Source organism: Tubulanus polymorphus, chromosome 6 (genome assembly GCF_964204645.1).
Source record: "Tubulanus polymorphus chromosome 6, tnTubPoly1.2, whole genome shotgun sequence".
Lineage (NCBI taxonomy): Eukaryota > Metazoa > Nemertea > Palaeonemertea > Tubulaniformes > Tubulanidae > Tubulanus > Tubulanus polymorphus.
In genome coordinates, this window is record NC_134030.1 from 5,372,126 (window position 1) to 5,444,214 (window position 72,089).

General features: G+C 39.5%; 2 protein-coding genes across 4 annotated transcripts; both read left to right on the forward strand.

Annotated features, from left to right (window-relative positions):
* The first annotated feature begins 1,004 nt into the window (after positions 1-1,004).
* LOC141907557 (uncharacterized) lies at positions 1,005-29,391 on the forward strand. Of its 3 annotated transcripts, XM_074797238.1 has the most exons (4): positions 1,005-1,283; positions 9,295-9,438; positions 22,190-22,944; positions 27,415-29,391. In XM_074797238.1, the coding sequence occupies exons 3-4, from the start codon at positions 22,338-22,340 to the stop codon at positions 27,690-27,692; spliced, it is 885 nt and encodes a 294-aa protein (XP_074653339.1). In that variant the 5' UTR covers positions 1,005-1,283; positions 9,295-9,438; positions 22,190-22,337; the 3' UTR covers positions 27,693-29,391. The 3 variants fall into 3 exon arrangements, with proteins under 3 accessions (XP_074653339.1, XP_074653340.1, XP_074653342.1); XM_074797239.1 differs by lacking the exons at positions 1,005-1,283; positions 9,295-9,438 and adding an exon at positions 16,345-16,454; XM_074797241.1 differs by lacking the exons at positions 1,005-1,283; positions 9,295-9,438 and adding an exon at positions 16,784-16,900.
* Positions 29,392-37,471: 8,080 nt separating this feature from the next.
* LOC141907881 (uncharacterized) lies at positions 37,472-49,040 on the forward strand. The gene is made up of 2 exons (XM_074797638.1): positions 37,472-38,017; positions 45,904-49,040. The coding sequence occupies exons 1-2, from the start codon at positions 37,504-37,506 to the stop codon at positions 46,209-46,211; spliced, it is 822 nt and encodes a 273-aa protein (XP_074653739.1). The 5' UTR covers positions 37,472-37,503; the 3' UTR covers positions 46,212-49,040.
* Positions 49,041-72,089: the final 23,049 nt, after the last annotated feature.

Here is a 72,089-nt window from a genome sequence, read left to right on the forward strand (position 1 = left end):
CACTGGGATAATATATTGGTGTACTCCGGGTACAGTCTAGATTACCGAAGAGGAAGTAGGCTAATGGGACTGCTAGATAGGCCTGGGTCGTTGGGTACACCTGGTGTTTCTACTTCCCAAACAAAAACCATCTTATAGTCGAAATTCCTTTATCCACCGGTCGTCAAAACGGCGATAAAATGCAGGAACAACTTCATACCTATCATAACATTTACCAAATGCATTTACCGAACTTGTATTTACAAAAAGAAAATTTCACTTTTACGCTTTGATTTAAATGCATAATTCATTGCGCAATTATGCGTTGTAATCCTATTGAGACCTGCTGTTACCGCCACAGAGCAGACGTGTATTATCATCGCAACGGCCTCGCATTTAAATCATTCTACCCGAATATTTCCCATTGATAATAAGGTCCTGCACGGCTGCTCCCTGATTTCGTTGAGCTGCTCAATCTGCATTCCATCTACAAATTCGTTATAAATCATCGCTCGATTCGTTAAAGAATCATCTACCAGTGGTTTCCATACGCCGTATTTTGTCGCTCTTAGATAAAACCCGAAAAAAAATGGAAATACGTCGTACGAACTAAATTATGAATAACGGCGACGTAATAATCCCGACTTTTCACGATCACAGCGTCGGATATGATCATCTTCGTAATAAGCGGACTTGCTTTTTTCAGCGTTATTATATTCTTTATTGTTACGACAAACACTCTCCTACATCGCGAGTAAATCAACGCCACTAACCGCCGTTGATTCGCTACTTTCGGTTGTAAAGTTGTCTCACTAAAAGTTGTAAACCATAAGCGATGGGGCCAATTTGCGCGTACCGGAATTATTACCACGCCGGGGTGGAGTATTTTATCATTACAAAACCTAACTGTAATACAGTGAATCGAGCTGTTAATTATTTATTACTATACTTGCGCCGGTTGCTCTGGGGCTCGGTGCCGGGGAGAAAAACACATAATTTAATTTAACGACCAGCTATTACTAAGGCTGTTTTTATTTTACTATTATCCTAGAGTTATTGCGAGTCACGTGGGGTCGTACGTTATCCCAGAAATATGAGTGTATTAAGCGGTTTGTCCGGTCGTAGATAAGCTCACTGAATCCCGGTCTTCGGCGACAGACACCGGCCGATGCGTGGATTAGTGACCGCGATATACGACTTCAGGATGTACCCCTGGGCCATGGTTTTTTCCTAAACCGACTAGTCGAATGGATTTATCTTGTCATACGCTCGCCGACTCTCCAGATTCCCCGAGCCGAACAAAGGTGAGTTCAATGTCCTATATATCAATTTATTCGCTTGATAGTTTTCATCGTCATTTTTTATCGTCGTCGTTATCGTCATCTATGATAAGCGCCCGGATATTGATTATGTCGGCGCGTATGGGAGGTCACCGAGGGATTTTTCTCCGACTATTCTCCGACGGAGGGAACCAAAAAAGGCACACGCTGGAACCGAACGGCCGGTGACCGGAAATGCATCACGTGTGCGCTAGTTGTTTTCGGCGTGTTAACGTGACCTTGACCCCTGTTCCGGTTAGCAAGGATGACGACAGCTGAATATCTCACGTACGGCGCAGTTTTTCCTCGTATTATTCGAAGGCCGCGAAGATTAACGTTTTCGATAAAAAAATGTACATAGATATGAAAAAATACGCGATGTTTTAATAATTTCGACATCTGTGGCCGAATATTTAAATCCCACAGAATATAAGCATATCGTACAGACTGCTCTCATGAACCCATTTCTATACAATCCCTCCATTTGAATAATAACTCGCCTTTTTGTCAGAGTACATGGATCTAATATAATGCTAATGTGACCTGCACTGGATGCCCTGTTTTTTTTCTACGGCGCTTGTGCACACGGCTCTCGGGTATTACGTCAGAGCGATTCCTCTTCGCTGGTAACCATGTGATTAAGACGTGCGCGATGGATAGCTACGAGCCGAATCAACAGGAATTGATCACGTGGAAATGGACTGGAATGAATAGGGGGAAATTCCTATTAATCCTAGAAGGTCGTTAGTTGCCAAAAAGATCGAGGTTTTATTTCCTATTAGACACAGAATGCATCGTCGTCAACTAAGTTCAAAAACTTCGGCCACTGGAAATTAATTACCTTAAATTTGATCGATATGAATCTTTACTGTGAAATTCTCATTACTTATTCTAAAATTTAGTGTACATAGATGGTTTGGTTTAACCTGATGTATTCATTAACTATGCAAACGCGGCGCATCGTCGCATGAAACTGGGGGGTCTTGTGTCGAAATGAACGGTCACCCGGCGTGCGCGCATGCTGTATCTTCAGCCGAAATGTCTCGAATAAATCACGAGGAAAAGGCCCTCGGATATCTAAGATCGAACTTGGGAGATATTCCACGCTGGAATGATCGTAAGTCGTAAAAAGACAAAAGCCAGAGACATGCCGGGCATGTCGTGTAATTAATGTCCATTTGAGACCCGGTGACTTTCGTATTTTTCTAAGACACTATCTTTCGCAGGAGCACACGGTTTGTTCGTTCACTTATCATTTCGTAAGATAAGGCACAATTTGAAAGCGGCGTAGGAAGTTGTATTTTGATAAAGATAAATTCGTCGCGCGCAGCTCACGAAGTTTGTACGTTCTATAAGGGCCTTAGAACGTAACGCGAAAAGCTTCTTACAAATACTGGCCACATGTTGCATGGAATAATGTCAAAAACAGTGCAACAGAATGTTTGAACAATTCAAGTAAAATCGATCTTAAGCAGAATTCGAAATACGTAGAACTAATCACAAAAGCGTTCGTTGCGATTCTAGTGTGTATTCAGGTTATAGTTGATGTACTCAAAAAGTAATCATAGCACAGCTTGGACATGGGTGTTATTGCCATTGAAAATTCATTATTGAACGTCTTATTCTTATATGTCACATGAGTTAAGATAAATAAATCACCGAATCAGTCAATCAGGAATGCGTGTATTTCGTGTGTTTAGATATAATTCATACTATCAATACTATCAATAGATATAAAAAGAATATAATTCTGACTATTTCGAGTATGTACGGACGGATTTAGAAGGACTATGCTATAAACGCTCCTTTGATAGTTTTATGGGGCAATTAATATAGATTCACATAGATTTTATTTCCGAAAGTTTCGAATCAGTAATGGCATAGATTGATTAGAAAACAGATGAATTAATTTCACGTTTAAAGCAAATAATTTACTAAAATTGTTAAAAGTGATTTCGAGCATGCTTCTGTGAATGAAAGTCATTTATTTTGTTTCTTTGTTTGATCGTTCATTACCGGTTGAAACAAGTGAATTCTAATTCCCAATACAATTTTGCTCGGACTAGAGAAGAATGGTTTCAGCCTGTGTACAGGTGGTTAATGACGTTATGAGCTCTGCTTTTAATCAGCGAAAAAACGTAAGTCGTCGATCTTTTATGAAATGAATAATAAATACATCATGACGTGCTCGCAGTTACGAGCGATTAAAGGTTTTTAATGTCGATTTAAGCCACTTTTTCAATAAATTTCATAATTCATTTGTCACAGCTCGTGGTCGGAATCTATTGAAACATTACTTGTAACTGTACCTATATTGGACATTTTCCAATACAATTTTGGCAAGTTTTGACCTCGAAATAGGGAAATGTACGCTTTTAGTTTGCAGATGTGAATTGATCTTGCGCTCGTGTTGGTGTGTCCCTTACGAGTCTACCACACACCTGTCGGGACCGAAAATGGGGGTTTGATTTTGAAATCGGAAATCGAAGTAAAGATACAGTTGTGGTCGGCGGGAATCGGTATAAATTGGTTAATTTTTGCTTGATACAATGTAACGGATCAAAGGAATTCAAAATCTATTTTTTACAAAACGGCAACCGCAATTCAAAGACTTGTCGGTATAGCGTGGTCGTGACAACTTATAGGATCATTCTTTATAAATACAACCAAATATCATAACTAGGACTCTTTAGATGCGCTATACAAAATACATTTTATGGATAACGCAAAAAATGGCGGCATGGGGACAAAGTGCGCGGAACAATACACGAATGTGAATCGCCTAGTTTCATGAATATGCATGCCTATAGTATTCGAAAGACGAATCGGCTTCGAGTGAATGCATTTCAGATATTTCTAAAATGATTTCGCTGTGTTGCTTTTAGATTTTTTCGATTTGATTTTCTAATTGATCACCCTTTTCCACTCAGCATGCGATTGAGTGCTTTCACAAATGATGCAATATCCTTTAATGAGTGATTCTTGAGTACACTCTGGAGAATTTCCGTCGAAATCGTGGAAATTACCTAATCTTAAGGACATTCTTATTAATTCTTAGAATTTCCATCGCTCAAATATCTATTGCTGCATGAGACAAACTCACTAAGGATCCTCAGAACGTTTGAACATATTCAAACCGTGCCATGAACATTTTCAGGAAATAAACCAGTTCTTTTGGCAATACTTTTGTTTCATAATGAGCAACCTGGGTAACTTTTTTCTTGTTTGTGAAGCAAAAGATTAGTGAATTTAGTCGACCATGGATGCACTAAAATGAATTGAAAATGTACGCACGGCACTAGGTTCTTACCATACCATAAGAAACTTTTTTTTTCACGAATTTACTTCTCCTTTTTCAAAGAAATCAGTTTAGTATGGTAAGCCTTGAGTCGAACGTGAATATCAAACTGTAAAGAAATCATGTGTTCATGACTTTCAGATGTTTTGGCTTCAAATCGAGTCTAAAAAGGCGCATTTCTTATCTTGACATATCCGCGAACGATCATTGCTTCAATATTTACAAACCATTCTCGTCGGTAGTCTGAATTTAGATGTGTTTTGTAAAATATCGTTATATTTTTCGGTAGCTAAACCTTGGGAATAAAAAACTTTCCGTAGTACGGATTTGTATCATAAGTATTATTTTTATACAATTCTCTTGGATCACAAACCATTCTCGTCGGTAGTCTGAATTTAGATATGTTTTGTAGAATATCGATATATTTTTTTGGTAGAAATTGCTGAACATTGGGGATAAAAACTTTCTTTAGTACGGATTTGTATCACATTATTATTCTTATACAATTCTCTTAAAAATTCACAAACCAATCTGGTCGGAAGTCTACATTTTAACATTTTTTGCGAACTGTTTCGATAGCTTTTTCGGTAAAAATTACTGAAATTGGTGGATAAAAAACTTTCTTTCGTACGGATGTGTATCACTTACAAGTGTTATTTTTAGACGATTCTATTGAATATCTACAAATCAATCTCATCTGAGTTAACATTTCAATATGTTTTGCGAAATATACAGATTTTTCGGTAAAAACTCCCGAAATTCGACAGTTAAAAACTTTCTTTGTTACGGATTGTATCACTTACAATTGTTACTAATATTCATCTCTCTTAATTATTTATTTATGAGCTTCCAAGTTATATTTTCTACCGTGATTTACATTAAATTTGTCGCTTTTTCGAGATCGAAATCTGCGCCGATTTAAACTATCAATGGCCATCAAAACTATATTTCGTTGCGCGATTTTTTGCCGAAGTTATCGAGGCGTAAAGCGTTTCAATTAAAATCACCTCTGACGGGTTAATTGAATGGTAAAAAATTAGCGAGTCGGAGAACCTCGCAATTGCGAATCGAGCGCAAAATCAACACTACTGCCATCTATCCATAGGCATAGCTACTAAACGCATGAAAACTTTTGTAAACTTTTCGGTTGCGTGGAAATGACGGATCCTGGCACATCCGGTATATAGAGTCGTCCTTAATCAATTCGATGACAATTTTGAATGCATGTTATCTATTCTTATTCCACTCTTGATATACATGAATTCATTTCCTATTTTCAATTCCACAAAAATAGCACAATTTTTTAGGATATAAAGTTTCGCTAACATTATTGAAATTTTTAACTGAAACTAATTAAAGGGGGAGTTAACTATTTAACTTAAACTAATTAAATTAGATTTCAAAGTAATATATATTTCTTAAAAGATTACGGATTCACAACCTTAAGTTTACTCGAAAGAAAGATTATTCTTTCTGTCAGAATGACGTCGTACAGCCGGATTCTTTATCTAAATGATGAAGTATATATTTAGTTTATTCATGTAGAAATCGTGATAATCAATCTTGATAAATATTTTGCGGTAGCAATTTGTCACGCTTCATGATACGAAAAAGTGCACGCAATTATTTTTTGCAATACCTCCACCCCTTATATAAATCAACTTATATAAATGCAGAGCTAGCTTAACTGCAAACAATGAAAATATTTGTGTCCCTATGAGAGCTCATTTCATAAATATATATTGAGTACGTGAAAACTGCATGAAGGATATGCCAATACGCATTATTGCTAGGCACTTTCCAATAGGAGACTAATTTAGGGTTTCGTGCAGGCTGTAGAGTTAGCGACTGAGCCGGATGAGGCGACCATCAGCAAATTGAAAACTCTCGCGCATGTCCACGAAAAAGAAAATGGGAGAAGCATTATGGGATTTGCAAACGAGACAGACGCAGGTGTGTTCGTAGATTTTACATCTAAATCATGATAGACAAAACTCCAGGGCAACATTTCATAAATATCGTGTCTATAGTGAATGCCGCTGATTACGGTGTTAAGGAAGGTCGTTCGATGTTAGTTTTATTTAGCCATCTCTATCGACAATTGCAACTTGTCTGCAAGGGATACTGCAAATGACGCCTTACGTCACCGTTAACTTAATGATATTACATAGAACGGGTCATTTTGTTCTAAGGGGGATTGCATCCGTCGCTTTTTATCTAGCCATCTATCGGCGACTAAACCTACAGCCAGCCGAGGACGACGTATATAATTACGCAACGGTAAACGTAGCTTTTCGCGTTGTCAAGATAGTTCTTTTATTCGACAAGTTACGCCTGCTAGGTGATAATCTTATTTCGTAAAGTAATTGAGCCGAGAGCCCATCAGCAGTAAATCAACGCGTCATTCGCGTCTCGTACTGCGTCGACCGGGCCATTATGTTCGACGTCGGATATTTTTGTTCGAAACTTGGTCACGACATTTCTTTTATCTCTCCGCCAGTTTATAATTCTCGTTTCCATGGCGATGACAAGCAGAAGAATCGCACGTAATAATCCGCAGGGAATAAAAGCACCGAGAAGAAAGTATCCAGTTTTTTTTTCACTTCTCCTCGCGCTAAATTGTAGCCACCCGAGACTCGGTCTTTGTATAACGACAACGCTAGCGATGGCTTCAAAAATAGCATCAAAAAGAGAATTTCGCTCATTTTTTCCTATGATCGTAAATTAATCATACGCTTTGTCCTGCAGCAGAACGAACGCGGAATAATCAGGACTTGATTTTCTTACAAGGCATGTAGTATCCGGCTCCAAACAAGCGAACCCAGTCAGTTGTGGCTTTTTGGGAACGTAAATCAATGCAAGAATGAGTCTCAGATGAATGCGATCTTGCGTATAGAAAAATTTCCGCAAAAAGATATAAAGGGGTCTTACTCAATTTATGTATGAGCCAATGGGACAGATCTCACAAAGAGCTAGATTTCAGCCATCATAATGCTTGAAAATGATTCTTTTTAGCCGGTCTAGAAAAAACAGTTAATGACCACCATTGCAAGAGAACGTTTGAATTATCGTACACTTTTATGATTCTGTGGTATGTCTTTTTAGTGCTCTATATGTCAATGCATTTATGTTTAATGTCCTTGCTCTGATCACCACTGCACATAAATGAGACCTTGGAAGATATTGAGAGTCGGTTTAGTTATGATAAACTACATTTTGTCCATCTTATAGTCTACAAGTCTATCTTAGTTCCGCAAGGATACCGACAAAATCAGATCTGTTGCATTAATTTAACACAATAAATATACAACATACCTAGTTATTTGTTTTAGAATAATCCCTATACATCATCTGGCTGTACAATTTCATTTAACTTAATCCTGAACGTTCCCAAAGTTATTTTTGCTCGAAAGGGTCCAAAGCTCCGCCGGATATTACCATTTATCAGTCTCAAAATAAGACTATATTTTGCATTTGAAGCCGGCCGTATTTGCAATAAATCTGTTTAGTTATTGAAAACGTTATATTACGTTATATGCATTACTTGGGTTCCTGCATTAATAAATTATCCTGTCTAATTTGTACTCGGTGGCCCGCGTTGCTGGCCTATTTTAGCGCGGTGAATGAAAATCAGGCTACGTGCCCTAAAACATTAGTTTATAACTAAGAACGAAAATAAGTAGATAGTTCGCTTTAAGAATCAGATGGAATTAGGTTTACAGAGAGAAACTAAGTCCTGGGCATTTCGTTTAGCCAAAATCATTGTGGTGCTAATGAATTCTAAGAATGCCATGGATAAAATGCCAAATTGTTGTTTTATGCCCTGTAGAAATGCAGAATTTCTTTGTTGTCGATACCAGATAACCGCATTTCTAGTTTGGAAAAATTCTTTTAAACAATGTAATAATGCAGTAAGATAATTTGGACATAACAAAGAGCACTTAAGCTTTTGACTTCATGGCATGACATGGCATTTTGGATACTGAAATACATTTGTTACAGATGCATTTCAGAAATTCTGAATGAACTTTTGATTTTCCAGCAATCAGGACAAATGACAATACAAATCTGTACATCGCTATTCAATTTCATTCTGTTACAAACGCTGACAAATGACAATTATCTCTGGATGAAAAATCAATACGCTTCTAATGGTATATTATCACGAGTATTTGCCGTTTGATGGGCGAAATATAATTACAAATCACTAAAGCGAGAGTGCATTTGCGTTCATTTGAAAAAGAAAAAAAAAGATATTTCCATTTCAATTCTCTGGAATCCATCAATTAGGCATCGCGTGATATGTTGCTGAAACTCGGTGCTGATGGGGTTCGACCAATTCACAGAATCACGGTTGTGTTCTGCGCGCTTTAAAGCGCAATCGGTTTTTACCGGGAATTAGGTTCTCTGTGCACGCAAAAATACGACCTATTCGTCATTATTATGACTTGGCACCCAATAAATTACCTGCAAGATATCGGGATACGGCAACGAATATTTACCGAATACCAAAAATTGCGATGCCGAATGCGCTCGCGTTGAGTGAAATCAGTACAATCGCGTTGTAATATTAGTCGTTGACACTCGCAACGTTTCCGACGCATGAAACGAAGGCTACGATTGGTCGATTCGTCGGCGGGATCGATGCGCGCTAATTTGCGTAAGTAGCGCCGAGTAATGATTGATCATTTTTTACAGGTTGTCAATTGCGTTGCCCCCTCTTTTGTTACCGTTATGGACCAAGGAAGCCGAAAGCCGATGAAAAGTACCAAAAAGTTGCGTAATTGGGAAAACATGTTTGCAACGGCGAACAAACATCCGCCACCGACGATGTGGACCGAGGTAAGCATGTTCTTTTCTTCTTTTCTAATTCAGACAAAAAATAAAAACCACGCGTTTTGGCATCAGATCGTGCCGGCATTTGATTGACGTGATTATTATCATTAATACTATTTTCTGTCTAAATCATGAATATCCTAATTATTCAGTTGAGTAATAGGTGCGCGAAAGCCGAGAACTTCAGGTGTTTGTACATGTAACTGACAACCTTAACTATTTGACCTAGAAGCTACCGGTGCCAAAACGATATTTCAGTAATTCGACGTCATCGTTCAATTATCATTGAATAGGATTAATATGTTGTTACTGTCTCATAAACCTAAAAACTCAGATACCCAGAAAAGGAATTTGAATGTTATTTATTTCAGTGCAAAAAGACCCTAACCCGCAACAAGTGCTTTGTAACGACTCACCTAAAGTATCAAATCCACACTCAAAGTAATTCAAAATTCCATAAATTCGCGAATCTAAAGGACGCATATTTGTAACCTGCGTCAGTACTGTGAAGTGTAGACCCGTATTTTTCAGTTACCCTCCGTCCTATACCCAAACACACAACGCATCCACACCGCCAGACTTTACAACGGTTTTAATAGTATCATTTTATTGCACGAACTAGGCTACTGTGAAGCCCGCTAAGACTAAAGTTATTAAGCAGCTGGCATTGCATTTTTTAGCATTCATCGGCGCCTTTGATGTTTCGTCCGATTATGTGGCAATAAAGCAATAAAACGTAGTTTATAAACAGAAATTCGACCTCTCCAACTGTATATGAACGGTGTTTGTCGAAACCGAGTTCTGTGTTCGGTTCGTTTCGCTGTAATATTTTGTTATATAGAAAATTTGGTAGAATATACATTTGGGCCTTGTGTCATAGGACTTGGAGTAATCAGAATGAAAGGCTGGGTATCCAAAGTTACTCCTAGGGGTAAATCCCCAACCTGGTTGACAACAGCCATAGTAATAATGAGAAACCATCAGTAATAACGGACACTAACGGATACATGTTACCGGGGATTATTTTGCCCCAACATAAGTAAGTTTTGGACCAGTCTTGGTATTTTTGGTCGGGCCCAGGATCCATGGAGCCCAACAAACAAAGACTTTCCGTAGAAAAATCCAATCTTAAGGTGATATTGTATGATATCACGTGTTTTGAGCTGACATTCTAAATCTTTAACATCCCATTTTACTGTGGGTTCAGACTCTGCCATTCGTGGACGGACTTGACCTATTGATCTAGATATTTTTTTCAAATTTTTTTCAATTCCAAATTGGACGGACGACTTTTAAATGATTTACGTAAGTTACTATTGTTGTGTAAAACGTTTTTCAACTGCGTAGACCATGGGCTAAAAGGAGCGCGCACCTTAAATTTCGAAAAGAACTATAGAATTATATAGGTTCCCCTCCCTCAATTGCGACGAGGTGGGATGAACAGACACGACGGTTTTGTTTCGAGTGAAAAATTGGCACGGTCGTAAATTTTCGGCATTGTTTCATAAGAGTTCGGGACGCCACAAATTACACGAAAACCACGTATGCAAATGACAGAATGTGCAATTATATAAACCCGGCTTGATTCATGTGGCTGTGGCTACATCTTATTGGGATTTTTAACTTACTGACAAAGGGAAGACTGTGAAAAAATGTTTTGGGTCTTTCGAGACGTGTGTTTTCCGGCATATTTATGTTTATGGGTTGTTTCGTACGCTTCGTCTTGTTTCAGGGACTCGACACGATTTTTCTGTTTCTTGTGTCGTGTCGGATAATCTGCCTTACCGTTGCTTTAATTGAATACAAAGACCTATTTCAAAGTCCGGGTTAGAATTGCGGCTGAAAATGTAAAATAGATTTGAGTCAGAGTTGGCTATATAACTAACAAACCAAATTCAAGATACCATTTTCTGTCAAGTAATATTTCAGGTGATCATTGAATGATTGAACAATCCAATATATTGTTTGTGGGAATTTTGCCAGGATACTTGAATATTTAAAAGTAATTACCTAGATTTGCTTCTGCTTTACGCATAGAATTTACTTGCAGATTGAAAACAACCTTGCACAAGAACATTCGTTCGAATATCTTATTTCTAAGCATTTTTTTCTAATCTATAGATTAAAGATCCAATTATCTTACCTCGTTGATATTTTCTTTCGACTCGGAATATTTGCGAACGAAAATATTGCGATCGACTCAGTTCCGGTGACTAAACACAAAATCCTATCAACAGTTGAATACGAACTATGACATAACCTGGTTTCTGCTGTACGTTTCTTTTTTTCTGTTGAGGATAAAAGCAATCAACTAACCTGAATAATAACAATTTTTAGCAAATGAAAATAAATATCATGTTTGATAAACCTTTCTTTTCTTATCAACGCGCATTTATTCAATTTGCCGTGTAATTTTTCAGTTCTTTCGACAACTTAAGCCTTTTATCATTTTGTCCTTTCGCCGCGTCACGAATGGACTTAGAAAAAAAGTTCATTTGTAAACGCATTAAATGAAACGATGTTCAATAATTGTCGTATTGTGTATCTTGTAATAACTTAATCAAAAACTCGACCGGGAAATGACGAGCGTAATATGACAGCCACGTTCCTATTTATTTCCAGATTATGATGTATAACATTTTAATCCTGACAAATTATGCGACCTCTGCGGCTAATCTTGTCAGTCTATTCTGCCATTATTAAATGGCTTATGATACGGTTATAAATCAAGCAAGACGAAGAACAAAGAACGGTTGTTTGGATATTGATAACGATTTATCATTTAATTCGATTTCCACCGTAGTTTTCTTCCTCGGAATATACTAATACGAATAAACCTGTAGAAGATAAAATCATATTCCCTTCAAAACTAAGCATAGCGAATACATAGTCATCTAAAACAACGCTAATTGTTGATAACTAATTGCGGTTTTTTGAGCTGTTGGTTTCTCAAACGTCCGTCAGACGTCACCACCGTACAACGCACGGCATGGCCCCTATCCGCCGACGTTTTTATGGCGGTTTTTATGGCCGTCTGGTTCAGGTCACGAAGAAACAAGTCGGCTCTGATAAAGCCGACATCAAAAACGCCGACGTCGTTTGCGGCAAACCACAAAAAATGTCGGCATTTCAGTATGCAAATTACTTGACACACATATATACAACGGTGTTGCCAGGGATTGTTCATAGAGGGCACTCATACGAAAATAACTATAGCATTCGTAAAAAGTTACTGGCTTTGATAAGATTTAGAAACTTAGAGGTAAATGTCGCAAAAAGCATGAAGTATTAGACCTATGAAGGTAAAATACCCGTATTAGTGGTTTGGAAGGTTTCGTCCAAATATTGTTTCCGGCCTTACTTCTTTCAAACGCATTCTTCTTTTATGCGCAACAGCTTTGGCTAAGTAAATACCTGTCAGAAAACTTGTTTGAATAGATTATCGTTTTATTCCTCTGATATTCGAAATACGAAGAGCCGGGCACCGATGAAAATTATATAGGGCCGAAAAATATATTTCTCTACGCGTTCGGGTGAATATTTTTTTTTTGACAACACGAATTGCCCGCATAAATTATGCCGCGGTAAAATACTGCTCCCATGGTAACGTAGGTCAGGGATCATGTTGCACGATCGACACGGGAGCACCGTGGTATAAGACATTTACATAATATGACGTATAGGGAGATATAATTTACGAGACGTAGCTCATGTTTTTGCTTCTCGTTTAAAACGAATCTGTGATGAGAACCACACAGTTCGCTGTATCTAATCACGCCATTTTCTCTGATTTTCCCAGCGCCGCCGCTGCTGCTGCTGCGGGGTACAGCATTTTCTTTAATTCAAGGTGAGATTGAATTCGTCAAGTCAACGGAACATAGATCTAGAACACTCAGATATTGACATGATCGCGAAATAAAAGGTAGTTCTAATCCGTTTATGCAAAGTAATTATTTCTTCCAATATCCTTTCATCAATTTTAAAGGCGCAAAAAACTAAGATATTATTTTTGACGCTTTTATTTTACCCGTGAAGAGATGGGATTTTATATTTTGCGCTGAAAATGCCATCCCAGCGTGGGCGCAACGAGCCGGGCGATGCGCATACGAACTCCGCTGTATAGTGCCTGCCTACGCGATGATTGATTCTCTTAATTCCGAAAGATCCTTAAGACAATATCCCGGATTACTGCCGGTCACAGGTGCGCGAATCCGATTGACGTAACTTCATGAAAATTAATGAACGGTATCGTTCGATAATCACGATTCATCTGGATTCGACGCGTTGAGACGTGGTCGACACAAACGAAGCGACGCTGCGGCCCCGATGTTATTTATCGCCGTTGATTCACCACCGGTGGAAAAACTGTCGAATTTATACCTTCGCGCGGCGGCGGCGAGGACCGAACGAGAACGTTCTCCGTTATTATTTACGGGCGAAAATGCTATTTCGAATATTGCGTACGGACACAGACAAATGATTCGGCGTAGCGAATTATGTATCATTATTCAGCGCGGATGCGAACGACATAATAAAAACAATCAGAAATTTCCTCGCGAGATGATTTATCAGATGCGTTTTTGTTTTCGTAAAATTACTTATAAGCCATTAAAGAACAGCTGTAAATTTCGATCTCGGCATTGTTGTTTTTACGGAAGGGCTATGATCGATTCTGCGCGAAAATGGGTAAACGCTCATTTTCGTTCGCGTTCGTGATTTTTTAGCCGAGGAATTCAAAATGACTTAACATTTTTATGCCGGCGTCGAATTGATGGCGACAACGGCAAATAAGATAATAATTAGATGTGTCAAAGTAATAAGAAATCGAATAGGCTTTTACAGTCTGGTGTAGCCGTAATAATCATTTCGCAGCGTGGCCCAAATTCCCGATGGCCATTTGCGGTACCCGGATCTCGCGCAAACTAATTCGACCCCGCGCAATCAATTGCTTCTCCGTACAACGCAAACGTTTGTACATTTGTAAAATCCACTTTCGTCCGATTCTTGCAGCAAGGGAGGGGGAATATCGAGAAGATTTATTCCCGTTATCTTCGGATTGATCGATCTAAGGGCTATAGTTAGGATTTAGAGGGTGCTTCATCAAGTTTGATTTACGGTCGTCGCCCGACACGCAAACGAAAGTTAGCACTGCGGGCGGCCGATGCGCTGTTCAACCGGATGGCAATATTTCACCAGCTTCATCAACTGTGTGTCACTTTGCTTGATTTTCCTGATTTGGAAGGGATTTCTCTGGAGGGATCGTGAGATGGGAACGGTTTATAGCGGTCATATATCAGGGGATGAGATGACTGGCGTCCGGTAAGGGGAGGAGGTCGCTTCGTCTGAAACTGTCAATTACGAAAACAGTTGGAAAGAATCGTTTCTTTTTTAAGTGGGACGCAAAAATACAGAAATCAGTCTTAAAACCGCTCGTAAAATTCGATGCTTCCTATCAGGTACGAAGTCCTATAATCATTAATGGTTTTATTCGTTTTCCATCTTTAACAAGTCCGAATACCGCAATAATTGAAGTGTCGTCGAAATGTTTAGAAGCGAGCGATGAAAAAAAGATCCGCTTTGAAATTTTTTGCAACAGCACAACTGACACATATACTCGATAGATAGTCTTCAGTTGTATGGAAACAGTTTGACCTGATTTTCGAAAATGTGACCTTGAAAATGTTGCCGTCACCGTAAAACAAATTATAGCGACAGACACAGCCACCATGTGTGATTAAATGTATGATGATCCCATTTTGAAAATGAGCAGAAAAAACTTTCGAGAATTATGAATTATTGACTGAGATTTATTGATATTGGAAAGGCTCATCGCTTCTTTTTTTCGTGCGATAAATATTGACTGTAAATATATGACTAGCCTGTACATTTTGAAAATGAAACGGACAAAAAGAGAAACTTAATGTAATCTGCTAATTGTATGGACTGTAAGAGTTATAAATGTGGTTTATTCATGAATACAGGAAGTGCTCATTGTTTTTACCAATGGAATAAATATTTGCTGTACGTGCGGTTTTCTGAAGAGGAAGCCCCTATACAATAATCATTTAAATGATACTGGCTAGCCGCGAAATGATGCGACAGATGTTTTATGACTAAAAACGCTGAAATTCTTCAATGAACATTTAGATTTTTAAGTCACCGAAAAAGAAAATATTTTTCATCTGACCTCGGGTCAAAGTATTTTCGGGCGCTATTAGTACGATATCCCGTTGTGCGCGCGATACGGTACCGTTTGCATATCCTCGAAAAATGGGAAAATATTGCCAGTCAGCGCTGTTTAATGGGCAAATTGACTAATTTTATGACTGCAATAAAGTCTGCCGAAAATATCGGCAGTTCACGTGTTCACTTTGATGTGTGCCATCGACTGACAATTGCCTTTGTATTTTGGCGTAATTAAGCTTTCTAAAAAGGCCATTGGTAGGTTTAGGCGAGGTCACGTAAAAATCTCAATCGTTCCATTTCAATTCTAAAAAGAAATAAAAGAAAAAATTGAAGACAGCGCGGCAATTCACGCTCATCTGAGATTCTTTATTTCTCCATTCAATAAAAATCGTTATCGTATTGGACATTAGTTGACGGTATTTTGTTTAAAAAAAAATCTAATCATCACGGGAATGAGCAGTCGAAAGCTTCTTTATCGAGATTATAAATTATAATGCGCAAGTAGGATTAATTATGGAGACGATGGATTATGTATGAACGCGTTGCTCAGAAATAGAGAAAAAAGCCACGATTGTGTCGGCGACTGGCGTTCTATAACGGTTTGTGTTGTGAAACAAATAATTTGCCCGATAAAATCTAATCAACGTATGACGCATTAACTCGTCGAAAACTTCGAATCGAATCCGCAAAACGCGGATGATGTCAGAAAAATCCCAGTTCGTCGGCTGCTTTTTCGATTTCCACCGACGAACGAAATGTCGGCCGCTCATTGGCCCCGCCCAGTCACGTGCTATCGAATCGGTCGTCTTGCATTTACGTCGCTACAATCCGACACGGTAAGTACCGATATTTTATTTCTCTTCGTTCGTAAAAACCGGGAAAACTTATCCGAGAAGCTGGCGATGTTTGCGCCGCGCGATGGCTATATGTTCGTATTATTGGCTCGGGTGCGGTTTATTTCGAAATGAAACTGTCGTCGCATATCACACTGAGCTAAGCTATACTCGGAGAATACCTCAAAACGATGGCAGTTTTATTGCGCCTTAATTTATCGCTTCATGCGCAGCCATTTTCCGCAGTTACATGGCCTTTTATGGCAACCGATGCTTGATAATACACAATAAATAAGTAACGTATTATAGCTTTACATGTACAGCTGTTGTTTATTAGAGAACGGTTTTCTATGTGGGATATTATAATTATGTGCTGGTGCGTCCCTGACGAAGCATTGACAGCAGTTTGATCGGACAAAGGTCTTCAACTGATCGACCAATCACACTCGGTAAATGCAACGATCAATTCGACGATAAATACATTATCGACTGACTATCACGGGCAATGTCAATTCTGATCGGTTTATTATATCTGTCTAAAGGTGGTAAATCGAAATTCTTACATTATGTTTATTTTCGTCGAAACTGTAAAACCAAGCGCATAATCGAAAAATAGTCGCTTTAGGTTTTGAGAATTGTAACGATTGTCGTCATTATGATGGACTGGGTTCGGTTCGAAACTATAGGAAAAAACCCGTTCTTTCTTACGTGATTGATAGCAGATTGAAAGCGTTTCAATGTATACATTTCGAATTATTTTTTTCGTCAGAATCCTCAAAAAGCGAATTCAGATTTTATAGTTTTAATAGGTGTTAGAATTATTGAACCCTTCTTCTAGGATTTGATAATATGATTTTAATGTCGCCTACGTGTGATAATGTTCTGTAAGCGAAAAAACTGCCGATTTTTACTTGCATTCGATATCATTGGTGGCGCTGGTGTGTATACGATGGCCTACAAGTTATCGGGTGCTAAATCATAATTCTTCCTTAATGGACATTCTAGAATACATTAGTATGCTTTTGTACATATACCCTGGAGCAATTAGTAGTATCACGAGACAGGGAAAATGTGCTTTAAAAAATGTATGTATACCAACTACTTTTTGTCACAGAATAGATGCAGGTCATTCGGGACCGCGTGTCTTTTGAGTTTAAAGTTTTCATTTGATAGCGGCCTAATTAATCAAATATAACTCTGAAGATGATATAGACGTAATGATATAGATTATATCTGAAAATAGAAAGGCTGTATTCATTGGGTCAGTATGTCTTATTACGGAACGACCATTAGTTTTTCATCTAATTGCAAACGAACATAATCACGAATGCACCTGGACAGATAATGGACATTTCTTTTAATGTTCCTCTGGACACGTAATTACCCGTAATGTTTTATGTTATCGTCGTTCGACGACGAGACCACGCGGCCTTTCGCGATTTTTTTCTTCTTTCTGCAGGTCCGAGGACGGACGCTTCACATCAGTCACTTTGACAGACATTTTTGCAAGTCTTGATGTTTCTAATTGCGCAAAGGCAGGTGCTAAACTGTGTCGCCTTATCATTTTTTTCTCACAGTGGGTTCTAGTACGTAGCCAGTGGAAGGAGTGCAGGTTGCTTTAAGAGACTTGGGAAAATGTCAGCCTTTGAAAAGTGGACTGGGTTTACAACGTCCGATAAAAAATGCGCTCGTAATTAGTTCAAACTATGTTTTTACAGTATCGTGAAATCTTTCGAAATCTTTCGTAGACAGGCATACTGCAGTCAGACTGATATTCATCTCAGATCTATACAGTTATCAAGTAAAACCTACAGTTGATATAATAAACTTCCTTGGTAACAACTACATTTCTAGATTACTGTAAATCGTCATTTCTATCATTTTGGTTTCTCTGATGCTGTTAGAAAATAAACTTTTTATATCAGCTCTGTGTGCTTTTACTTGTTAGGCACAAATCAGCCGGTATAATGTGTCAGCGAAGTTGTAACATTTCTATGTTTACGAGTTTGAAATGGTTGATTCGTCGTCGAGGGCTCGACAGTCGCTCATCGCAAGTTGGTTAAAATTGACCCCTCGGATAAAAACCACAGTGAACATGTAGTTTTAATTGTAATTACGTCGACTATCCATACTGGTTAACTGTAAACTCTTGTGCAACTGGGCCCCAGATACCAATTCTTCTATACGCGTTAGAAGAGATTCATCTCTCATGAAATATTCATACGGTGTAAATCTCAATATCGTGTCCAGCGCCGGACAGTATCACATTAGCCGCGTTCATTCGACCCGCGCGTCGGTCATTAGTCATTATACTTTTACGTAACAAACAAAATAAGCTTTTGTCACCGAGAGGAAGCCATCGTTATTCATATCCTATTCCAGCGCAATTTCTTGAGATTCAGAGGTGATCTGTTCGGCTGCCGCGACGAGCGTCGAGCGACTTAAAATTCTGATCGCCTGCACGGATGAGTAAAGCCAGAAACGGAGAGCCGCGCCGGGGCCCGATAAAAATCTATAAGACCTATAAAACTCAATGCGCCCGTCGACGACAGAATCATTCAGTCTTCCGGAATCGAGTAAAACAAGGAAATTATTCGCAGGAATGAAGGGCACCATATCGCATAGAAATGGCATATAATGAGCCTACGTTGCACGTTGACTTATTTCCGCAAGTCCAAAAACGATTTGAAAAAGGCAACTCGGACGTTCTGGTTCAGTTAATGAGCTTAATGAGGCTAGTCTCTAAAAAAAGTTTAGCGAACCGAAATAATCTGGATCAGCAACTGATAGGATATAAAGTAAATTCACCAATCGGTGATATATCTAATAATGAATGAATTATGTTTATCGAATAGGCGATCTTAGCTAAAATAGTGGGTTTAAACATCAGGGCGGTTCAGGGCGCTGCCCGACTGATGAGAATGCCGAAAGGGAGATGATGGCTTGTCGCGCGTCGAATCGCTGGGGACCGATAAAGATTACGAGACGTCTAACTTGACGACCGTTAATCAGGCTACGTGAGATAAACACGATTACGTTTCACTGGTTAATATCAGTACTTTTTAAATTCTATCGCCAACGTTTGGCACTTTCGGAGAGATGCATGAACTCCTTTACTTTCTCACGAACGCCTCCATTTTTATGTCAAATCAAATATACGCGCAATTCTGAATCAATCGCGACCCCGAAGCACAGAAAGTTAAAAATAGTTATTAAAGCCATGTATTTGCTCAGAATATCGCATTAATTAACGTAGCTTGAATGAGCGATTCCTGCGGCGATATTATTTGCTTAATGTCGATTGACATTTGACAAAGTAAAATCGATATGAAACGAACTAAATGGTGGCCATTAGGATTAATCAGTGGGAGAAAATGACGACTGGGTTGAATTTCAAGTAACACTACTCCGATTTAAATCTCTTTTGAATCGGTAAACGTTCGGAGTCTATATTTGATTGTGGCAATCGAGGATTCCGCTTATGGCAAGCGACGATCCGCCAGGTGCGCTTATGTGCTAATGTGGGACAACGAGGCCAGATTTTTCAGATGTAGTTACAATATTTCCACAATTTCTTATATTCTATGAATGATGAATGAAAATCGTACTAATCTAGAACCCTTTCGGAGTTTATCAAGAGACATCATTTGCCTAAATCATGTGGGAATCTAAAAATCTAGAGATGAAAATTGCTTGATGATAAACTTACTATTTTGATTATTGAGTTTTCCTATTGACACGCACGCCATCTAGTGGGATAACTGGTGGCACGGAGTCCTCATTGTATCATCGTGGAACGTTCTGATCACCATTCGAAACAAGGGCGTCATAGATTATAGAATGGTGAAGGTTCAAATTTGACATGTATTTGGGCTTTCGGGCCATTAGCGCTGCATATCATGAATAAGATTGCTGAATTTTCAAATAACCATAACATGACCGACGAAATGAAAGTCAGGTCACTTGTGAATAAGTTAACACGATCGTCAACCTTTTCATTATACATTAAACCATTTAACCCGGGGATTTTCGAGCGGATTAGCGTCTTAGCTGTACTCGGTGTTAGGTTCGGGTCAATTAGTACCCGGTGAAGGCAGGTTGCGTATTTTTCCCATTTCATCTTCAGAGATTACGTGATGAGAAACGGTTTTTTCGTTGATCGATTGATTATAACCGGGCCATTAATACTAGCAGCGGGCTTTATGGGCGATATTAATCGCGATTAGATCACCTTCATGTGTGGATAAGAAAATCTCGTTTCCTCACCACCTGCCATCAGCCAAAGAACACATCACTATTACTGTGATACACGGCCATATCGATAAAAATAATGTTCCATCGACATCTGTATTACGTCGACGCGCGCGCACACACACACACACACACACGACCTTGACTCGTGTCTCGCGCCGCAGCGATACGGCATTTTTGTCGTAACCAAGCCGCGCGATGATGTCAGCGTTTCGACGAATACACTATTACACCGGTTTCGGTCGGCCCAGTAGACGTAATTGATGAAATTAAAAATTCCGGACGACGAATTACTTAAAAACACCCGAGGGATTCTGAATAGCTATTAGTAGTTGCGGATGGAAACTGGACTTCATCGGGCGATATGCTATTAGAATAGCTCGGCAAAGGGTTAACTGGCAATAACTTTCTTGCGGCATTCCTCCGATGCGGACCACAAAATATGCAATTTACGAGCAATCAAATTGTCTTAGAACCCAATAAATAATGTGCATCATAGCGTCTGTGATGCGGTTATACTGATCCCAATGCAGAATGTAATTATATTGACAAAAACGTACGCTGTCTGTCTGGTGTGGGACTAGCTCTCCACATGCGAATAGAAATGAATCCCACACCGCCCTCCCTTTAGGCCTACTTCTATTACGTTTTTATGTCGGCAACCCTCTGAATCTTGTGAGGCCCTCGAATAATAACAACAAAGATACGATATTTTTTACGGGAGGCAATGCGGATCGGCCGGACAAAAACCTGAACACATGTTTAATGTGGAAATCCCATTACTTTTCTTATATTTATTTACACCGTCAGTTTTATCCGCGCCTCAGCGCGGATTATTATTCATTTTACTTGGCGAACAATTAATTAGCCGGCGTGAGCTATATAGTATATAGAACCTATATACTAGAGGGTTTTGATAAATAGCTAATGCATTGCACATCGGTCGGATGTGTTAGTATTGAGCTGCTTAAGGCGGCAACATCAAAGCGTCGGAGCCATTCGGCGGTATGTTTTCTGAATATTGGGTCATTAACAATAATATCTTCTAAACGACCATTAGTCTGTTCAATATTCGAGCTCCGACCGTTTGTTGTGATGGCCGAACTGTATCGCTTTATAAGGACACCACAACAGTAGTTATAGCCGCGTAGTCGGTAGGAGTATATAATCGAATGGATGGTAATGTCGAGTGTAGGGCATAAAGAAATCGTATCAAACCCGGGTGAATGAATCGCGAGTTCTTTGTCAATTTAATGGCCGTTAAAATGGGACGCCACATGCGCGTTGAGTGCCGTAATATTCGCGATGAATACGAAAAACGCTTCGGAGAGAGAGAGAGAGAGGTTCCGCGTGAAATAGTAACGATCTACGACTTCGCGACGCGATGCAGCATTCTCTATACTCAAATGCGATTTAAAAACGTTAGTTTACGCGGCTCGATGATGCCAATAAGACTGTTTAATAAGCTCATCTCGTCTCTTTTGCAGATCACCAGAAGCCAACACCGTGGAGCGGTATTGTTCACGCGAGGCTTTGATGTTGTGCCGACGGCCGCCGTTGACTGCGCGTGCGCCATAACGTCGTTTGGTTTTAAGTACCACTATCGAGAGCCACAAATCACATGACGACAGAATTATGAGTACATACAGTTTTACGAATCCGTACAATATCGGGGCCACGCCGGGAAATCACATTGACCAATATTTGCCGAACAATGCTCTAAGCGCAAGCTACGCCCATCAGACGCGGGACTACGGCCACTACGACACCGGAGGAGTGGGGTTCGACACCGCCAACTGCGTAACGTCTCGATACCAGCATCAACAGTACGATAGATTGGACCAGCACCACCAGCATCTACGAACCGTAGTGAATAATGGTGCTCACCATCACGGTCACGGTCAGGGAGCCGGTGCCTCGCCTACAGATCATTTCTGCGGCCTGTCGGACAGTAGTGGGAATAACCCGGTGGTTAATTACTCGAGATTGAATGGCGGCGGTGAATTCTCGTCTTCCCGAACGAGTGATTACACGAACAGTTGCGGTACGGGCGGTGGATCTGTGCAGGATTTTTCGTGCGGCAATCGGGCGGGAACGGTCACCGGCGATTCGGCCGGCGATTTTCGGATTTCGTCGCATTCACCGACCTCGACGACTGCCGCGAGTCAGCATAACTCAACAAATGGCTCACCGGCTCAGCTACCTCCACACGGCCTGTACCCGTGGATGAAAAGTTTACACGGTAAGTTAGTATGGTTCCCGGCTAAATTTTCGTCGTATCTTATTGCATGCAATAGATTCCGAATATAAAAAGCTTAGCATAATCCCGTAGGCCTTGATATATATCAGGATTCATGTCAAACTACAGATATGAATATCCTTATTAATACGACTGTTGACATATTTATCTCGGGCCGCAGATGTGCGTTAATGATCATCCGTTCGTGATTTGCATGTGTTTTTACAAATTTGCACAACAACTTTGCGTTAATTTCACAGCCGGTCGTTTCAAAGTGTCTTCATTCCCACACACACAACTCCTTCTTCTTACCGCGTATAATAGACACCGCATAGCAATACGGGGGCCGCACGTTTTACATAATAGCAGTCTCGTAAATGTCAGAGTGATGAATTTTTCAAATGGGAACGGTTTAGAAAACGAATTTTTCATCCCATTTAATCAGTCACCTGTTCCAATCGGGAATTAACTTCTGCCGCCCGAAACCTCAAGGGCCCTACTTTATACGCAGTGTATCCACGGGTATTCAGAGGTAATGGTCTGAAACACGCCAGGCACACACGAGTTTACAGAGTTATTTAGCTGGCTGTCGGTGGCTGGTAATGGGCACAAAATCTGTGGGGGCATCGTAACGATAAACCTCTTACGACAGCCTATATACACACATACACAGACCAAGGAGGTGTAATGAGACTTCCTACACGAACATATAATCAGGGAAGTGTAGTGACACTTCCCTGTTGTATATATCAAGTCAAACAAACAAGACTATTTTTCGTATGCATTTTGATTAAGCCGAATTTATTTATTGAGATTTTGGTTTATGTCAGTATTCATAGTTCATTGAAGCTGGGATTAACTCATTTCGCCTATGGTTCAAACCATAAATGCCGCATGTAAAAATACCCCTGGCGTTCCGTGGGCAACATACTCTGAATGTATAGCTCGATGGAGGTACGTCGCGTCACACCTATGAGACTGGCGTATTCCGTATCGCGACAAGACCTCGGGATTTGAAAGATGATTTTTGAAATATTAGCGTCGAATATAATAAAATCAAGAAATCTACGAGGAGCTATTGAGAATGATATAATTACTTTTTGTTGAAATGAATGGAGAATGGATTATTATCGAGGGATCTATAAATCACGGTCGCTTCCTTGTGTCGATAGTTTAATATCGATAAATTTGTCCACTGCGTCATTTTGACGGCAGGTATATTGCGCAGTTCTTGATTGCGATGAAGTGTCTTTTCCGGTCTAGCTCGTCTCGTGTGTGATGGGTTTACATTTAATTAGCGTCTCTTCATTACGTTGAAAGATGTCAAAAGCATTTTGTAGTAGTATTTGGATCTACGCTCTATCGGTGACTCAGATAAGGAGAAAGTGAAATAAGTCCCATTTCTATATTCGGTTGACATTAGAAGACATCATGTTTTTCGTATATTCTGTACTCATCTTTAAAATAGTCTCAGCCAATTGATTGTCTTCCATTGGCTCGGGTTGTCTTTAGGTCTTCCAGTGAATTATTTTGGCCAGTAGTTTTGAGAGACGGGTCTCATTTCACCTTCGGACCAAAGAGGGCATCGCGCCGCGTGTGACATCCACATTTCTCAATGCATGAGTTCGACATTTCTCGCGAGAACGAAAACCTTTTTAGTGAACTTCGACATACTCTTAACATTCATACGAAGTTGACCCCGATGGGACAACAAAATCTTCGATCGTATCAGTTATACCAAAAAAACGTAAAGAGGACCTTTTCATGTATTTTCTGTAATACATATTTTCTTAATCGTATCTATTTTCCTTGATACAAATGATAAAACGTTTCTGAAACAACGTGTACACTGTAAATACGGCAGATTTGTAATATTTAGTAGTTGGTTGTAATTGATTTTTATATACAAAAGTTCATGATGTAATGAATTTTGATTTAGTCTTGCAGCTGCCGCGCGTATTTCCACGATTGAAACTGTATATACGTGTATATACCGGGGGTGATTTGTTTTTGCAATCAGCGTATAATGTATTAACCCAGATTGACTGTTAAATCCTGCTTCATTGGATTTAATTCATGGTACATTAATCATTTTGTTGTGTGCAATATTCTGCATTTCTTTGAATTTAAAAAAACAAGTAGTATCTTTTTCATATTTGGAATCGGAAAGTCATTTGTCATTTTGATGAATTTTTCAACGTAGACATATTGGTTATAAATTGTACGTGAAGTTAGTTTTAAATTTCGAATGACAGTTCGAATATTCATCTAGACTAAATCCTATAGGACTAATCCAAAAGGATTTCGGTGATTGATGATGAATGGTTGATTTGACTTTTGAACTGAAAAGCCTGACAAGTATCATTTTCAAAAGCCGATTCAGTTAAACGGATGTAAAATAGCGCTTTCAATTCTAACCCGCCTGTATTATATCTCTATCGTATTATTCAGGTTTTCAATAAGAAACCAATTTTCTCAACATCAAATAACCTTTTGTTTGAATATAATATATCATGAAAATCGATTCGCGATTCGAAATCGGAATATTGACAAACGCAACATTTCAGCGGCGTAGAAAGTAGACGAGAGGTTGATAAATAACGCTTATACAAAAAAATGAATGAACGAGGAAAACTAGTGACGAGTAATGATGGAATTGTTTAACTCGTGGATCCGTTTTTCCAGTGAATGGACATAGAGAACGTATCATTGCATGGGATTTAACCAGGCAAACATAGCCGGGCCAGACGCAATCCGAAAGCGTCCTATAACCATTCTTTTTTAGTCACCTAATTACCCATTAACCCGCCGCGTAACGACGTCGTAAAGTAACGAAACTCCGCCTACAAACGACAAAGGTCACGTCATCTTCTGAATAGCTTTTTGCATAATAAACATAATCAGCCCAGTAGACATAGAAAATTATGCATGCGCGCAGGAGCGTTCCAAACACCGATTCGGCCATCTATCAAATTCATGACATTTAAAAAAAGAATATCATGTCGATATAAACCATTCGAGCAATATCTATATTAGTTGACTTTACTTTTACAAGTTACACCTATTGCATTCGGGAAGATCTTAATCACGATATTAGTTCTTAACTAAAAGGAGAGATGATGTAAGAATTGCAAGAATATCACCGATGCAAAATATAACAAACGTATTCTTCGGTTGTGTATACACACACGCTGCAACGATCATCATGTTGATATGACACACGCGGTAGCGCCGAAAATGCATTACTTTTGTCGGAGAAATGAAATATTTATATAAAAAATGCCGGCAGTTCGCGCGGCGCGCTGCGGTGGTATTTTTTTCTGCTCCCTTCTCACCAGCAGTCGAGCGGTGCATAGCAATTTATAAAAGGTGAACATTCAGCGCAGCTGGTGTTTATAATATCGAATTTAATGCAGCCGTGCCGGGCATCAAAGTGCGGCGAACGGTAATGTCGTCTGGAATAGAATAGTAATGGGTCTTACTTCCAAAAAGTGATTCGTTTGATCTTCACCGCCTTACGGGAAAACTGCCATTATGCTACTACGCATTTCTTTTTATCTCGACGCATTTCTTTTTTTACTTACAAACGACACCGCGCAGTATTTTTAAGCACACGCATACGCATATTTAAACGCTCAAAGTAGTAAAAATGTATTCTTTTTACGCAAAATTGAAGAATGCCGTCGAACATTAGTTTTACGTTTCGGCGTACGGTGGCAGCACATTACAGCCGTTAAACGCCGCTCTGCGCTAGTTTTTATGGCGGGAAAATTGAAAGACCACCTCGTAAATCACTGGCAATGAACATTTTTCCTATAAATTGATAACGTTTTTGCAATGTGGCCCATTACATACATCGTTCGCGGCGTTACGAGCTTGATGAGCGCATAGGTAAGATGATCTATTTCGACGAATGTATACATGTATATTTGCTTTCGGTTTTGTCGCGATCAAAACTACTTCAACCTTTCGATCATATCGTTCATATTTTCTGCGTTTTGCTGGCCGAATTTTCGAGCTTTTCTCATTTTCTTCGTCGATTATCTAAATCAAGATAGATTCTTCTTTCGCGATACGAAACAACGTTCGTCACAGCATCGCTTCGTCGTTTCGCCGTGGTAGATTAGTTAAAATCTAGAGCTTTCCGCCGAAACGTCGGTATTCCGTGCGCTGTGACCGTTTATTTCGCGCGTGTGGCCCCAAGGAGAACCATACGCCCAAACGCGAAATCTAGGTAGAAGAATTACGGTCATAATTATCATAAATCTTCATTCCTTTGACTGGAAAAAATCGGTATTTTTGCGCATGAGGAAACAGTTATATCGAGCATGTTTGACGATCTTATCAACAAGGCTACTAATTATCTCGATAATAGACTATATGCCTATGCTACAATATACACAATATATTGAAGCCGATATTTTAAACAAATAATACCTGTTCATATATTTCTATCTTCTCGATTCGTTGCAGGCAGCGAACGAAAACGAGGAAGGCAAACATACACTCGCCATCAAACGTTAGAACTCGAAAAAGAATTCCATTTTAACCGCTATCTCACCAGACGACGGCGTATCGAGATCGCGCACATGTTAAATTTGACTGAGCGCCAAATCAAAATCTGGTTCCAGAACCGCCGCATGAAATGGAAAAAGGAACATAAACTGATCAAGGAGTCGATGGGCGGAAAGTCACCCGGAAATAACGACGACGAAATCGACAGTCCCCCTAGCGGTGACGATAGTAAGTAAAACGGAAACGTTCTAGAGTAGAACTTTTCATGAAAGGTCGATACGTAGAATTTTGAATATATACTAAAAACATTGAATGAAAATTTAGACCATAACCCACATTTTTGAATTGGATTCTAAGAAAGTGGAATTTACTATTGAACTCAAATGCGGTATGATAATGTAAGTATTTTCGATTTTTGTTCGTAAAGGAAACTAGGTCATATTCATTTCAAAAATGACTTAGGGATTCAATTTTTCGTTAGTTGATATGAATAATCATGGAAAGAAATATTCTACCGGCCGATAACAGATCTCACGCGTGCAAGAATGTTGTATAGTTATTCCGTAATAATATATATTCATTGCACGACTTGTACAGCTCAATAAATAGTATAAAACGGAACACTAATATGAATATCTATATGAATGATCTATCAGTGAATCGAATAATTATTCTTAAGACTTTCCACTCAAAAACGCGAATATCTTTTCAACTACTCGATGAAAAAATAAGCCTATGGAATATTCATTTAACCGATGATTATATCTCAAAATGAATGTATGGGATGATTAATTTTTTCATAAAGATAGTAATTAAGGTCATATCGTTGTACTGGGGAAAGCGCAATCTCTAGACAGCGTACGATTGTATTATCTTTAAATCGGTCGTTGGAATACATTGAGTCTACGAGAAATAATCGGAAACTGGATAAATATTTCCATTTTTTCAAAACTTTCGAAAAACTTGAAAATCTCAAACTTTCAATACATTTTCAATGTATCCGACGTACGGTATTATGATCCAACGATTCCCAAATATCAACGAATCGTCTAAAAAGATATCGTAGAAATCAATCGAATTGATGAACATTATTATTCTACACATTCGTTCTGGGTGCATTTCTTAATGTAAATATATATATATAGAATTTACATTAGTTGATCTTTTTCTTGCAAAATACGGTTTATGGTGAAATAATAATCAAGCTCACAGTCGGGGTACAAGGAAAAAAGAGTTGTGTATATTATTTTATTGAACTTTTAATTTATTACTTATTTTCATTTTATTACCACGTGTCGTTGCATATACATGTATATAAATAGTAAACGTGCACGAATGTAAAAAGTGAAACACGACGATGTGGCTTGTGTATTTATAGAATTCAGTCTGACCAACATGACCGTCTCATTTTTAAATGTAAAAGATAACTAGTAATATATGTGAGTTAGACTTAGAGAATGATTATTGTATTGTTCCAAGGAAACTATTTTGTCTGTGACGTTGATATAGATACTCGATCCGTGTAGAATTTTATGCTAATCATTTCAAACTATAGGTAGGTCGATTATTATTTCCTTAGTATTTATTCTATGTAGGGCGGAGCCTTCTTTTTTATTCATGAATTTACAAAGGTCTTTTGTTAGGCTCGAAGCCGTCGGTGTTTTATGTCTTTTAGTTTCGGGCTTTTCCGCTAGTCGGCGGTAGCTTTGAAAGCCCCGGTTCGCTATAATACGAGTGGGAGATTTTTGCAGGGTAAATGAATAACACTATTTCTCTCTTATTTCACGGTGGCGTGTATAACGTGTTATTATGTGAATACCACCGCATTAGAATATACATTATATAGACATATATGAATATATTTTGTAGAATATGCATTCGTAATTAGTCTCAACGTGAAATAAAAAATGTATACATGTCATGTGACTCAACTATTGGTCAATTCAATGTCTCCCGTCTGCTCAGTTGCTATGGAAACCAATCGGGGAATGTCACGTCAGTTTTGTCATGTTTGCAAAGACGTCTCAAACACAATGAGGGACCGTGAGTTCATACTTTTTATGATAACACAATTTTCAACACGTGAATCGGCCTAGATAATGTATGTTGATTTTTATGACTTCTCTTTGACTTGTTTATGGCCGTTGCATTGAATAGGTACATATACTAAATGCAAGAGCGAATAATGCATGTGTCTAGGGTTGATCTACACCGCGTACCAAAAGGTACCCTGTTCGGCTTAGGTTTTTGTCCCTTTTGACATGTTTACGAGGTACTGTGTACATAATTCTACCAGCTGGTATATACCGCGTGCATCGGGGTTCCATTGTCTGTTTAGGCAAGGCTTCACCAAGCGATGCATTGAAAAAAAGAGGGTTAGTTGCATTTCACCGGAAAAATCAGACGGAGGTATTATGCTTACTTGCGCCGGTACGCGAGTTGATCTTTCGACTTCGTCCGTGGCGTTCTCGTGTTGTTAGCCAGCCGGTTTTCCATTGGATTCGCGATTTATTTGATTACGCGTACGTATACATTAAATTATTCATAGCATCAATGCGACTAGGCTTAAACGACATTTGAGACGAAAAATATCTGCGTCGCTTTATGCGATAAGAATTGATGGTATCGGCGTTAACCTTGGGAAGGCAAATTGACATTCAGAACAGCTAATACGACTATATTTATGTATTCCTCGGTTTGCCGTGTTATCCCTCGCGTTCGAATTCGGAATCCCAGATCACGCGGCGTAATTCAAAAATGGAAAGTTCACCGGATCCGGAGAGAGTATCGCCGGTGATTAATGCTCCCGTCATTCGCTCCGAGAATTGCGATTGCAAGTGGAACCGCGACGGAGGTCAGGGTCATCGGACGTGAGGTCATCGCGGACACCAGTTATCCGTGGCGTGATAAATCGCGTTCGTGATTGAGCCGACATTTCCCGATCATTTCTGGACCCTCGACGAATGACATGATTACTTCTAGCGGTCTGTATAAGTAATCAGTGGTAGTGTATGAAATATTCGCCCCCGGATCAACAATACAGACACCATGGCGATGACCGATAAACAGATATCGAATAGATGCGGGTTGATTCGTATGAGGAAATGGCGGGTTTCTACGTACCCTGTAGAACCGAGCTTGTGTTAAAAATAATAATTCACAAGCCATTCTACAGTGTACATTGAAACATTTGCTACTTACACCATCATGGCGCACAGATTCTGGTCGTAGGACTGCTGGACAGAAAATAAGAGCTATGAACTGGCAATTAATATTTTTCCGTTATACCCTTGACCAAATAACGAACATTTCCTTTCACTTAGAAAAATGTTTATTTCAGATCACGAACACGCTTAATAGAAATATATGCAGGTTTTACAGCATAAATCAGCCAAAATGTGGAAGCGGTCTCATTACGTATTCGCATACGTGGCGAACCAGTCAGCCACGTATGCTGTCTGGCTGCCTACACACAACATCATACAAAAATACCTTTTCATACAAAATTCATGATTCTGGTTACTACACGTAGAGAAATCAAGAATTCAGTTTCCCCTACCACACACGTCTTTAAAGACCTTTGTTTAGAATTTGCCCCGTTTGAGGCCACAATGGCGTCTTTGTGATGATCAATAGAGCCGTCGCGATAGATGTCAAGGCGTTTTGAATGTTAATGCAATGGAAGCCTTCTCATGAATTATTGACGAGTAGGAGGTGCTTGTCTTTCTCGAATATCGCACACACTGCATTCGCAACACTCTTCCATCCTAAAACAAGTATAAATTCGTATATGAAAATATGCTTTTTGTCACAAGGTTACGTTAATTAATATCTGCCTTTAATGGCCAAAAACTGGAGAGTTCGTGGAGAGTTTGGAAATGAGGATTCGTCAACAGCCAGTGGTTAACGTTTGTAAGAAGTAAGAGAGCAACAAAAGCCCAAACGAAAACAACCAACTACGTATACCTTTTAGACAATATAATAAGCGTATAGCTGTGGTTTGAGAATGCGAGCAAATCATTTCATTTTGTCAAATTGTGTTGTTTTCAAAACAGATACTCTAATCACATTCGAAAAGGTGCTCTCTATTTCCCGGTGTAGCGCAACTAAAGTATAAACCCATGCACAAGAATCTATTCCGAGAGCTTAAGATACCAAGCTGAAGCAAGACGACGTATGCATGTACAAACAATAAGACATAGGCGCCTATAGATAATCGACACTGATTTCTCCACATCGCGAATTTAAAAATGGGTCACAATCGTTTTCATGGGGCACAAACTTACGCGTTGAATGTAGGCGAATCCTTGATTTATTATATTTATTGAGGCTAGGCATTTTTATTGCGAGCGGTGGCCTTTGATGTTTGTTCACCCTATCAGTCTGCGGTTAAACAACAAACGATTCATCTGTCCACTGGTTCTGATACACGCCGACCGAACCCTACATACACAAGTATTTTTTTCGTCGACAAATCGGTTGAAAATATAAAGTAACTGCACCGGGAAACCTCGGACGCTTCTTTCAAGGGTCGCAGTACGACGTCCAAGGCCGGTGGAGCTTATTTTTAGCTTCCGTCGTTCCCAGAATGCCCTCGTTGATTACCGTGAACCGATATTGTTTCGAGAATCAAACGCTAATTTACCGAGAAATCTACAGAGCAAAGCGACACGGCGTTCATCATTGTGTTCAAACAAAATTAATCATTTCATTAATATTGTTGAGTGCGGCGCCCTCCAAGTACAACGTTTACCGTTTATTTTCACGCTCGGCGTCTTTGATGCTCAAGAAAATCCATAAACAATTTTTTGATTTTCAAGTGCAAAAGAAATACACATTTTGCAAAAATGGACGAAATGTTGAACCCCACGATTTACCTGATTATCATAACCTATTGATAAAACACTCGGTGTTGTAACGAGTATGCGAAATCCCACAATAGTCATCTTTGTGAATCCTCGACGAGGGTCAGAGAATAAGTGTCGGTTTTATAGGCTAGTATCAACTTTGAGCCAGGGGTTAACTCATTTGAAAATGAATTGAGTTAGCCCCAAGGTTAAAGATAAGTCTATAAAACCGGCCCCTGTAGGTGAATGAAGTCGAAACGCCGAGATTTACCAGCTTAGGGGAACACTTCGAACAATTTATTATCGTATTCATATTATGAAATATATATACCCAGTGTTTTCCTTGACTTATTCCCTACGGATCAATTTGGATTATAACGTACGCCTATAGATATTGTGGTGTGGTGATCGAAGTGAAATAGTTTGAGGGTATTTATTAAATTCCATTTTTCATATTATATATTGAGGTCACCCCACACACTGTCCGCAGATTCGCTGATTCTAATATAGATCTGAAATAAATTTGATTGTTTTGTACATGTATTCTTTAAATACACAAACCTCTTCTTGACATTCAGATTCAGTTTATTCTTTACACATTTAACACGAATCAACAGGACATATGCTTTCCCACAGTCCTATTCAAATCGATAGTCACTGGGCTAATTTTAGCTCACTTCGTTTTACGACCTTTATAAAAATATACACGCAACCAATGCGAAGAGACGACATCTATTGTTAAACGCCTGAAACAGTTGAACCGGGAACAATTTCACACAGATCTACATGTACATTATTTGTAAAAATATTCAATTCCAATATCATACTCTTATGAATCCATTCCATACAAGTGCCAAATCAAAAATGTGCAATGAAAATATTAGCGTGAGTGTGATTTAAATTATTGTATGAAATAGCTGCTAACTAATTTGTGATGAAACAGAAAATAAGATCAAAATCAAACCAAAGCTTGTCGAAAGATATTCCGGATTAAAGAAGCCTGCAACCTCGAAGAAGATTACAGATTTTAACAAACGTTTGAACAACAGGGTTAAACACATTCTTTTTCGAACAATACGTAATTGGTATCAAAATATTATTTTCATTTGCTTTTCATGGCCGAAACATGAATTATACATACGAGCTAATATCGCAAACCCCAAAACAGCTATTTCCTACTGTACGACATTGCGACATCGTCCACCAACGCGTAATAAGTGCCATCGCCATGATTTAAAACCACGGAGCACAATAAACGTCCATAATTTTCAATCGTACTTTAATGATGGACAAACAGCCGCCGGCGTTTTTACCGCGCAATAATTATGTCATATTTTGACAGATTCCCCTCAAACGAGCATGATCTATGTATTTTAATCGTATGGCGTTGTTTTGTTGACCGATTTGACTACGGCTGTTGACACCACTTATGAGACCTCGTCATTCACTGATAATAATTTACTAGATTCCTAGCCATTAATTCAAGTTTGCATATTATTGGTTAATTATCGCCGGGCAAATGACAGTTTTAATAGCTCACGACACGTTTTCGTTTTATGTAATATAGAACTCGATGATAAATTCTCTCTCGCATTCATCATCGGTCGAGATTTAATGGCTATTAATTTATTTAATAAGTTCTCCTAATGCGACAAGGGGTTAAGTGGTGAATCGTTGTAATGGTTATCAAAATTTTATTATGAAATAAATTATCAAACGTCACTTTAGTACATAGGATACGCGTAGCACTTTCCCTACACACGCGCGCGCGCAGAATACATTTCTGTTTGCCGAATCGTTGCGATTTTTGGTTTCTAACAGAACTATAAGCATTTACTTTGATTTCAAGTACGTGCAAGATATTGATTCGAAAAGTAAGCAAAATACAATTTGAAATTGGATGGCAAATATCTTGCGAAGAATATAACGTAATATCGTAGAGTTAAGTTCTTTAGAAGTTGTTAAGAAATCATACACTTTCAGAAAAAGTTAATTTTCAAAGAAAATAGACTTATCTATTTTTGAGAGTGATGAAAATAAATTATGATGCGCAAACTGGGTAAAAGAGAAATATGTATATATTACACACAAGTATTCTTGTGTAAGGTGTCAAGGTGAAGTATATGGTTTATACTTTCTAATAACTTACTAACACAAACGTAGACTACGTTTTCCATTAAAAAGTTAGACATTGATGCATGATTTAGTGGTAACATATTTTACTTTCATAAGTTGTTAGCACAGGCTTAAAGCGTCGTTCACGCGCTGAGAGGGCGCTAGCTGCAACCGTGTACATAATGCAAGCCGGCGGCAAGAACAAAAGCTGTCATACAGGTCATAAATTGCTGCAGTCAAAGACGACGAATAAATCACCATCCATCATTGAAATGGCCGCCTCAACCTCTCATACTATAATTTATCCCCGTAATATAAGCGCCAGCACATGAAAATATTTACTAGCAGCCCTCATAATTCTTCGTTTGTCATTAGCTCGGCTTGCCGGCTTTGTTAACCACGTAGAATGTCTTGTATTTTGGAAAGTTTTATGGAACACTGCGAACGCAATAAATTTGCGATGTTCAATGAGTTTGAATCGAGCTTGAATTGAAGGTGAAATATACGGCGGTCGGTTTTGTTTTATGGCCCTGTAATCCCGACGCCCAGAGCTTGGCAGATTTTTGATTTACAATTGCGCGGTTTTTGTTTCGCCATCGCCGGATATAGAAACGAGTGAACAGATTTCATCCACGATGTTTTAACCTTTTGACCAGTTTAATCTATTTTTGACACCGAAAGCAGAAGTCCAAATCAAATCTTTAATATGTGAAAGCAACTTTACGATCTACGAAATAATTTCATAGCTTTTGTAGTTATATGAAAGAATAAGCTGTCAGCGAATTCTGAAAGTCTTCAAATCCTCTTCAAGAGCCATTACTACACATTTCCTGCAACCAAAAAGGGTAATGAGTCTGAAGAGCCGGTGAAATATTTCATAGATAATATGTTTGATCGCTAGTTTTGAAATGAACATACTAGATTGGTAAAAACCGAGATAATGGCGGTGAAAACTCAGTCAGCAAAGAAGAGAAAAATATTCATCCCACGTTTTTGCTGCCAGTCTCCCGGAGAAATACAGAATTTAACCTCTATGACGCCACTGGTTCTGATAAGGCAAGATTTATGGACGAATTGTGTCGCTATAGTTAATTACTTTCGTGATGGTGGTCGCCCTAAAAAGCCTGTCTAAAAGTTTAGAAATGTCAAGAAATATTTCGCAATAATTTATTCGATTCGGAATACGATCTATTTGCGTAATGTTATCAAATTTGAAGGCATTCATTATACGCGGTTGTAATAAGTAATTTAGATTATTTTCTAAACGGATAACTTCGATATGGCGTTTCAAATACATAGATCACGCGAAGAAGTTTTTTATTGCTAAAATGACTTCATTATTAGAATAAATGTGAAAGATACATATACAAACACGAAACAAATAGCCACAGCCGCTACCAGCTCATAATAAACCAATCATAAACACGCACGGATATTTATGTATCGCCATTCTTATGAGAACACTTCGAATTTATGCGTGGGAAGAATTCTGATAATTCAAATGTCAAACTACTCAGTCGTGGACGAAGAAAAATCGCGAATATGTGCTTTACAAAATGACACATATGTGCGAATAAGCACCACCCCTATCAGACAGCTGTGCTAGGTTCACCTCAGAACCGTCTCTTATCGCCTTTGAAATACGTGTTTTCTGCACAAAAATTAAATAAACAAAATTCACAACACTGAGCGCGAATATTCCAAATGCGGTTTACGAAAACGCATGGCACTCTGCACCGCCATCGTGACATCGATATGTAATGCGAAATAACCTCTAGAACATATTAATTACCATGTAATTGAAGCGGCAGGTGGAATTTATGTAATGTGGCCGTCTATGATAAATAATAATGGATTCGCATCACGAAACAGTCGTAGACAGTCACAAAAATCTGTTGAATATTACAAATACGCCGCTTTTGAAACATATTCTTCACGTTTTTGTAACTTAATCGCTATCATTTAATGCAGAAGAGGTTTTTTCTTCTAAAGCGATTTATCTCAAATTCAGAGGGGGCGTTTCTTACCGGAACATTTCATAATATCGATAATAACTTTAGTGATTAAAATTTATCCCTTTTCAGTTCGTTTTATCATCGAAGGCGCGCGCGCGTAGCAAAAATGTCAAGATTCATTATCGGCGGGAAAAATAGTTTTCAAAATGTTTGCAAATTGTTTTGTGACTTTGGCGTGCGTTTTGACCATCGGTGACCGTAATAACAAGAGCAACGCACGAACCTGTACATATTAGAGCTCATTGCTGCCATATACACGGGTCAAACAGAAGTTATTAGATTCTTATGCGTCTAAATATATAGACCTAACACGCATTCTTTTTCTTTCGGCATTCGCTCGACTGAAGTTCATCGTTCCTATTTTATTGCCGGGTGTGTTAAAATGTCAATCATTCTAAACTCAGATTTTACTAGGTTTTTTCCCAAATAAATCATGATTCCGTCTACGAACGACTGAAAGGTGATACGCAAAGTGACAAGGAGGAATCGGAACGCTTATCGGTGTATGTCGCGGCAAAAAAAAAAAACTTATCAGAAAAAGTTTTCCGCTGAGTGTTATTATTCCATAAGCGGCGCTTATTGCGAATAAACTCACTTATTGCGTGCGGAGTGACCTTCCAAGAGCTCGGCTCGATTATCGGTCTTTGTTTGGATGACAAAACGGTGGTCAGTTATGATTAAGTTAAGCGATTACCGCGCGGACGCTGGCGCAAAAAGAATATTGCATTACCTCCGCAGAAGATGAATCATTTCTGCGCGAGTTTGTTGCAACATTTAGTTTCTTATGTATCCGCTAAGTTAGTTAATTCGCCCGAGAGATAGCTATGGCAACCGGGAGCGCAGAAAGCTGATTGCATTGCAAATGTAATCAAACGAATAGGCATAAATGCGAATCCATTCATTGTACAAAGTAGCGAGTCGAGATCCCTTTTATCGCGGGCTCGCCGACGAGCTGCGCTGATTGGCTACACGTCCCACGTGACCTGTCACTCTCGCATATTATCTCGTTGAACGAGGCCATTCTGTAACGATTGTAGCGCTAATCATAGTCGTGTTTATAGAGCCGAATTATGTCTTCTTACTATGGCAATGTCTTATCGGCTCCGATGCCCAACGGAAGTCCGGTGGAAACTTTTCAAATGCCGGACATCAAGTACGATACAAACTATAACCACCAAAACGGCGGCAGTCCGGACCACTTGGACATGCAAGCACCCGTGGCTGGCGGAATTTACCCGAGGTTTCCACCTTATGACAGGTTGGAAATTCGGCCGATAAACAACTCGAATCACCAGCGCAGTTACGGCTATAACGGAAATGTTTACAGTAACATCGGTGGTGGAGGGACTAATTGCGGTAGCGCCAGCCCGCCCGAGGCTCGCCAGTACCCGCAATACAGCGAAAACATGGACTCTCGTTTCGCGAACGGACAATACTTGAACGCTGCCCAACAGGCTATGAATTCTCATTCCGCGTATGGTACTTGCAGCCCGACCTATGGCACGAATGCGATGACCGGAGGACTGCCCGGTGGCCAGAACAACTGCGTCATCTACCCGTGGATGAAAGCTACCCTTAACGGAGGTAAGTACTGACTCGTTAGTCAATGTTCCGATAGCGCACTACAGAGGCACATTACGATAATTGTTATGGCACATTATGTTACTATTATTTATGTTTTATGACGGTAATAACCATTTTGCAGTGAATGCCTTAGAGCAACGATGGTGCTCGACCTGTCTCGTTGATGTTTAAGATATACACTCGTAAACAAATATAAAACTCGTGTGTTTTCAGTGTCATTTGTTCATATTTCGTATTTTCCAAAACGTGATGACACATTTTATTTGCCAGGTCATCTTTTACATGCCAACTTTTGTTATCCGATTGGTGGCGCTTATATTGGTCAGTGAAGCCAGTTTCTTTTAATTTTCTGTGTGGCTTTGTATTATTAATTACTTCGTCGATGGTCGAACACGATGAGGACAAATGTCTTGCAGAAAACTCGATTGGTGGCGCATGATTAGTAATCATAAACGACATGTCGACATGTCTTCATATCCCTCCGGCCCTACTCCCAGATCGAATGCTTAATCATTATAACGCAAACTCTACAAATTGCCCTTTTTCTTTTAGTTTTTTCCTTGTTTTGTTGACTCGACTCTTTAGTTATGAGAACTTTGAAAATATTTGCCAATTCTACGTGACTAGAGAAATGTACTGTTACTGTACTGTTAATCATTACGTACGACTTAGGGACTGAACGTGCTAATACCGGGAAGATTTCAATAGATTTTGCATCAATTATTTTTCAATTCATACGATTCTAATTCTTCATTACGAATGCGGTTTCCGTCTGTTGATACACGCAGAATATTATGCTTCGTAACAAAAGCACGATTCATAGTACGATAAAAGCGTTTCAATCGACTCGAAACAAAAAGTAACAAAATAACATAGCCTTTCGACGTATACAGCTGCCGCAACTAAAAACAAAACCCTAACTGCTTTGAATGGTCGTGTAATCAGAAAGGTTTTTTTTCTCTTTTCTCCTGATGTTGGTACTTGAATCGGGAGCATTGTCATTCTATGATTTGGACAAATCGTATGACAAAGACTCTGGCTTGTAAAACAGTCTTATTTGTAAACGTCGAGCGTGTTAGATGTAGACGAAAAGTGACGCTTTCGTGGGATAGTTTAAACTATCTATACTCGATAAGCCTCGTGTTAAAACTTAGAGTCTGGAGTGACGTAAAAGCTAATTAAGACGTGAGGATCGATGTGATAAAAGTCCGTTCGATAATCAATGGTAATTAAACATACGGCGTGGGCCAGCGGACAAATACCACCATATAAAAGACAAATTATCGCCGGGCAACACCTTGTCGAAATGTTTCGAACCCCTATCGCGCGGCATGAAAGGTTACGATATGGGTTCGCAATAGGGGCTAGCGGTGACAACATCTTTACTTAATCGATGATAAATTGCGTAAATCTCATCACAACACAGTGGGCGATAGACAAATCAAACAGCTTTTGCGCGGATCAATAATTGTTTGTTTTCTAAAACACTCAAATTGAATCGATACACCACCACGCTGTCTATTATTGTATAGCAAGCTCTCAACTTGGTAAGCTGGTGGGATGTTTGACTATTTGGTCCAAACTTATCCAAAACTTTTAGGCTATTATGGAAACACCACCGAAAAAAGTGGAAAGGATTGGATCGATGATTGGATCAGTTGAAAGTCAGTCGCTCGAGTATTTTGGCCCAAACCTAACCACAAGACGTCAGCGCGGAACCAGCGAATTTACCCTCAGGGTTTTCTTTGCTCTTGTAACCACAATTAGAAAAATGTCCACTTATTCACTCGTTATCTTATCTTTTTTTAAACTATTTTCTAAAACATTTTTGTGTCGTTGGAAGTCATCAATTTCGTGTGGCTCACCTGTTAACACCACGTGACGTGTGCGGAACAGCCTGCTTTAAAGGGTGTCTTAGATCACGATGGCAACACGTGAAGCACCATTCGGTTTCAAAAAATGAAATTCCCGAATACAAGAATGATTGTTTTATCCTAGCTTACATCACGACGTAACACTCTGGGGTTAACCGTGGTGAGTAAACTGGGGCCGGTTGCATAGGAATGGCTTAGACTTAAGACCATTCTAAGACCAACTTAGTTCTATAGCCAATGTAACAACTTAAGACCAGTCTTAAGATTTAAGACCACTTTTGGACCAAAGTCACGACTGTGCAACTGGCCCCAGAGGTTAGGCGCAAATGGGCGCACGAAAACGCTGTTAGCTAACCATTGTTTTCGCGTAGCCCCTAGTTTTAAGTTTTTTAGCCTAACCACGGATAAGCCACTAACCACGGTGTGGCTAATAGGGTTCTCATACGCTCGCCCCTGAATACAACCACAAATAGTTTGAAAGATTAAGAATTATTGCAGCGTTGAGGCTATTCAGTGCTCTAATCGGTTTAACAGTTTAACCATGGATAACCCTTCAGCGGCTGATGTCAGCCGGGAGTTAATTGAATTAACAATACTGCAGCAAGTTGATACAGAAATGAAACAGGTTGAAAACACAATTAAAATTCGGTCGCGCATCTCGGGATCGGCACAAACTAACAATAGTAAACAATGCACCTACGAAATTCATGCAAAATCTAGTTAAGTCCCACCCGCATCTAGGTAGGAGAACTATGGTTCAAACACCTGTCTCATCGACTGTGGCCGATAAACCTTTTTAAAAACTATGGGCATCCGATATCTATAAGGTATACAACGTACAATCGTTTTCTATTGACGTTTTGATGAATCCGATTTTAATGATGTCACTTGAAAACGGTAACGCATTCGAGGCGTCCCATCTGTGACATGATACCCACTGTGCTGCGTACGTTCGTTTCACTCGTGTGTTATGACTCCGCCGGCAATTACATTCAAATCCCGTGTTTTAATTGTCCTTCATTTACAAACCATCGTATCGTTCGAAGCCACTCGGTCATATAATGCAATTATGAAAAGATGATAATGACCACCGGGTATTTATGGCATGTATCGACATTGTTGACGATCGGTCGTCTGTCATTTTAAAGCTAAAAATCAACACGTGTAGATTCCTATGAAAAGCAATTGAGTCATATGGTCGCATATTGAGAGCTCATTTTATGACCAATTGAAAATCCTGTTTTATTGAGCGACAATTGAATTACTAAGTAGCCCGAGGACACCACCACGACCCTAAACTGACCCGAAAATCAAGAATATAACAACAGTACTACCGGCTATTATTTCACAACAATGAAAGAATAAAAAAGAACAGTCGTTTTCAATTTGCTTTAATTCTTTTCCGAGAGAAAGATATCGTATAAGATTTGACTCTCCATTAGACAGTGTTCAGATTTATTGGCCATTATCATCGTCAAGGGCGCGCATTAGAAAGTCAGCCGCACACACCATTAAGCTGTATCTTCCGTAGATTTTTCGGGCTAATGATTTTCACGCTTTGTTCGCCTATTGTCATTGAAAACGATGCGAAAACGAAGTGAAAGATCAAAATCGGAAAACCCTCGTTTTGTAGCGCTTATCGGCACGGCGCCCGGTCGTTGTAACGGGACTAGTTTACATGGGCCGTTATCTCTCTACGCCGATGAACAATGCATTGTCGATGCGTCCGTGTCAGTACCGACGATTCGTTCTCGCCTATTAACTGTTCGTATCAACCGTGCTCATCTTAACCACCATCTATCGTAGTCGGTTTTGCTCCAAACGACCAATTATTTTCAAAATGGCGCCCGACCGTGATGACAGGGTGCCGATGAAACGTCAGAGTGTTGTGACTCACGATTATAGATCACAGTTCTATATAATTTGGACTTAAATGCAACAAAATCACGTATATTTGCGTTACATGGGGGCGGGAGAGACTATGTGTTTACTTCAGGCGGTCTGAAAAACCGTTTTGCGTCGGTGTTGTGGACTGAAAAATCCTAGCTCAAGCCCATTACAGGGTAAGAACTAGCTAGCATAGTTGGCAGCCATATACAAAATCGAAGTCGCGAAGATTTCAATTCATCTACGGGCGTCGTATGTAGGCCCTGTTATAGTTCAATGGGGAATCACATACCCGCTCTGCGTCTCTGCTACGGCCACCGACGACATTCAGTCAGTGATTGAACGACGCGTCGACGGATAAGAAAATCTCCGGGCTGTAGTTATTAAGTGGTTTCAGGGACAGTGGTGTAATTCGCGTTTTTAGCCGTGGTCGTTGTTTCCTCATTGTGGCGTCCTTCCTGCGAGCGGAAATATTCCGTCATCGCCGAAAAGAGAAAACGGTATTTAATATTCTGTGTCGCGGCGCGAATTCCTGGTGAGAATCTGCGATGGCGATTCCTTCGCTTCATATCGCGCGTCCGCTTTTATTAATGGTCGTTTCTTCTGCCGTGTTCAATTACGTGCGCCGACCACCGAGTTGTTTTCGTCGACTCTCAGAACCAACTAGTCACCGCCGCAAGGATACACACACCGGCCCGAAACAAATAGCTTTCCTATGCAATGATCGCAATTTACTGAGTGAACCGTAGCCATATTTACATAGCAATCGAACTGATTGCTCTAATCAAGGCTTAAAATCTCCGAAGAGAGAGCTCCGCATGTTTCCACAAAAATGCATCGAACATTTATCTTAGCCGATGACTTATTTGCACTTGTCACCTTCTGTAAATTCGAGCAATAATCGTTAATAACTCCCTTTGTTCGAGGGGAAATATGAAATTCGGCAGCCACGAGTCGTTCCCTCGTCGCAACTCAGGCCACATGCACGCGTGCTTCATCATCATTAGGTCCCTAAGTGGCCCGGCGGCTATTGCCACTGTATGAGGTAATCGTTTTTTGCGTTTACGGTCAAACGAGTTTTCTGTGCCAGTGCAGATGGAAAACGATTCGAAGAAATTAAGACAAATGGAATGATGTAATTTCATTAGTTTTTTTTTCAGAAGATTACAACGTTATCGACTGATCGCGTACGTGTCCCTTCATTCCAATGATAGAGTAAGAACGTTTAGAGTAATAACCGTCTCCGTGTTGACATAACAGGGACACGCAGCTCCTGCGACGGTCGTACATCCGCAAACCGAACCTTTTTTTCTTCCGACGAGCGAGCGTGTTCCAGCAAATCAGATGACGACGAAATTGGCTCGGACACAATTTGCTTAATGCAACCCGGTGAGGTGACTTGTACACCTGATGTATAGCCTACATCCCCACGGGGTGACACAAACGGTTTAAGCACTCGCCTAACATGGTGTTCACACCCTTGATTTGATTCCCATAAAAGATGCTATTAACGAGATTCCGTTGATTGATAATCGTGTCTTTGTCGGATTAACCTCGCTGACAAATTCCAATTTGGCGGCATTGTTGATGATCATGAGTTCTGCTCCTGTGACAAATTTCACACTCGACTCACGGAGACGAATTTGTTTCGTCGACTGCTAATACACGACCGACGTTCAATTTTCGATTCATTTTCTTTGTCGATATGTTCTTGCTAACGTTTTGTTTTCCTTTCTCATCAGCCATCTGTTTATCGCTACTCGGCAACGACGAGAATATCATGACACTTTATGGAATTTTTCCTTCGTAACCCTATACGCCATCGTCACACGAATTGGCGCTCTCCGCTATCGGCCACTAGATATTTCCTCGAGCCGAACCGATTACTGCACTTTCAATTATCGGAATTCAAAACAACGGCGCTGGAATGACGACTTCGTTCATGTCTGGTTTCCATTTACGAGACGAAAAGTGTCAATTTCAAAGATTGTTAATGGGTCTCAAACCACCAAATGACTTGACCACTCACGTTCGATTCGACGTGGGGATTACGACCGGTCCCCGGACGCCAGTTTTATAAATTTCCACCGAGTTAAAAATGAAGATCGTTCTTTTCTGTCGTTGTCATTCGCGTTCATGCCAGACGGTAGTTAGACATTTCGCCCCGCTTAATTATCGACGACCGTCTTTCGTGCGAGAGAGGACCAAAGTTTATTTATGCTAATAACTGCGAGAGGCTAATGAGCCCGAGAGTCCTTAGCCGGGCGAAAGTGTCACTAGCAATATTTGCTAACTAATGAAATAGACCGAACACCGGTCATTACCAGCCGTTACGCAATCTATTATTTTGACTTTATCTATATGGTCAGTCGGTCAATATCCAGTCTCACGAGATGCATACAAATCATCGATGACAACTGGCCACGATAAAACTTCACGGTCACCGATTTGCTCATTCCCGTAGTCTCTCATTTCTCGAGAATAGGAAAACAGTCATCAAGCAGTCAACGGACCTTACTGCAATCACGATGGAATCTTGAATCATGTAGCAGCTCTGCGAAGATGACGACCCACACGTTCCGCATACCGCTGTTAACCAGTGTTAGCTTTTCCCCCAAGGCGAGATTATATAGGAAATGAAAGACTGTTGTTTTGTAACCGTTGCATTCTAATCAGAAGGTTCTAGAACGAAGGCTATACTTTCCGAACATTGTTTTGGGTATTCAAATATCACTGCTTTCTCGCATTTCCGCGACTGTGTCTGCAGTTGCTGACAAGGGAATCGTTACAATCCAGTAACTGCAGATAGTGTCTGAATCTATCGAAAGAGAAGTTGAGTCAGTACCCGCAGTTACTTCTAAAACATGCTTTCTACAGTTTGAAGAAGCGACGGGTCCCACGGAAAACAAAACCCATTACAGAGCTATACCTATTCATTTCACGAGGCTCAGAATGCAGCGTGCATTTTTCAAATATCAGCGTTGCATCGGGAATTTCATTAACGTCGGCCTTCAGATCAAATATTAGCGAGATAGATTAATGAGGTCGGGTCGAGGACAAAACATATTGCAGCATCTAGAAGCATATGGCAGTCCGGGATGTTATTATCACGTTCCACGAAAGTTTCATATCACGCTCAAAACGATACGTCAAGGCTATTACTATCTTAACTGAAGTTCAAATCAGGGTAAAGCGACAGGCAACGTCTACACACGGGACCGACTTCAAACGGATCGTCGGCGTCGACGACGAAAATGAGAAACACACCGGCTTCGTACGTAATGGTTTTGGGCGATTCCCATCGGTGCCGTTTACTAACGATATGAGATCGAAAGGCACCACGTTGAATCAACCGTGACGCGTATTAGCATTAGGAAATGATTTTCTTCTATCATCTCAACTGATGTGACATCGGTTACAAGACGTAATTTTCGAAATGCTGCGGAACGGACGTGGTAGATTTAGGTCTTCCTTTACTCTGAGCTTCGCGCGCTTCTGCAATGTATATTGATGCAGTTTGGTTTTTACTCTCAGGCATTGGCACTGCGCACCATTCTTGCAATGCATGGCATTCTTCGGGTATTGAAAATACGCTGACTGATAGACACCATTTATGACCATATTTCAAACAGTGGATAGTCCAGACAAATTTAAAACAATGGTAAATGGCTCGATGGCGTGGCTCTACTGACTGCAGGCTGACGCCTCAGCCTCATGATTTCTAAATATTGACATGTATATCTCCGTGATGTAAAATTGCATCGATGAAATAATCAGCTCATTTTCGTTCTCCGGCTAAAATGGCCGCCGATTCCTGTAAAGCGAACGCATTCTCCATGCGTATAGTAAAACGCATATACACACGCCGTGACTCAAACATCGAGTCCTAATTATTCCCTCGTCTCGATCATTAATACTTTGTTTCCCGTCTCGACTGGGAATCAAGATAAATATGACAGAATTGTAAAACTGCTAACATGGAATCGGTTTTTATATAATGAACGCGTCGTAATGGATATACTGCCTTATGCGAAACGTTGAACTATATTTAATACAGGTTCAATCACGTAGAGTAAACCGCGGTGACACGATTTTCAACTCGTAATTTTTTCTTTCTATTTCCAGAACTACCGATTGAACAGAAACGTACGCGTCAGACGTATTCACGCTACCAGACACTAGAACTGGAAAAGGAGTTTCATTCCAACAAATATCTCACTCGCAGACGACGGATAGAGATCGCGCATGCGCTCGCCTTGACAGAGCGGCAAATAAAAATCTGGTTTCAAAATCGGCGAATGAAATGGAAAAAGGAGAACAATCTGGCTAAGTTAAACGGACCTAACGGTAAACCGGAACCCGTAATTTCCATTAAATCCGAAGCAGACATTGTATCCGAAGCCGAGAAAACGCTGAGCGAAAGTAACACGTGATGTATCACATGACTCTCTAAACCAATGAGATTAGTCTTTGTGCGGGTGCCATTTGGCGCAAAACGAACATTGCAGAGAGGAACAATGATCTCCCGGTCATAGGAGAGCGGGGCATAGGAGAGTGGGCATAGCCTGCCATACAACCAACCGCGCGGTGCCCCCACATAGCGGACAGCTGTTTGCGTTTGACGAAGGTGTCTCCAACTTTCATGTGTATAGCTCATTTTTCGTTCGTTACTTTTTTGTTTTGGCCCGAAATGTTGTTCGTCTTCTTACATTTAGTTTGAATTTCATTTCGTGTAAAATGATCTGAAATGTTTCATGAATATGTGTACTCTCAGGACGTGGACAATGATATCTTACTGAACTCGGTGCAGGCGTTCTTCACTGAAGAATCTTTCAAATATTATACTATTTTAAACATATCAGCCTATTCCTCCGTTTTTTCTTTCTAAATTCGAGTGTTACCTCGAGTTTAACCATTATCATGTGGCAAACACTATACAGAACGGCCTGTACCACCGATATCTTATTCTCGTTATTTAATCGTGTGTTAAATTTATTGGTTACTCAACACGCCTGGAAACTTCACTTCTCCATTCAAGTTGCTTAAACACGTAGCTCCGAGTATACTGAGAAACTCGTGGTAATAATTCGTTTTAGAATCGTTATCACGAGTGACGGGCGTCCCTGGGTTCGTGGGTGGAATCGTTTTTATTTCGAAGTAATCTCCCTGTAACGCTATCTCACCAAACTGGCAGCCATTTAACTCTGATAGATAATTTCTGTTTAGTATTATATACAGCAGGGTGAGTGTCCCTACCGAAGAATCAATACAAGATACATTTAAAAAGAAAAATGTGCTGGATAATAGTTTCGGATCTATTTTCCTTTGGATTTGTGGGACTTCTATCTTTTATCATCATTACAATACGGACAGAGTGTTTCAAAGGTTACTAAAAATGAACTTCTCCGTTTTAGCTTTTCTTCCTGTCCGAAAATTATTTATTAGGTTTGCTATAGGAAAACTTACGTATGACAAGGGTAACATTTTGCAGCGCATTATGTGTATTCTTCGATGAATTTTATTTATTCAGTTCCATTAATGATTGCTAGTTTTTGTTGTATGAAAATGTAATTTACGAGTGATGCCTACTTTTTGGGCAAATCGGTTTATGAAGGGTAATAAAGAAAGATTTTCACGAAACCAGCCTGTGACCTGATAATCCAAATGTCGTACGAGTACTCTAGTTTTCGGTAAGGCCATTAGTTTCGTAGGTAAACAGTCCTTCAAACTTAATTCAACGTAACTATTTCAATTATCAGTCGAATGAGGTCTGCTTTTCGTGTGTGTATGAGTGCAAAATAACTAAGATCTACGTCCTTTTGTCGCTTTGTGTCATTTTACGTAGGGTCAGAATGCATTAAGGATATAGCAATGTCTGCGTCTCTGCAGCGCGTCAGTTGTACACATCATTGCCATCGATTCTGTTCATTCCTTAGCAGATATTCTACCTCAAACCACATCTCACTGCTCAAAACTGAAGAGACTCAGGTGTGTTCGAACGTAAATCGCGCATAAAACTGAACCAGATAGTCGAACGATGATAGACTGTCTCCGGGCGATCCGACCTTACGCAAACACCAGTGCCGTAATCTACGATACCAAAACATTGCATAATACATTTTCGATACTAAAACTGATGTTCAAACAAAATGCAGCATTTTAAACTAAAGAATCTCATTCAAATGTCTAAGACGGACTAAAACGGTCTTTAAATTTCAAATCGTATATGTTTTGATTTTGTGTGTTACAGTGCGGAAATCCTAGAATACACTGAGAACCCCTAGTTATACTTAATTACACCAGGCAGCTGCGGGTATGATGTACTCAAGAGCATGTGGCAGTGACAAAATTAAAATATGGCAAGGTAATCCCCGAGAGGACCAATTAAGTTCGCCTCGAGATACATTAATACGTCATTTGTCTTAGGATTGAATTATAGCGGATGCGAAAAAAGTATACGCCCGAGGGCTGGGATTACCAGGTGAACATTGCCGGGGAATAGTGAATATATTTCAAAATGATTGGGAACTATGAGGCAATAAATTTTGTTGGAACTGAGGTGTGCGTTCAATTGTATTCTGATTCGATCTAAATCGTCATTATTAAATTCTCGATCCAGAGGCGAAATCGTGTATTTCTATTTTCGTTTCCCTTCGCATTGTTGACCCTGTACACCTCAAGCGTTTTCTTAGATAAACCTCCATTCAAATTTGATATTTGGCGTGATGGCTTTCAGGATGACGACATACTAATCTTAATATAAGTGGCTTTGGTGTTTTTTCTTCCTTTTTATATCTGAGTTACGAGTGAATTGGAAATATTCTTTTGTTTTTCTTTTTCAATAATAACATAACGAGAAAATAAGTCACCGAGTGTTATTTAAAATGAGGACGCGATTATTTATCATATTTTATTATATTCCAAAAGTATGTTTTAAGAAACAAAAAGATGTTTTGTGCAAAGTAAGATTCGAAAAAGGAACACTGCGCATAGTTTCTTTTTTACATAAATGTGCATGTATCTAATATATATCTAATGTACGTACAATGATCGAGTGAGCTATGCTACTACAGTAGTTTGTAAATAGAAATGGGGAAATCCAGTTTTGTACATGTATTAATAATGTGTATAAAGATACTGTATTGAAAACTATGTACGTATTAAGTAAAAACATTGTACACTTTGTCCATACTGTGTTTGTAAAGGGTAGAAAAAAATGTTTAATGTCAAAAAAGCAAAAGATGAAAAAAATCTCTGAATGATATGGCAATAATTTTTGTCTAAATAAAAATCTATTTCTTGTGAATTTGTATAGTACGAATGGGTGTTTTATTTGACAAAAGTCTCTTCGAGGATGGGTTTCTCTTTCTACTCGCCTGAACGAGCTGGTGTTCTTTGGGACAGTTTGTGTCGGTGTTTGCTGCTAATACCCAGGGCCCGATTGCTTAGCCGAACGCACAGGGAAAGAAAAAGTTTTCTCCCTGTGCGTTCGGCGAACATCCATTCTCATCGTCCGCTAGCAGGATGTAGGCCTAATTCTAACAGTTTCTAAAAATGAAACAAAACCTGAATATTCCGTGTGCCTTGGGCTTTAAGACCAGTCTAAGACCTCCGCTGTTTAACCAATCTAATAACTTAAAACTAGTCCAACGATTTAAGACCACTCTGGAACTGGAACCTGCGCATCCCAACTATTCTTCAATGTCGGCAGAGTCATTCATTGAAAGCAACGCGCCAAAAAGGATAAAGCAAGAAACGTTGAATTAGAAACAGCGTTTGACAGAGTGATGTAACGTCTAATTTCTGAACGTCTAATTTAGCTGAATAGTAATTCATTGCTAAACAAAGGACAGAGCGTAATGAAGAAGAAAAAAGAAAAACCAACATATTAACTGGGGATTTAGACGACGCTCAAAATAAGACGATAATTTCGGTTGATTGAATGAATTTCCGTTACTGTAAATTAGAAGTTCAGAAAAATAATGCCACGATAAGTACTGGGAAGACTCGCCGACTTAACGCGGTATCAAGTAGGGTTTCGGTATTGTTTTCCGTTTTAATCTAAATGGAGGTGCAGGCACACGTCGATAAACCCGGCCGAAATCCTCGACGGTCGCCTCGTCGTTTTATCACGATCATTAATTACGCAATAACGACATGGCGACGCATAAATCGCGTCGCGTTGTGTACACAGTCGATGTGATCAACTGCTCCGGCGATACGCGCTCCTCTCCCCCGTCCTCCGGCCGACGCGATTAGCCCCCGATTTTCAAATTTAATACTCGACGTCGGCGCCGAGTCTACAAAGACGACCACGCATCAAAAAGACATTTTCGGACGCGAAAGATGTATTATTTACGCATCGTGGTAAGTCTTTTAATCCGCGACAGCCCGGACTGCTCGGCCGGGGTTAATCACTGCCGGATTTCGGTAAGTTATCGACGGCTCAACTTAACGATATCATTCTCTTCATGACGTCTGCGATTGAGTCGATTTCAACCGTCTTCATCTTGAACGACAGTATCATCTCGGACACTCCGGTTAAAAGTCGTAATTGGCAGTTTGTTCAGTTGATCCTCGTCTTGATTAAATTGATCATCTGTATGCGCGTACGGTGCTAAACTCACTTCTTCAAAAGGCAAATTAACGATTTCGTTTGATCTGCAGGGACATTTCTTTAGATGCAATTAATACCATACCACCCAGTACAGTAGATGTAGTAAGCTAGGTATTCTCACTCATCTCTCTGATGGGAAACTAACCATAATATACCCGTTCAACGAATATCGATTGGCCCAGTATGAGTACAGATTGAATACTCTATTGAAGAGGGGTAGGGGAAATGTACTGATGTGACGGTTTAGAGTACTGGTGTGTCTACCAGCTAACTTTTTGTGTCTTATGAAACCCTGTAACACGTGAACGCGGTTGAGGATGTGCAGAAACAGCTGATGACATAAAGTCATTAGGGTCTAAACCAATTAGATAGAGTGGTATCAGACGAGACTGTTTTAGTCAATGTACAGGTTTGTTTCCAATTTCGCCGGTGTATATTACGTCAAGATAACTTTGAAAAGACCAACGCCAAAAACAAGGAGCCAATTCATTTCTAAGGCCTCTTTTGGTTTGAACACATTTTGAGAAATTCTATCGCTCGAATTGCTTAGTTTGGAAGTGACGATTCTGTTTTAGCAAACTTCGAACATTCGTGACATTTTATAAGAGCTCGATAGATGGCTCCAGGACATTGCATCGAAATTGAGAGAAAAAACCATAACTTTATTCCATCAATCGATGGCGGAAAAGATAAATTTCACGTAATTAAACATTATTGTGACTAGAATGATTATCTGCGCCAGGCCTGAAAATTAAAACGATCAAAGATTTCTCTGAAGTCGAACGAGGCGTGCCACTTTCAATTTGTTCGACACGCAGCTCCTGTCGTCGCGTTTTACAGCAAAATCCATCGCAAATCGGCGACACCATTAATCACATTCACTTAAAAACTTTTTCAGATTCCTTTTGGATTTCGAAAGTGATATATCAGCGACCACATATTACAGATCAGTCTTTAACTCGCCAACCTGAGTCAACCTTTAAAAAGTCAAAAAGAAATCATGAGACAAATCCGAAGTGGTAGAAGTGATAGAACCAAAGTTCAGTAGCAAAAGCTCTATTCGGTAAATTCTAAAATAGTTTGTTTTCCGCAACACCCGTGCAACAGGTGGCTATAAGATACAAGGTTTCATTATTGAATACGAAACGACTATAGTTTGACCTTTTTCTCTATTGTGATATCACAGCTTGAGCGACTTGGAAACGGGCTATAGGATCGTCTGCAACCAACGGGTATAGTATGCAAATAGAGACGAGGCCACATTTGAATAAGAAAAAGTGTCACGATCAAAGAAAATGAAGTGCTGTCCGGCATTATTAGATTAGTCAAGCCGCGAACAATTCCATCGTCTGAACGGGTAGATCCTGCGGTGTAAAGATCGCCAGAAACGCGGAAAAGATCCGCAATTTGTACGACGAGTATCTTATTAATATTCAAATCCATTTTCGATCGAGAATAAATCCATTTATCGCGCCGTCAAAGTCGATATTGATCGATCGGTTTACGACAGAACTGCGCAGGTTGCGCGCACGTGGAACCATTGAATCGTCCCGGGCACGCACGATGATAAATCAGTTTTGTCGCCGCACGATTACCGCTCAACCCTCCCACCGCAGAATGTCCACAATATCATTCAGTCCGTCCAGAAATCTGCCCTGTTCTGGATATCTTTAAAACAATTGTCCAGGGAAAAAAGTGGAAAAAACACGGATGATGACTTTTAGTTGAAAAATATATTTATTTTGAGTAAACTTTTGTAAAATTGAACACGGATAACAGTATCTAATACTTTTTAAGGTAATGAAATAAAGACGAGTCCATTTAATGATAGTTGATGAAAATAAAGGACCGAAATATAGATTTCAAAATAAAATTCGTATGTTGAAAATACATACATTCTACAAGCTGAATAAAACCTGACATTTGAATGTGATGTACGTTTCATGATATTCTCTAAAGGTACTTAGCGAAATTAAAGTTTTTAATAGAAGAAAATAATATATACACCATTGAGATAAATGGGGAGCAGATTAATGAATTAAACATTGTGTCATAAAGTTAACATATCATATTGTCATGTAAACGATATCGATGAAGCTTGATGAATAATAATAACATTTAAAAAGTCGTATTAACGAAAGGCTTATTCATTAAGTTCGAATGGCGATCGAATCGGCAGTTACGAACGACGAAGACAACACAACTCCCGAAATGTCCGAGCATAATCCGAGCTTAATCCGGAATTCTGCTGTCTCATGACTAGCCATGCGACGCGAGCGTTATCCCGGTGTCTTATCTGCGAATAATTTCAGCAGCTAGGCCTCGCGTTTTATGATAATAAATGCAATTCTATTGACTAGATGTAAGCGGAGATATGCGCGCCAGCCAGGCTGTCGTATCGACGGACTCATCTTCAATTCGGTTATTAAATACGTGCTGTCGTCTGTAGCATGCGAGTAAGCCTGAAACGAAATAAATCAGAGATCGGTCGTATAAACGTCGCCAGTAAATGAAAAGCTACCGATAAGCTAGCCGGACGATAAGATCTCCTATACATACGCGCCAGAGGGGCTAAAACACTCGCCGTGGGAGAATCGGAATGTGAGCGCAGCATGTAAATTACCGCGTATCACGCGTGTAATTTATGAATCGCTCTCTTTAGTCGAACGTGACAATATTGAACGTAACGACTAAACGCACGAACTTCTATTAATTGTAATATTCTGTTTCGTGTATACATCATAATGCATTGATTGAATATTCACATTTCCCAAACCTTCGGAGAATTGGCAGAACGAAAATATGGTCGCGCCTAATCAAAAAAAATGCGGCTCCGTCGGGACACGATTTCAGACGCGCTACCCGCGTTAACTAATGTCCTAACGAATAAAACTGTGTTACGAAATGACGTGGCAATTAACGCGTATCAATAGACCCGAAATTATACCGTATACAAATTGAAAAATACATTTTGGGACAAAATGCTTACGCGTGCGGTCGGCAGACGCCTGGCACAAATCGATTTTACAGCCGGCCAACGTAACAAAACACAATGTGACGACGACGGAGGTAAAAATACAACCGAAAAAACTTCTGTTGGGCTGTTACGCATTATCTCCATGCATATACGCTCACGTTTAATGAATATACCTGAGTGAGATAACAACGTTTTTGATTAACGTTTTTTCCGCCGACTCAGTCATAGACCGCGCGAAACTCAAAGGCTTGAAGCAATTTAGCTAATGGCCAGTTGTCGAAGTTGCCTCTGTTCGCGAGTCTGGGAGCACCTTGCACCAGTTTCGAGCTTCAAAGAAAACAATCGCCGAAAAAAACATTAATAAGGCATATAGATGTAACAGGCCGAAACAGTGAGGATAGTTTTGAAGATAATTCCAGGCCAACCGTGCAAATATTCGCTTCACAAGACTCGACGAAACGAACAAACGAAGTTCGAAAAGGCGAATAAGGAAGTTCTTCCTATTTCTAACAACACGAAAAGTAGAATTTATAAATAGTTTCATCTGTGATTTCTTTGTACAACGATCCGAACAATAAGAACCAGAAAAGGGAAACATTTTTCCTGAACAGAAACGAGTAGAATTCTATACTTAAATACTCATTATACATTCTTCACATTAAACGTTATTGTTGAACATACGAAAATGATTTGTTTCAAAAATCGCTCTGATTCAGGTAACTACTACAACTACCTGAAAAGTCCATCAGGTGTTTACGATTTGAAGCACGTGCCGTCTTAATCATTTTCGGTATAGATATATTCCAAGAAGTTGGGAAACGAAAAATGTACGTTCGACGGCCTTTTGTATCGTTTTATCAAACTGTCTGCGCTCACTAAGGTGCCTTGAAAAAATTTTCTCGACGCGCCATCAGCTCGGTCGAATGCTGCCGAAATAAACATTATCATTACTGTTCGACAAAGAAAATACAACTTGTCAATAACAAAGTCGGCGAGATCAAAGCCCATCCATACTCGACCGGCTGTGCTTCGGGGAGGAAAGAAATATATCAAAATTATTTCAAATCCACGGAAGTTCCGAGTAGTTTCGCGTCATTTCGGATCACGCAATCGCCTAGTTCGTCAGTGCACTTTACATTAATAACACTTATACGAGTCACTTAACGTTCCGAGCGTTGGTTTTGTTTCAATGCGGGCGTCTTTCAGTACTTTCGTGTACGACTTCCTGACGTTTGATAGGTAATTTTGAACGAAAGAAATGACGTAATTATCAAAAGACTCCTGAAACAACTTAATACGGAAAAAAAGCGGCGAAACAATCCATCTGAACTTCTGTCGCTGTTGTTCCACTTGTCACAAACCCTATTGGAAGTTGGCGTTCGAAAATTAATGAACCCTTTTTTCTCCTGTTGTTTGCTGTAGATTGTTTCCACGAAACTGAGTACCTTATGTTGAAAAATAAAAAAAAAGTGCGCTGACAAAGCAGTATAATACCTCGTACGATACGAACACTTGGAGCCAGTTTTACAGTTCTTGGAGAAAAACAACTCCTTGAGTTAAAAACATCGCAAATGAACCGTTTTCACCCGAGTGAAAAGCAACCCACGAGTTTGAAACTCGGTTCTGATCTTCTTCATTTTAAACAATATTTGCCTGATTTATTCTTTTAATTAGGTCATGCTTTATAATCGCGATGAAACACAGTACGTGTTAAAAACGATAATACGGTAAAAGAAATTCCCTTGTTGTATTATCCCCTTGTAATTTGTATCACTTCTGGGCCCGGTTCGATCGTCGTGAGTTGGAGTTAAAACAGTTCACTTTCAATGTTCTAACTCTAAGAGAGTCAAATCTATCTCAGAACTATGGGTCTAGATCCTGGTTACTTGATTATAGTCTACCTGTTCTTGATTATACATATTTCCTAATTTCTGTTGTAACTTAAGTATTCCTGAAGAAATAAACTATAGCTCAAGGAAATGAGCTTACGGGCTCGTTTTTCGTTTCTGTATTGAGAGATTTTACCGTATCAACATAGATTATATAAGTAAAACACGAGCGTTGCACATAACATAGCGAGGCAGAATAGAAAATAATCAGGTGAACAGTTCCTTTATTTTACGGACGAAAATACATTAATAGTCCACCTTTCAAAGCTTCTGAATTCGAGAATCTGAAACCTCTACGACTTTCAAATGAACTTGAACGTTATCTGTGAAATTAATTGCGTCAGAATCGATACAATTAAGTGGCGTTAATGGTTTCTGCGGTTTTTATTTGTGAAAGGACCGATCAGTCTTCGTTTTCCAGCCGACTGGAACCTGCCCCATTGTTCTAACCGTTCATTGGAATCGGCTATTTATACATTCTCAAAAAATCGGAAAAAGTGATCGATCACGATATTTCCGATATACCGAAAAAAAAGAAAAGTCAGATTGCGTGCGCGTGTTGTGTTCGCTTCTATCGAGTATTTGTAGATTGTGTAACACGAAAGAAACCATTGTCCTTCGTCTAATGATACTCCAGATATGGATTTGTACCGATGGCGTGAACGACGTGATTTAAACCCGAGACAATTCTGAACCAAAAGTATGAAATAAAAAGGCAGATTGTGTGTAAATGCGTTCGTACCATCTAAATGTGAGTAGTTACTTACGTAAAAGAGGTTACGTATATACATACGTTTACGAACCATTCTATAGACTTACAATAATGACTGTGCCGAAAGTGGACAAAAAGGCAAAGTGTAAATGTGATCGTAACATGTGAGTAGTTACGTATACGTTTATGACCAATTCTACAAGACGTTCATAACGACTGCGCTGAAAATGGACAATCATCAATCCGAAAAGAACCTCGATTATAGAGACTGAGTTAATATAAGGTGCTATAGATTATCCGAAGACGTGTATATTGTGGCAGGCAATATTACGTGATTCGTGATATTTCATTCAATATGGCCAACGGGCAGTACTCCTGTAGGGTGAATACAACATTAACCGTCCTTGAGGCAGCTGAATTCATTTGTACGAACTGTTCGATACGTTGTTTTGGGGAAAATGGATAAAATATGCAAATTCGAACGTGGTAATGAGGCGATGGTGTTTCATGACACCCCGAGGGAGACCCTTTAAATTCCGCTCACGCAGCTGGTTGCCTATTTGCCGTTTGATATTACGATATGGCGACTAGATTTCTATCGTTTAAGCGCTACGCCATCATCTCCAGAGCGGAGACTTTACGTTGGCGTTTGTATTTATGGCCCGATCGACCTCCGGCGCGCCCCCGATCAAGGAGAAAGAAGCACCGATTCGAACGAACGCCTGGCGTTTACGCGGCGGATGTAACGTCGTGAGAAAAGCAAACATTTTAATCGCCATCTTGTCGCGGAAACGCTCTTAATGAAAATTAATTGAAGGTATCGGCGTTTGAACGATGTTGATATAAGGTTATAGGTGGACTCGTGGGTGACAATGACATTTTGATTTCTTAAAAAAACGAAAAACGTTTTTTCCAGTCGATGTAAATATCTACCCATCCAGATGTGGGTCGGGGCCTCATGATACAAAGAGATAACGCGTCTAAATGGGAAATAAAACCCCCTTACATGAGACGCTTGATGCGACGTTGACTCATTAGTTTGTTTCAAACTTCACGATAGGACCGCATAGCCAAGAGTCGTCCCAAAGAGGTACTTACATTCATTGACCGTTCAAAATTAATTTCCAGACCTTCTCCTCCAAGAGGAAAGCTACTGGAGGTCTTTGCGCTTGCTACATCGCCCCCAGTCATCACTTAAGAGGGATCGGCGAGAGGGACCGGATCACTCCGACCCAGTGGAGCTGCGCACAGTCCCAGGAGCCGGTCTCCGAATCATCTGCTCTCGAAAGCTCACTTACTTAGTGCTTAGTTCGCTAATTATAGACCAGACGAACTACTGAAATTGGTCGTAAATCTCGCACCTTCTAAATTATCCTCGTGTCATCGCACATTCTCGCATTCTCTCGCGCGCCCACCGGTTAATTTTACTTAAAACATTTTCCGGCCGTTCGACGACCGTTTCTTTTTTCTTCCCCCATCTTTGCACGTCGTATAATTATGTTATCAGTCACCGGTGTATACGTTCTACACTAACCGGAGCGCCATTTTTATCTTTTAATAATGCATAACGTGTTATTGAAATTCTGCAATAACACAATAACTTCGGGTTTTTCTATTGTTTGAGTTCAAATAAAAAACGAGCCAATTTGCGAGACAAATGGCACACCGTGGGATCGCCAACATCCCAACGGTCATTAGTACCGGGAACATTGCGCAACATTAATGACCAAAAATTGATAATAATGACTAGTTTTTGTTGTATAATACAATCTACAGCGAGAACACCGGGCCGCATCAATCATCAATATACGATTGATTTAACCTCGTATAGCAGCGCGCGCGCCGACGGACAAGAGCCCGGATCATCGCTGATGAGGTCATCGCTCGTATGTGGCATACCTGACGCGAGTCGGGACCGGGATTGATCGCTCATAAATCTTCACACTGAATAAAACATTAAAATATCACTCGTTGATGATGGCTTCATACACGTCGATGTAATATCATCGTCTCTTTCATAGTTCGTCGTCGTCGTCGTCGTTAAGAACAAAGAGAATTCGTGCGCGTTTTGAAATTCTTGGCCCCAAACGAGAATAGCACTCAATTACTGTAGCGTAATTACTCGCTGGAAGGTCGTTCGGTTTCTCCCCGGCCACACTGGGTCAAAACAACCGCAATACATCATAAACAATGTGGATGAGACTTCGAGAACTGTCTTTTAAAACCTATCGATCAGGAGACATTATATCGCACTGAATGTACCAGAATATCTAAAAGATGTCATTATCAGATGAGAACAATGAAGAAAATTAGCCCGCCTGCGAGGTTACAGGTTACTGTTTTTGAAAATTTGAATTCAATGTGTCTGCCTTCAATTGTTTCATTTGTGGAGCCTAAAACTATGTTTTCAGAAAGTTAAACAAGATACAAATCTGTGCTGTTGGTATCAGTTCATATCACCCGTACGGGTTGGAAAGACGGTTTTTGCGGTGAAGAAGGTGAAGCACGTAGCAACGAGATTTCGTGGAACGAACCATTGTCGATCGAATGCGGAATTTTTAGTTGGGACGATGAAGGCTTAGAGAGAGAGAAGAAATCAATCAATCATGTATGAGTTGCTAATTATTTGCCGGCTCGTAAAATGCGCCAACCCTTTGAAAAACGCTGAACGCGTCATAACCGGGAAAGAATTACAATTGCTTTTTATACGCGACGAAGGCTCAGACATCAAAGGACGCCGACAAAATCGTTCACATAAATTACTATCGGAACACCGCGGTTCACCCTAAAATACGGATTACGGCGATATCTCCACATCAAATTCGTCCATTTGTACGCATTTTAAATACAGCAAAATAAAACGTCTATAATCTATCAGAATCCACATCAGGATAATCGTAGCTCATTGGAAAATAGCACGATGTAAGAGACAGTTCCATTGTACATAAAACCGTTATGTTGTGTACCTTATTAGTCAAGGACTACGCTTTCGTTTGGCCCCATTATAAGCCGATAATCCCCTCGCCGAAAGACCAAACCCTTCTAAAACTCAAACACCAGCATTATCATATGTATTTAGTTTCCAGTTACATTTTCCCATCGTTACTTATCCTTCAAACTGTTTGATGTAATTCACCAATTCGAGCGGTTAGAATAAATAGGCAAAAAAGTATGATATCACCCGTCAACTAGCATCTGTATTCTTCATACAATAGTTTACAATTCCCATTTTACAATTTTTAACTTTATCGAACTTAAAAAACTATATTCCGTAACCCCAATATTGATCGTAACTCTCGATTAGACATTTTCATTTATTACAACAATGAGGGGACATTATCAAAACCGAACTTTACACTTAATTTCATTGCAATTGGCAATGGAAAAATAGACTATTTACTTACTTAAAGTACTGATTAATAGACAAATAGATTCCCATTAACGGAACGACATTCGTTTTATATTTCGATAATTCACACCGAGAACAATTCGTCAAACTAATTAGTCTTACTAGCCTTCATATTTTAATTAAAATGACACATTTAATGGCGCGAAATATGCAATTTGTCACCGGTAAGGTGAGACCGTATTCGGGGTAATGTCCATCATGTCTCCTCTCGCGGTAAACTATACAATTATTTCTATTTTCCTTCAATAAACATATTTGCAATAATAACCGGCGCGCGCGTGCGGTGTCCAACCATTAATAATATTTCGTCTGAGTCTAATAAATTCTTTTTGTGCGTAATTTCGTTTTTCGAATGAATCGGCAACAGCGTAATGAATATCTGGGGACGTTGTCTTATTGCAAAATACGGTATTAATCATGCGATGGAAATCGTTCGCTAAATGAAATCTCAGTATGTTCCGGTTCACCAGGGGATGCATTTCAGTTTTCTGATTCCACAACGGTGATCGTATATTCTCCCTAACGTCTGATACAGAGTCCCTACATCAAAAACTTCGGTTTTGATGAAATGATTGTTTTTTTCGGATTTCTCTCTTTTCTTTCCCCATAGATCCCCCTCAGTGGCAATTCAATGCCCTATTAGACCGATCTCCGCGCTAATAAGCGAGAAATGATTTTGATATTTCATTTGCGATCGATTCGTTATCACTAAGTGTCTTAAAGTTCTGCGTTATCGAAGTATTTAAAGATAAATGTGTAAAGATAAAAACAAAAATTTTCGAAAACCAAAGCGGACAATCCCACACATCCCTTTACAATCGTAAGATATGCCAATTTCAATTTCTTTGAGTCCGTGGAACTGAGATCCGGGATCCTCATTCGTGAGTTGAATTTGACGCTAGAAAATGAGGAGTCCAAGCACTAAAAGTCAGTCGGTTTATTTTTGCCCGAACAGAAAGTCACGTCATGACCAACAACTGTAAAAATTCGTCTAGAAATCTTAGCTAGCCATAATTTACGAGTTTGATACGTCCTTTCAATTAGTTCAAACTGACCGTCAGAACCGTTGGGATTCCTCATTGTGTTCACAATAATTACTTTAGTATTTACTATAGTCATATATATATATATATATATCTATATGAGTATTCATTTCTGATGATTAGGTTTCATAGGTTTAGCAGTAGATGGCAGACAAAACCAAATACTCACATAAATTCCGGACTTTTGCGCGCTTGCAATTACAAAAACGCGTATCCTTGTAACAAAACCGAGGATATCTGCAAAAACAAAATACGGCATATTTATCAACAAGCATCACTGCTGGAATTACGATAGAATGATATTTCAAAGTCGGGACGTCGTATAAATCAATTAGATAAGATAATCTTGCGCAACATGGCACCTCGGTCGTGATTTACGGTCGACAATATGCAAATTTTTCATGTGAAGTTTTGACCGGGTTAAGCGTCGATAAATTTCGGATGTGGGAATAGGTCACCGACTCGACGGCAACCTGACGCGTCGAACAGATTTTAATACACCTGTAAAACTGTAGATATGATTAGATACCGACTACAAATCATATTCATAGCGAGGATTGTTAATCAGATGCGCGGTTTTCATTTTCTAATCATAAATACCTATAGTTAAATCCATCCCCTAAAACACTAGCGTAAAGAAGTACAGAATTGTACAAGGAGTTAGAGTCGTTGAGTTTATTCGTGTCAACGTTTGAATCGTTATGTGAATATCTCTAAAGATAATTCTTAAAAATTTGAATATTTCATGTATAGTAATCTAAATATTCATTTAAAAATGTCGTATTCTACACACGTATAACATTCTAACATTGTTAGTTTAACCCACTGACTGCTTATATCAATTAGAATCGCTGAAATTCTTCAATTATTCTTATATTCAATATAAAAGGAGTTCGAAGGGATAGATATAGATCTTATCTTGCTATAGTAAATTTACGTGAATGAAAAATAAGATATTCATGTTTTATTTATTTTCTAATGTGTGAAATTATGTTTTGGTTTGTCTAAGAAAAAATCGGTCCGAATTTTTACTATTAGAATTGAAAATTCGACGAGAAAACAAAAATATCGTAAGAAAATCGTTTGGAAGAAATACAATGCTGGAGCTGTGTTAAAAATTTTACTAAATATTTTATTACCAAAAATTCTTATTCTTATTCTTATTCCCTGGCACACCGGCGTTGGTCTTTATTGGACGGAAACTTAATTTATTATCTGCGGGTTGCTTAGAAATTGCTTCCATACACAAACAACCTTAGAAAATATATCAAAAATGAACAGGGTAAGAGTTATTTTTGAGACATTCGGAAGGATTGGTTGACAAGCCGGTAGCGTCGCGTAGCGTAGTTTCGCTGAACTAACGTGACGGCTTATGAACGGGTGTTGCGAGTCAGATCCGTGATCCTACCGTATATCCATTGAAATATCAGGGTCATAATAGATACGGCCATGATTTAAGATAAAGTATAAATAATATCTTTCCGAGTATAATAGATGTATATCAAATAAAAACCCACAATAGATGTGTAGAAAAAGTTTATTTTCTAACAGTTTCGAGGTTAATTCTAAACCTCATCTTTATTTTCTAACAGTTTCGAGCTTAATTCTATACCTCATCTTCAGAAGTTCCTCTGAAGATGAGGATTAGAATTAACCTCGAAACTGTCAGAAAATAAACTTTTTCTTCGATCTACAGTGGGTTTTTATTTGTTAACTATACTGAGATTTATATCAGTTCACTACAGTCATAGATGTATACATTCATCAAGAAAATTACGTTCAGTAATGAACACGAATATGAACTGAATTGTAAATAAGTTCGACGTAAAACGGTTAAACCGAGGTAAAGAAAGAAAAATGTTTCTCCTAGAATTAAGAAGAAATTGTTTAAAGTACTGGCAATCATAACTACTTGTATCTCAGTCTTTATGCAAACATATATCACAATATTCAAGGTTAACCTCAGTCCGATATCCAACTGTCTCCTAGGTTCGTGGGGTATTGCATTGTTTGTCATGCGGGGACGTTAAATCATAATTTCGAAGATAAGACTGACAAAAATGTGATTAGTTTGTTATTTCGGGCGAAAGATAACGCGGCCGCTGGAGGTTAGTAAATCATCATTCGGTCGTCGAACTAGGAGTAGACTTGATGCATGCATATAACGTGGATCTATAAGGGAATTTCAGTTTGAATTCACTTTCTTTTTCGACCTTATAACTTGTGGAAATATGAAATACTGTATTTGTGCTTCTTCAAACTTTAGGCTAAGAAAATTGATACCGATTTCTCATTCCGGCCGGCCGCCTATCTACCATGTACATTACTTTTTAAAAATCATGATGAGGCTAGTCATAACAGACCCGGCATCTATAGAAATGGACTGATTACAAATTCTATTGCAGTTTACAAAAGTTACCCGGCCAATTGGGAGAAACGAGGTATCGTTGTATTTTATCCTTACTTAAAAAAACCTAAAACCTTCGCAAAAATGATTTATATGTATAGAAAAAAGTGTACGTGGTCGCTTACGCTAAACCCCTAAATTCAGCGCGTCTCAAATCCCGATTATTACGTCATGATCTATGCGTTTCCGGGCCACATTAAGTCGAATGCGTGATTTGCGGATACTTTGACGTGTATTAATCTGCTTGCTTTAAGGCAACCCGAAAACCCATCGACGATTTTCCTGATTTACGGGACCCGATAAATTTATACCCGCGCGCATAAATCAAGACCCCCTCTCTTTAATACGGCGTGAGCATCTAGGCCGTAAAATTTACACAATTTCCCGGAGACAGGAACCGCGTACAAAGTATCACTTCATACCGAAGCGGTATAGATTTTAAGGCAACTTTATTTATCGAGACGGCCAGCAATGATTCATTCACATTTTCGCAGAAATTCAGCCGCTGAATTTCAAAATTCACCGAGGCCTGAAAATTGTTCTTACACGCACCGAAAAGGCGAATGTAGAATGCCCTATGACCGGACTGTCTCGGAATGCGACCCAAATCAAATTTCAAGAATGATATAGGTCAGTGTTGGACCTATTTCAAAAAAAAATTGTCACAATGTTCGAAATAAAAAAAAAGATGCAAAGAGCTACTTTCAAGCGTGTGAAATAAATTCTCCTTTCAATCAGAATTCAACGAGTAAAAAATATATTTGATTGATAGCATACAGCGTAAAACTGGGCCAGTATAAAATGTTAATCAAAAATCCCACGACGAGGTTTAGACGTCTAAAAATTCGCCGAAGTCATGATATATTTTAATTGTATTCGCTGAAGAGACTCTCCACGTATTAAAGATACTCGTAACCTGTATTTATGAAAACGAAAAAGTCAAATACAGCGACGAATTTCATCTTTATTTATGCACATGTCAAACCGCGTACAATAAGGTATTTTTAGTTGCGCACAACCGAGTCTCAGTATTCAAAATTCTACATTCAAAATCTCCGAGGCTCAAGAGCAAGAGTAGACTATAGACTAGAGGATACATTTCGACGGTGGTGCCCGCCCAGAAAAGGCCTCTTCAAGGTGAGCCTAATATTTTGTTCAGCTTAACACAAATATCAGATTAAAAACGGCAGATTTTAACACTTCGAATTAACAAACCTGTAGCATGTTTGATAAAACTCCTATAGTGCTGGCTTTGATCGCAGATGAAAATAGGGCGATACTGCGCGAGGATCACTGCCCATACTGGCACCTCAGAACCCGTGCTAACTTATCTAACCGTATATTCTACCCGTTACAGGAGGTCTACCCGTGTTTGTAAATCGCTGTCGGATTTTTTTCAATGTCGGCAAGTCGCCTCGGTTCTTTTGATGTTGGTGGCAATTACGGCGAATTTGACAGTTTTATGGCCGACGAAAATTATGTCGTACAGGCAGGCAGCCAGGCAGGCGAAGATAAACTCGAGTATTCAAGGAGGATATCACCATCACTACACCGCAATATAGTACAAACATCTAACACTACAAAAACTTCAAACTGACATTCGAGGAATGCTTAAAAATCCGGATGAAAACACTGGTTTCACGATACGATAGTGCAATGTCATAACAGATTTATAACAACTTTCCAATGACATAGTGAATTTGTTGCTTTTAATTTTGTTTTGTTGGTTCAAACGTGGTTTTAAGGGATGCTTTAGCACGATTAGATTATCTATAAAATAGCCAGTGGCTTGTGCAAGGTTCACACTAATCTTAAGATATCTTTATAATAAAAACGGTTAACTAATCATTTTTTCTTTCTTTGGCGATTTAAGGTATAGCATTTGTACCATTAAATGCATTTGCACCATTAAATGCAATCCATGATACTTCTGGAAGGAGCCACTTTTGACGAACAGCACAAAATGTAGGTCGCTAGTTGAAATGTGTCTCGTAATTTTTAAATCGCCTAATTCTTCTTTCGGAGATACCGAGCTACGACGAGCCTCGTCAAACGTTGTCTCGATAAATTACTTATATATTCAAATGAAGGTACGTGTGTCCACGAGGAGAGAGGTCTCACATGTAACACATGGTGTGTGTATCGGAACGTCCGCGCACACAACAGCTGCCGTGACAGACACATCTAAAACAGCGACGGATCCTTTCAACGAATCGACGAAAATGAATTGGAAATCGACCGACAAGTGTCTTGGCACTAGACCATCAAACGGCGGCCACCGATGCCGACTCAAAACTTAACTGTCCGACAAACAAAAGCCACGCAATTTGTTATATGTTTTTAAAAGCGCCATTCGCTGTTGGCAAACAAGTAACATTCGTTGAAATTTTGGCCATTAAAGACATCGGCTACGTTCTTTAAATTGAAATTACGACGAGTTTCCTTTATATTCGCTGTGTTGAGTGGGAGGCACCTATCGATGAAATATTATTATGGGCATTTTCGGCTACAAACGCGCAATTCGAAAACAATTTGATTCTAAAGTATGACGCAAATGTTTTTGACTTGTGCTCATATTAGAGAAAAAAATAACGGGTTCGAGTTTGCGTTCGTTTTATACGGTAGAAACTAAAGAGAAATTACTAATATTTCTGATATGGCGAGATATTTCTGGGCGTCGAAAGCTCATTCCCAACGCATAAATTATGCCAAAAATCTCGCCGCGTAAAATTCAAGGATTACTCGAGTGGGCTTAACCCATCAGAAGAGGTAGCTAGCATCGCCTTTGATGGAGCGAGTTGACTGATTTCCCTGTTGCCGTCGACTAAAGCTCCCAGCGATCGCGCTCACAAAAGCCAGCAAAAAACCTATCAATAATCCGTGACGGGAACATCTCGGTTCTGCCTTGAAATCTAACCGTGCGCGCACCAGTCTTAACGTCGATGAGAAGACAGCAGGCAGCACTCAAAGCTCGCATCAGGTGAGTGAAAAAAACATTTTCTAAAAATTACAATTCTGCAAGAAAAATCAATGACGGCGTCCCGCAATCGCTGTACCAGCGCTGGAATGCCGGCCAATCTCGAGCCGTCAAAGCGGAATTCGCCGGGGTTTTTTATGACTCAGTTAGCACTGTGTATATTTTATGAGCCGCCATTTTGTATGTTGACACCTGCCTATAAAAGCTCATCCGGAACCATAACCATTACGGAGAAAATTATGAGGGTCATAAAATCAGAGATTTTCACGCAAATGTATGAACGCACAGTTATACACATAGTATTCTAGACTCATCATTGGTCAGGGTAGCTGTCTATTGCTAATATACTGAGCTACTAAACGCACATGTTTTCAAATCATCAAACGACATAATTATAGGTTTTATAGAGCGCTACCTAATCTTTCATGACGTTTCAATCATTCATTCTTCTTAAATTTCGATTTTTTCTTCGTTTTCTGTTTGTAAATCAAACGTACACCGACCACATTAGCAAAAGACGAAAATGATGCGAACCATTTTTTTAATCTAAGTTTCTTCCGAATCAAGCTGCGTGATGGAAATTTCATCATTATCTCGATACAGATATTACCAACAAGTTTTTTTAAAGTATATATTCAATTCATTACAAAAATAAATGATCGTTTCTATCTATCTGATTTTTGTTTAAATGTCAGTCGTGTTTCGTGGTATAACACGCGCTCACAGCTTATCTGTATAATCTACGTCCCGTGGGTCTTATTAATTGCCATTAAACTGTTCACAGATATTTCGTTTCACCTCTAATTTCATCATCTCGACAGAAAAGAAAAAATCACGAAAATTAGAATAAAAAGATTGGAAACGTAAAAACCGTTAGAATAATGTTTATACATTGATAACTACTGCATTATTTAATGGTGTGAGTCGATGTGCACTCAGCGTCATCAATATTTGCCTTTCAAAATAAAAATTACAATCGTGAATTTTGTCCTTTTTTATAATTTTGATACTCCGAGAAGATGCACTACATCATCACTATGTCGGTTCTAGACTGGTTGCCGGTCAATTGAATTAAATAAACGATATAAAAATCAAAAAATAACTTTGTTGATCCTTGATATTATATAATATATATCATGTTATTTATAGTCGACAATATTAAGCAAAATAAGATGTGTTATTTTTCAAGGCGTCAATAAACTTTCAGTAAGCTAGTTTTCTTGCTAATACCCATTGCTCGACCACGCTGTTTGTTTTTTTAAAGCTTAATGCCTTCATTGAATGACAGTTTCCTAGCAGTATGATTTAAACCATTAACTTTGTAGGAAACTAAATTTAGGTCAGGATTTTTTCGATGCGGTTTCAGTTGAGTTGATAACGTTCTTTCTTTCTAAATCCTGCTGCTCCAGGAACCTGTAGCGTGTACCTTCGAATAAGCCTTAATATCGGCGTCGAATGATCAGAAATTGACGAGGCAGCAGCCGGGCGGGTTCATTACACAACAGGTCGAGTCGTGTCTTGTGTATATATTTTCGTCGTTTAGCATTGTTCAACCAATTAACGATATCAGGCTGGAAATTGATCGAATCGCGTCGCACGGCGCTCAATATACACCGGCAAATTTGTCATTTTCTCTTCGCATAATTGCGGAACATCAAACGGAAAGAAAATGATGATGGAAAATCGGGCGTCAAACGAATAATGAATCGCCCGTCGACGTATATTACATCAATGAACATATTTGCTCTGACAACGCCCGACGAAACGGCCATTAGAAAACAAATACATAACCGAGCAAATGTAAACATTGCGCCGCTCGCCCTCGAATAACAACCGTTTCGCTTCAGTTGATTAGAACAAAATTTCCTTTTCCGATTGATTTAAAAAATGATTATTCAAAAGAAATAGATATTCTTTTAATACGTAGTCTATATCGATGCAAATCGACGTGACATTCCGGTACGGGGAAAAACTCATTTAACTGACGACTTAGAACATGAATAACCTGATAGTTCTCTCTCCACCAAACGAAGCGAATTCGAGGTTTTTTTACGTATGAATTACGCTAAAAACTTTTTATAAATGGTTTGAGAATATTGTGACAAGATTCGGCCAGTAAGAGTATCTACAATAGGCTCGTTAAACGAGTTTTTGAAAATTGCCGCCGTTCGCCCAAAAGTGGCAGCACCGGACGGTCGGTCAAAATAGTCGGCCGATTTTTTACACACCGGAACGATCTGTCATCCCTAAGAATTCAGCAGCTGGTTTTAAACCTCGGAAGTCTTGACAACATCGTCATCGATTTTGATGGCATCGACGTCGTCACACACTCACGAGACGAGACGCGACTTTGATTCTAATAATTCATTCACACGAAGCCCGCGCGAGAGGATTTAAATTCAATTTCAAAAACCCGATAATGCATGATGACAAATTATGATTTGCGGTGAAGTATTTCCATTCAAAAGAAGTCGGTTTCAGCGCCAACTAGATCATTCATTACTAGGCGTATAAAAATTTGCGTACGGAAAGCGTCCTTTATAACACGGAATGCAGGTGAAATCTCCCGAATTTTTTTACGGCTTTTGACCAAACGTTAGAATTCCTAATTAAGTTTCGAACTTAAGTAAAAAAATTTATGCTCCCTAGCAAACAGCGATGAGAAATTGTACCTATCAAACTGTCCTGAAAATTACTTTGAAAGAAATTATCTCTAATTCGACCGAATCGCAAAGAACAGTAAACGCCTTCTCATGGCAATCACCGGGCCAGGGCAGCTTGATAGTGAGTTCGGATATGAAATAATCTTGCGGTATAACTACCTGTCGCCACCGATCACCAATGATTGAGACATATTACCCTCGGAGGTCATCAGAAACGAATTAGCCACGACACAAAAGATCGCCACATCCTTCCCGAAATTGATACTAAAATCGCGATTAATAAAAAAACGTCCAAACGTTAAGTGGCGTAAAACGTACGTTAATGCGCAAGAAATATCATTGATATTTAATGGCAAAATTCAACGCTGTCGTCTTTCCGCTGATATTCATTTCTGTTTCCTTTTTTCCTTTCTTTTTGTCGAAATCTTCACGAGAACTTATACTTCGATGTCCTCGAATTTGGGAAATATCAAAACTGGGTATAACCTAATCGACAAAAAAAGTTCCCAAAGTTCCCAAAGTCTGATCCAGTGCATTTTCATAGTACGTAATTACATGAAATTTCTATTGCCAAAAATATCATTATGATCTTATGAATGGCACGTCCAGAGTATGAAGGCTGTTACTGAGTGATGAGTGGACGAGCTCTCACTATAGAATCAATTCTTGTACTGAGATGTTTTAAGTCTCCTTGGAGGTTGAAACCTCATTTTGCCTTCACATCTTGCCTTTCTTCACAAACAATGGTAAATTCTACTTCTAAATTAACACATCTTCGTTAAAGCCAATGGATACGAGTTGAGCAAGGTGGAATACACCGATTATACTACTATACGGGAACAATGTCCAAGTCGATTTATAAGTCCCATTATCGGGCTATCATCGTCTCTTCTGTTGGTTCCGATGATGACACCGAGGACACAAATCGAAAAAAGAAGAGCGAACGTGATCGAAAATTGTGATTGAAATTTAAGTGGCATAAAACCAGGATCAACGACCTGTCATAAAGCCGCGATAAAGATGACAATATAAACATCTCCTAATTAAACCATCGTCTTTCGCTTAACGCCGTTAAGTGTTCGGTTTTAGGCCGAGAATTCAAATGAATCGGTGGCAAAACTATGAAACAGGCCCCTGGTATAGAAATACACCTATCCCGTCTTCGGCTTTATCTTCGTAATCTCAGGTCGGAGAAGGTCTTAGTAAGGTTTTCGTGTTCTCATTTTATGTTTTTACTGATTTGTAAACATGAGATTAAAGAAACAACATCAGTCATTGTTGAAACGTGCTTCAAATCGGTGTGAAATTTAGCATTCGAGTTTTTTCCTCTCCCCGGAGAAGGCGGCTTGTTGATGACTACCTTTACGTCATCGACACCGTTCATTGACACATACGTAACCGTTAAACGCCAATAGTAATTTACGCAGCGACCAAACGGAGAGTAACGTATTTCTGCCTGATGTGTCCGGGCACGGGATGAAGGTCTCGAGGCGACCATCAATTCAATATCTTCGCAATGTCGGGATCAAATGGACCAAAGAGACAAATGTCACTGGAACACGCGCATTAGTCAACAAAGTTGCTTAGACCTCCATCATGGATCTTTTAGATCACTCACAACCCGATAACAAACCATATTACGTTGCATCCTTAGCCCAAAACACACGGAAAACATGTTTCCGTGCTTTTTCCTTCGTCGTGCGTCGTGTTTTTGGAAACATTGTTTCCGAGATCAAACATGTTTGACTCTGTGTTTCCCTGCGTCGTGTGCGTTGGGCTTTACCAGTTGTTTGAATAACTGAGACGAAGCGTCAGCTCCACAGTCAAGCTATACCATCGCGAAACAAAAAAAAAACTGACCACCGAAAGCCGACTAATTAAGATTGAGTAACTTATGCCACGAAATGAGGTAGTAATACTGTTAGTTATATTAGAAGCTAATAGATTGCGGAGACGACAAAGTAAAATATTACGACAGCACTAGAAAATTGTTTCCGATGTACATCAGGAAATATTGGACTGGTCAGTGACGAATGGGTTCTCGATGACGTGCAAACAACATTGAGACAATTTATAAGAATTAACGCGAGGCAGGATTGAGAATGGAATCCACCAAATCAAAATATATTTCTCATAACTTCTCAAAGGCTGCTGGATTTACGAATAAGGAATTGAATTATGGAACATTGGTAATAATCCTTTCTTAAAAAGAGTCCCAAAACAATGGTTGTTTCTTTGTTCTGATGATATCATACTCGGTGAACCTGACGTGAATCGCAAACGGTGGCATATCCGTGTAGTAATTAATACGATGAATCCATGAATTACAAAATACTTCATAAATGAATAAAAAATCTGGCGCAGATGTGCTGAAATATGTATTGAATTCATACAATTAGTCAATTGATTATTCCAGGTTTCCATTCATTCTGTCTCTGTATCGAAGTCAAGTACTGTGTACACATTATGATTCGAATAATTCAGAGAATTCGACTGGAATCACTGAATAACTCGCGACCGATAACGCGAATGACTAATCTCAACCTCCGCACAAAATTAAACAATGAACGAAACGAAACGAAAAGATACACGCTGAATAAATTCATCTCTCGTTCTCCATCTGCAACTCTGAATTTGCAAAGGTTAACCGTTATTTATGGCCTCTATCGCGACACGTCGAATTTATTTACAATAAATCTGTATTGTACGCGTATCGCGCCTAAATTCGCCGCCCGGGAACGCCGCTCACCCGTGGGGCGACTCCGACCGACGCTGTTCCCGCCGAAGATTCATCACAGGCGGCGGCGAGAAGCGATCTGTCGCCGGGGTATTACATCGTTGAAAATATGGATCTCTCGTTTAAGGGGATTAACGCCCTATCAAAGCGAGACCTGCGCTGAGCCTCGTCTAATGACCCATTGTCCGAGTAACAGGGGACAGCGGTGTCCTGACAAATGACCAGCTCAGAGAGAAATGACTGCAGCAGACTCGTGCAGGATTAAGTGTGAGATTTGTAGATATTTTACCAAGGTCAGTGCATTCTGGCGTGAGGACGATTGTCGTTTATTTCTGAGAGACTTTCTGAACGTATTCACGACCCAGGGGATGACTGAGTGAGGACTGCTGACCATTCCTGGTTAATCAGTCGTGATAGTCCAACCTGGTCTGGTAGGGCGGGCTACAATCGGGCTAGGCTGGTATGTCGACCAGGGGCCAGTTCGATAATTGAGACTTAAGTCCGAACGTGGTCTCAAATCTTAAGACTGGTCTCAAGTTGTTAGATTGACTAAAACGGTCTTAGACTTGTATTGAAGCCGTGACTATGAACCGGGCCCTCAGGAACTAACCAGAAAGGTTCAATCACTATATATCAACTAAGAAGCAAGACCATAAGCTAATTTGAAAATAGGAGAATTTCTATGGACGACGAAACTTTACATAGATGACGTCACTGATGGAATTCGCGCAAAACGATGGCGCGAACGCACGACGTGTTATCTACAATAAAAAATTTACGTGCTCTTTCATTTCCTCTCGGTGTGAGTCGACTAGCATCGACCGGACATCCGATGTTGTAGATTGTACGTCAAGCACGGTCTTCTAAATGTCCATTTATT

Bases quoted from the DNA above. Each gene is read 5' to 3' on its own strand.
- LOC141907557 (XM_074797238.1), top strand. From the start codon at position 22,338: ATGAGTACATACAGTTTTACGAATCCGTACAATATCGGGGCCACGCCG. The intron at 22,945-27,414 runs GTAAGTTAGTAT...GATTCGTTGCAG, and splicing joins GTGGATGAAAAGTTTACACG to GCAGCGAACGAAAACGAGGA.
- LOC141907881 (XM_074797638.1), top strand. From the start codon at position 37,504: ATGTCTTCTTACTATGGCAATGTCTTATCGGCTCCGATGCCCAACGGA. The intron at 38,018-45,903 runs GTAAGTACTGAC...TTCTATTTCCAG, and splicing joins GAAAGCTACCCTTAACGGAG to AACTACCGATTGAACAGAAA.